The sequence below is a fragment of the Sciurus vulgaris genome, assembly GCF_902686455.1.
Source record: "Sciurus vulgaris genome assembly, chromosome: 7".
Classification (NCBI taxonomy): domain Eukaryota; kingdom Metazoa; phylum Chordata; class Mammalia; order Rodentia; family Sciuridae; genus Sciurus; species Sciurus vulgaris.
The window spans coordinates 108,134,025-108,206,113 of record NC_136467.1 but is presented as its reverse complement, the minus strand read 5'-3'; the positions used below and the strand labels follow the sequence as shown (position 1 = coordinate 108,206,113).

Here is a 72,089-nt window from a genome sequence, read left to right as displayed (position 1 = left end):
AAGACTTACCTGGTGGCTCTGAACTGGTCCCGAGTCTCTCAATACCTCCTCTTCTTCAATCCTGAGTCAGTTCATGAAGACGAAACAAACACTGAGGAAGGTATAAAGTTTCAAGGGTGCCCTGGGAGGTGCAGTGTGCAGGACCTCAATGAGGTTTTAATTTTCATTTTTTTAATTGCTAGAGATGTTGAAAATTTTTTCATATATTTGTTGGACACTTGTATTTCTTCTTTTGAGAAGAATTTATTTTTTGGGTTATTTTCCCATTTATTTGCCTATTTATAGGCTATTTGCCTATTTTTTATTGAGTTATTTTCTTTTGTTGGTGTAAAGTTCATTTAATTCTTTATATATTCTGGATGATAATGCCCTGAAGAGCAGGAGGCAAAGATCTTCTCCTATTTTGTAGGCTCTCTCTTCACACTCTTAAAATCTACATGATATTGACAAATTTCTAGAGATACATGACCTACCCAAATTAAACCATGAGGATACAGAAAACTTAAACAGACCAATATCAATAAAGGAAATTGAAGAGCTTATCAAAAAACCTTCAAAAAAAAAAAAAAAAAAAAAAAAAAAAAAAAAAAAACCCAGGGAGGGATTTTCAACTCTGATCTACCAGACATTTAAAGAAGAACTAATACCAATCCTCCTCAAATTATTCCATGGAATAGAGAAGGAGGGAACACTCTCAAATTCATTCTTTAAAACTAGTATCACCCTGCTACCAAATACAAAGAAACATCAAAGGGAAAAAAAGAAAAAAAAAAAAAAAAAAACTTCAGGTCATTACCCTGATGAACATAGATGCAAAAATTCTTAATAAAATATTATCAAACTCAATAAAAAACACATTAGAAAGATAGTGACCCATGGTCAAGGGGTTCCATCTCAGGGATGCAAGGTTAGTTCAACATTCATAAATTCAATAAATGCAATTTATCACATAAATAGAGTTAAGGACAAGAATCATTATTTTATCAATAGATGCAGAAAAAGCATTTGACAAAGTACTGCACCCATTTATGTTTAAAACACTTGAGTAGTTAGGATAAAAGGAGCTTATCACAATAATGAGAAGACTGTATATGATAAGACCAAGGCCAACATAATACTGAATATACTAATTCCATGCAATCCCCATAAAAATACCAATGACATTCTTCATAGAACTAGAAAAAGCAGTACTAAAATTCATTTGGAAAAATAAGAGACCCAAAAATAGCCAAAACAATCCTGAGCTCAGGGAGCAAAATAGGAGGCATCACAATATCAGACCCCAAATTATTCTATAGTAAGAACAGCATGATACTGGCACCAAAACTGAAGATAAGACCAGGAGAGTAGAATAGAATACACGGAGACAAAGCCACATCAGTACAGCTATATGATACTAGACAAAGGTGCTAAAAAAATATACGTTGGAGAAAGGATAATCTTTTTAACAAATGGCTCTGGGGAACTAGATATCCATATGTAGAAAAATTAAACTGGATCCCTATCTCTCACCCTGTACAACTAAACTCAAAGTGAATTAGAGACCTAGGAATTAGACCAGAAACTTTCTAATAAGTAGAAGAAAATGAAGGCCCAACATTTCAACATGTTGGCACAGGAACTGACTTCCTTAAAAAGACTCCTAAAGGGCAAGAAATAAAACTAAAAATCAATAGATGGGGCATTGTCAAACTTAAAAAATTTTCTGCTCAGAAAAGAAAGTACTTTTTAATTTTTAGAAATTTAATTTAAAAAATAGAAAGCCATTTTAATGAATACAATTATAATTTGTATTGTAAAATGGTTACAACTGCACAGAATATTACATATAATATATTTGTATACATAATATATGCATGTGGATGATAGACAACTGTTTCAATATTCATACAGATGTATGTATGAATGTTTATTTCCAAATCTGCTTTTTATTGTTTTGCCCAATATTGTATTTTTAATAGCTGATTTGAATTGTCAACTTGATTGGATTAAGAGATGCTGAAGTTTAAGAGGCTTCTGGGTGTGTCAAAGAGGGTGTGTCTAGGAATGATTGACATGTGGGATAGCGAACTGAAATGGAGGCCCTCCCTAATTGTGGGCAGCACAAAAGGATGGTGGTTTGAATGGAATAAAAGTTGGAAGAACAAGGAAGAAGCAGCAGATGCAAGTCCAATTCTCCTTGAATGTGTTCTTGATTGTTGTTGCAATCATTTGAAGACACCGGACTCTCATTCCTTCATTCTTCCAAAGCAGATTTTGCCAGTGAGTCCACAGGAAGTTTCCAGAAGCCTTAGGTCTTGGAGTGGGGTAGCACTATTGATCCCTCTTGTCCTGAGACTTCAGATTCTTGGACTGTGCTGCTACTGGTTCCTCCAGCTCTCCAGCCTGCAGACAGCCATGTGGACTATCCAGCTTCTGGTCGTGTAAGGCAATCTAAGAAATTCCCTGTTTATAATCATACTTCCTATTGTTGTTCCTCTAGAGAACCCTGACTAATATGGTATTCCTAGTCAATAAGTTCTCTCATTACCAGTTCTCTTACTTTCTCTTTTTAACAATAACTATTTTGTACTAACATTTGAATCTGTGATTTTTGTAAATATCTTGGTCAGCTTATTTTCCATCTCAAATTGTTGTCATTTTCATTTTAACTATTTCAAGACTTCCCCCCCCTACAATATATACTTGTTCTCTAAATGCTCTTCTTTCTTTTAGGGTAAATCATCTACAAAAGCATGCTCTCCATGATCTTCCAGTGTATTGTAAAGTTTCCAGAGATTCCTCTTTGGACTACATTTTTAAATTCATGGAACTTTATTTTTCTTCCTTTTACTAACAGCTTTAACTTGACCCATGAACATCCAGCCAGAGAATACTTTGCCTATCAGTTGGATGTGCTCATATTACTGAGTTCACGTGTAGGGCATGTAAGCACAGCTTATGTGGATGACATCAGATGCTCTTTCTTGAAGAAAGAATGCCTGCTGTAGATCTCTTAATCCCTATTCAGTGGTGTGGAATATGTCAACATTCAAACTGATCTTCCTGCTTCTAGTGATGAAGTCAAGTACAGATGATAAAAGAGCCATGTTTTGTTCACTGGGTCTTTGAATTAGCCCAAGCAGTGTCTACTGACCCATAGCAACCTGATAATGTTACATTAGAAAGAAAAATTTCTATGATTTTTGAGAAATTTTATTTTTAAGTCTTTTTATTATCATAGTTCGGGCAAGGTCAAGATTTTTAAACCATTATCACTATTGACATCTTAGGCTGATTAATTCTTTGTTGTGGAAGGCTATCCTGTGATTTGTGGGGTTTTAGAAGCATCTTAGACATCACTACTAGATACCTAGAGCATCTCTCTGGACATGACAAGCAAACACATTTTCACAGTTTGACAAATGTCCTCTTTGGGAAAATTATCTTTGTTTTAGAACAACTAGTTTATAGACTGCACAATGTAGAAATTGACCATGTTGTGTGGTTTCTGTCTTAATAAAACCCACAAAAGTTACATTCACTTAAGGATCAGGTGAGAGAAGGAAAGTAAAGAGACATGGAAAGCTGAATGGTAGTGATTGCTCATTTTTTTGTTGGAACATTTTATAAATCTTTGGCCTGTTATGTCTAAGTAAGCATGACACATTCCCAAAGAGAATAAAGTTGCAAGTGAAGTGTTTAGAAAGTGGCCACATATTAGTATATTCTGGTTATAACTTTTTTTTTATTCTGCTGATTTTTTAGAAATTATTACAATGCAAAATGAACAGAGCTAGGAAAAATGAAGCACTTAGAACCAGAAATATATGCAATATAGTTTTGAATGAGAGAAAAAACATCACTCTTGCCTTTTCTAAAAGATCTGCCACTTGTACTTTTCAAACAAATTCATGAGGAAGTCACAGGCAAGATCATAGGCCCTCCTGCCTGCTTATCAGATAACCACAGCTTGCCTGGCATTGAAGTACAAGGTAGTTCCAGCAAACAAATTAATTTAGTAAAAACAAGAGTTGGGGAGTTCAGAAGTATAATTAAAAGAGATTTTTGAGAATTTTGCAGGGGATTAGATATACCAAAAACCTGGATTTTTTTTTCTTGATACAGGAATTGAACCCAGGGTCACTTTAACCTGAGCCACAACCCTAGTCCTTTTTATTTTAGACAGTTTCTCTCTAAGTTGCTTAGAGTCTTGCTTAAGTTGCTGAGACTGGCTTTGAACTTGCAATCCTACTGTCTCAGCCTCCAGAGGCGCTGGGATTACGTGTGTGCCACCACATCCAGGTCTCAGAAACCTGGTTTCTTGAGAAAGTTAAGAAACCACTAGTCTGGACTTCCAAGGCTTTAAACTGTAATAAGTAAAGGCATCCTTGGTTTCCTTTAAGTGCACCAGAAGAAGGAATCTGGGAAATCTTTGCAGAGACAGATGTAGCCCAGGTCTCCAATATCTGCTTCAGAAATTGTATGGGAAGTTAGGACACACACAAAAAAACTTACCTGCTCATAGTAGGGTCTGAAAAAGAAAAATGAATAGGAAATTTCCTCCAGTCTAGCCATGGAAATTCTTCCATTCCCAGGTCAAGTGATTCCTGAAATTCTGGTCCACCATAATTTGTTACAGTTTTAATGTACCAATGGAATTGTTGTTGAGTATTTTTATCAAGGTTACCTATTTCTTTTTTACCACTGTGTATTCATTTGGTTTGTACAGAGTAGGGAGAGTGGGGACCATGAGAATGATGACTCTGCTTTTCACTTTGCCAAACTACTGAGTTCTTCCAGAGACCCAAGTTTCAATAGGATGAAGTAACTAAATAAAATGTAGTATTGCCCCTCTTGACGTAGTTATGTTTTCTTATGTGAGAAGTACGATGAATACTTGAATGGTTATAGGACAGTCTGTCAGAAACTGTTAATTTTCTTTCAGTGTTTGTTCTCTACCTACTTCCTGTTATTAATATATTCTACTGACTTTTACTTGGGCACAAAGTGCCCGGCTATAGAGAATATATTATTATGCTTCCCTTATAAAATAGGCTTAATCTCACAAGTCATTGCCAATAGCATAAGTGAAAATAATTCTTGGAATGTTGGAATCACATGTTTGAAATAAAACAATGCAAAAACATGGCAGATTTATGGCACTCATCAATTACTGACTGCTCCAGGAGACTGAGTCAAATCAAAAGATGTGAGACTGCATGATGAGGCAGGGGGCATGGAGAGCACTGCCATGCAACTCAAGAGTCAGTGACTGGATGGAACTCAGAAGTATTGGTTTTTAAAATAAAAAGAAAAATAATAAGTGAAATGGAGCACATCAGCAATGAGGGCATGGTGCCTCAGTCTGGGAAGGGGCACTCTTTTTGGGCTGGAAGAGAGTTCCTTCCTCCAGGAACGCAGACAATGCTATTAGGTGGATATGCAGTCTGAGCAGGCAGAGGACCTAGGTTCTGTGCAGTGAGTGGCATGGGAGGAGAGGTTTCCTATACTTCCCAGAGATTCAGATGGTGATGTATTTATTAAAATCCTTAAATGGATTTTTCTATTTATTTTCTTCTTTCTCATTTTTATGCCCTTCCTTTCTCCTTTTTCTTTCTTATTTCTTCTCTTTCTCTCCCCTCTTTTCTCTTAAATGTTAATATTATTTATGTTCACTAATGCTCTGTTTTAGACTATTCCACGTCGTTCTTCCCCTTCCTTTTACTTTGGTTAGAGTTGCAGAGATTGTGTTTAATAATTTTTTTAATAGTATGTTGAGATCTGTTTTGCATCTAACTTTTTACTGTTGATTATTTTCTCTTAGCAAAGTGGAGCTGGGGATTAAATTTGGCACTTTGGATACACACAGTGGATCCTTCATGCTGCTATCTACCCATAGTCAAGGATACCAGAAAAGCCCAGAAACAGAGGGATTTGTGCTGAACTTTTCCACATCTTTGAAGAACTAACACCTATGGTCCTCAACTAGTCCATAAAACAGAAAGGTAGGGAATGCTTCAAAATTCTCTGTATTAAACCAGTATCATCATAATATTAAAACTGAAAAATGGCCCCCAAAGATAACTAGAGGCCAATGTCATTAATGAACAGATACCAAAATCCTCAGTAAAATACCAGCAAAATAAATTCAGCAACACATGAAAAAGATCACATCCTATCATCAAGTTGGTCTTATTCCAGGAATACCAGAATGGTTCAATATATAAAAAACAACAAATACAGTACACATAACAAATAGAATAAAGGATAAAAATTAAAAGTTCTCAATAGATGCAGAAGAAGCCTTTGAGAAAATTCAACAATCTTCATGATAAAAGTCCTGAAGGACTAGATTTAAAAGGATCTTACATCAACGTAATAAACATCTTTTAGCATAAGCCTGAAACCACTTCATACTGTTTGGGGAAAATTGGGAAGCTTTACTCTAAAGTCAGGAATAAGAAAAACATATTCCATATCATCACTTCTATTTAATATAATACTTGAAATTTTAGCCAGAACAATTGGGCAAGAGAAATAAATGAAAGAGATATGACTAGGAAAGGAAGAAGTTAAATTATCCTGATTTTCAGATGACATGATTCTATATTTAGAAGATCCCAAAACCTTCACTAGAAGATGTTTAGATCTGACAAATTAACAAAAGTAACAATCAATAGTGAATGCACTGGGACAGAAGTCAAGAAAACAACTCCATGTACAATAATATAAAAAGAAAAATACCTAGAAATAAACCTAACCAAGGAGATAAAATTATGAGAATTACAGTGAGAATTACAAAGCAATGAAGAAGCCAGGTGTGGTGGCACATGCCTGTATTCCCAAGGCTCAGGAAGCTGAGGCAGGAGGATCACAAGTTAAAAGACAGCTTCAGCAAAAGCAAGATGCTAAGCGACTCAGTCAGATCCTGTCTCTAAATAAAATTTAAAACAATGTTGAGCATGTGGCTTAGTGATTGAGTACTCATAAGTTCAATCCCTGGTCCCTCCCCCCAGAAAAAAGAAAGATATTGAAGAAGAAATTAGAAGATAGAAAGACCTTTCATTTTCAAGGATCAGTAGAATTAATACTACTAAAATGGCCATGTTACTTAAAGTAATTTTTATGTGGAGTCCCCCAAAAACTCACAGGTAAGGCAATGCAAGAAGGTTCAGAGGAGAAATTATTGGACTGTAAGAGTCTTAACCCAATCAGTGAATTAATCCCCTGATAGGAATTAACCGAGTGGTAGCTGAAGTGGCAGGGTGTGGATGGAGGAGGTGGAAATTGGGGCATGACTTGGGGGTATATATTTATATCTGGCCAGTGAAATATCTTTCTCTCCCTCTCTGCTGCCTGGTCACCATGACGTAAACTGCTTCCTTCTGCTACACTCTCCCACCATGGTGTTGTGCCTCAAGGAATGGAGCAGGCGTTCTATGGAATAAGACCATGAGCCCTCAAATACACTTTGCTTCCTCTAAAAGTTTTCTGATCTGATTTTTTAGTCATAGCAATGGGAAAGCTGACTAAAACAGAAATTGGTACTGAGAAGTGGGGTTGTTGCTGTGACTAACCTGACTATATGGTTCAAAAGCTTTTTGGGATTTTTGGAATTGGTGGGAGGAATTTTGAGATGTTTAGCAGTGCGAACTGTAAATGCTTTAGGTTTCTGTAAATGGAGCTTAATGGCCAACTCTGTTGGGATCTCAGAAGACCAGAATGCCAATAGGATCATGGATAGTGAAGGCAAGGCTCCAGAAAGTGTACAGGAAAAGAAGGACACTATCTGTAATTGGACTAGAGAGCATTCTTGCTATGTTCTGACTGAGAAGTTATCAGCATTTTGCCTCTGTCCTGAGATTTTCTGTGAGGCTGATTTTAAAAGTGATGGACTTCTCAAGCTGGCAGAAGACTTTACTAGGCAGCACAGCACTCAGGTGGTGGAATGGATATTGCCACTGGGTTTTTTTTTTTTTTATCAGCATTTACTGATGTTTATTGAAGTGTAATTTATCTTTGGCGAAATGAACAGATCTTAAGCATATAGTTTGTTCCTATAAATACTACATTTGTAGAATCCACACCCAGCGAAGGTATGCACATTCACAGTGAATTCCTTCATGCCTTTTCCCAGTCAATTTGATGTTCCCCAAAGAGCAATTGTCCATGTGACGCATATTTGAAAAGGTGTGGCTTTGCTTCCTCCAGAATTGTGTAGAAATGGAATTCTACACTACGTATACTTTTGTATCTGGTTGGTTTCTTGCACTTGGCTTGTTTTCTGAGATTCTTATTTCTGTTGCACGTGTAAACGGTTAATTCATTTTTTTTTACTTCATCCATTCTATTTTACATAAAATGGTTGAATACATGTTCTAAGAAAGCATTTGATGAAGTTTTTAAATTAAAAATCATAAATTTACATAGGGCAATATTGTTTGATTCATTCTGTTATTTTTTTCCCTTTCCCCCACCCCTCCCACCCCTCTTTTCCCTCTATACAGTCCTTCCTTCCTCCATTCTTACCACCCTCCTTATCCCTAACCCTAAACCTAACCCTAACCCTAATGCTAACCCCTCCTACCCCCCATTATATGTCCTCATCCGCTTATCAGCGAGATCATTCGTCCTTTAGTTTTTTGAGATTGGCTTATCTCACTTACCATGATATTCTCCAATTTCATCCATTTGCCTGCAAATGCTATAATTTTATCATTCTTCATGGTGGAGTAATATTCCATTGTATATATATGCCACAGTTTCTTTATCCATTCATCAACTGAAGGGCATCTAGGTTGGTTCCACAATCTGGCTATGGTGAATTGAGCAGCTATGAACATTGATGTGGCTGTATCTCTGTAGTATGCTTATTTTAAGTCCTTTGGGTATAGGCCAAGGAGTGGGATAGCTGGGTCAAATGGTGGTTCCATTCCAAGTTTTCTAAGGAATCTCCACACTGCTTTCCAGAGTGGCTGCACTAATTTGCAACCCCACCAGCAATGTATGAGTGTACCTTTTCCCTACATCCTCGCCAACACCTATTGTTGCTTGTGTTCTTGATAATCACCATTCTAATTGGGGTGAGATGAAATCTTAGGGTAGTTTTGATTTGCATTTCTCTTATTACTAGAGATGTTGAACATTTTTTCATATATCTGTTGATTGCTTGTACATCTTCTTCTGTGAAGTGTCTGTTCATTTCCTTAGCCCATTTGTTGATTGGATTATTTGTATTCTTGGTGTAGAGTTTTTTGAGTTCTTTATAGATTCTGGAAATTAGCGCTCTATCTGAAGTATGAGTGGCAAAGATATTCTCCCACTCTGTAGGCTCTCTCTTCATATTACTGATAGGTTCCTTTGCTGAGAGAAAGCTTTTTAGTTTGAATCTATCCCAGTGATTGATTCTAGCTTTTATTTCTTGTGCTATGGGAGTCCTGTTAAGGAAGTCTGATCGTAAGCCAACAAGTTGAAGGTTTGGACCTACTTTTTCTTCTATAAGATGCAGGGTCTCTGGTCTGATTTTGAGGTCCTTGATCCATTTTGAGTTGAGTTTTGTGCAGGGTGAGAGATAGGGATTTAGTTTCATTCTGTTGCATATGGATTTCCAGTTTTCCCAGCACCATTTGTTGAAGAGGCTATCTTTTCTCAATTTTCTCATACTAGACAAAGGTGCCAAAAATATGCTAATGGATTTTAACCAAATTTATTGTGATAAGCAGGAGCAAAAAACTGAGTGAAAGATTTGAAAAATGTGGACTTGAAAGGCAGAAGTAAAACTAGGGCTAAGTAAGTTTCAGTTGTTAAAGAACTTACCACCACTAAAGAAATACTGAAGACCTTGCCCAGAGACAATAGGAAAGATGGCCTGAGAGCATCTGAGGAGCTGGTAAGACCACAACCATCTAAAGCTCATGGAAGTAAATGTGAAAATTCTCTTGAGAACGGACCAGTGGGGTACCCTTCTTGCATAAGGGGACCTAGAAAGTTTTTTCAACATGCTCAGCCACCCAGACACTCAGAGGTGGCTGCGGCCAGGGTCCCCGGAGACTTGACTACTGCTCGAGATGGCTGCAGACCTTGGTGTCAACCACATGGTATTGCTGGTTCTACAGGAATGCAGGATGCTGGAGTTAGGGATTCATGGAGGCTTCCACCAAGACATAAAAGGAAAGTCTGGGAGGTCAGGCAAGGTGCAGTAGGGTCAGAGTCCCTACAGGTAGTCTCTGAGAATTCAAAGTGTTGAGATGTGAAGAGGAAGCTGAAGCTTCAGTGGAGACTCCTGAGATTAAGAAATGCTGGTAACATAGTCAGTCATGGTGGCATACACCTGTAATCCCAGTGGCTCAGGAGGCTGAGGCAGGGGGATCACCAGTTCAAAGCTAGCCTCAGCAAAACGAGGCACTAAGCAACTCAGTGAGACCCTGTCTCTAAATAAAATACAAAATAGGGCTGGGGTTATAACTCAGTGGTTAAGTGCCCTGGAGTTCAATCCCCGGTATCACTCCGCTACCAAAAAAAAAAAGCCAGTAATGTGGGACATCCTTCTAGGAAGCTGCAGGAATTGATCAGAGACAAGGCAACAGAAAGGCCACTTGGGCTGCAACAAACAAGCCTAGAGGGTGGAGCCCTTTGGAGAGAATAGCATATTCTCCATGTGCCCCAGATGCTGGAGGTGGAGCTATGGAACTTGTTTCCCCAGCTGGATTTCAGTCTTGCTTTTGTCCTACCCCTTCTTTCTATGCCCCTAATTTTGTGAATGGAAATAATTATTCCATCATTATATATTGGATACTTGCAAATTGCTTTCAATTTTACAGGAGTTCCACAATGTGAGATTACATTGAGCCTTAGAGAGGACTTTGGACTTGAACATTGAGCAATCGTGGAACTCTTGAGACTATGGGAACTCTTGGAAATGGTCTAAATGTGATTTTCATTGTCAGATGAATCTGAGATTTTGGGGGCCAGGGACAGAATGTTATGGTTTAGATGTGGGGTCCCTCAAAAGCTCATGTGAAAGATGATGCAAGAAGATTTAGAGGAAAATGATTGGATTGTGATAGCCTTAACCCAATCAGTGGCTGATCAGGAACTGACTGAGTGGTAACTAAAGTTGTAGGGTATGGCTGAAGAAGGTGGGCATTGGGGCGTGGCTTGAGAGTGTATTTTTGTATCTGGCCAGTGGTCTCTCTCTCTGCTTTCTGATCACTGTGATGTGAGTTGCTTCCTTCTGCCACACTTTCCTCCTCTAAAATTGTTCTGGTTAGATCTTTTAGTTACAGCAGTAAAAAAAGCTGACTAAAACAGTAATCTACAGATTCAAAGCAATCCAAACCAAAATGCCAATGACATTCTTTACAGAACTAGAAAAAACACCCCAAGGCAAAAAAGACCCAGAATAGACAAAGCAACCTTGAGGAAAAAGAACTATGTGGTAATATAACAATAACTGATTTCAAAACATATTTCAGAGTCATAGTAACAAAAACAGCGTGGTAACAGCAATAAAGGGGGTGCATAGGCCAGTGGAATAGAGGACACAGATGTAAACCAACATAAATAGCTACAGTCATCTGACACTTGACACAGGTATCACAAGCTTATATTGGAGAACGGAGTACCTCTTTAACAAATGGTGCTGGAAAACTACATTTCCATATGTAGAAGATTGAAATTAGATCCCAATCATCCACTTTGTACAAAAATCAACTTAAAATGGATCAAAGCCCTAACTACAAGGCCTGAAACTTTGAAACTGCCAGAAGGAAACAAAAGAGGAATGCTTCACATTATAGGCAAGAAAAATGACTTTCTGAAAAGAACTCCAGTAGCTCTGGATCAAGAAGCAGCAAGTGGGACTGATTACACTAAATAGCTTCTGCATGGTGAAGAAACCAAAGTGAGGAGGCAGCCTACATGGTGGGAAAAAACAAACTTTGTGAGCTACTCTTGTGAGCCAGTCTTGTTAACACCAAAACCCTAATAATCCTATCAACAAAGGGGAAATGAACTGGACAGACACTTCTCAAAAGAAGAAGTACTAATAGCCAACAATTTTATAAAAAATGTTCAATACCTTTAGCCATCAAAGAAATGCAAATAAAAACTGCATTGTGATTCCATCTAAACCCTGTCAGAATGTGTGCTATCAACAACAACAACAACAACAACAACCACAACAACAACTAGCAAATCTTGGTGAGGATGTAGGGGAAAGGAACTTTTATACCCCATTGGTATTAATGTAAACTAGTAAAGCCACCACAGAAATCAGTATGGAGGTTCCTGAAAAACCTAAAACTTGAGTTACCACATAATCCAGCTCTATCACTCCTCATTATATGCCCAAAGGAATTAAGGTCATCCTATGATAGAGATATCTGTATACCCACTTTATCATGGCACAATTCACTATACTGGAGATAGGGAATCAGCCTAGGTGTCTGCCAACAGATGAATGGATAAAGAAAATACAGTGGAGTATTATTCTGCCATAAGGAATGAAATAATCTAATGTTCAGAAAGATAAATGGAAGTGGGATCATTTTAAGCAAAAAGAAATAAGGCAATTCAGAAGGACAAGTATTATTTGTTTTCTCTTATGTGTGAAATCTAGTGGGGAAAGAAGGTCCACATGAAAATAGAAAAGAGAACATTGGAGAAGAGGAAGACGTTGAGAGGGAGGAGAGCAAGCAGAGTTGGGGGTATAATGGGATGTGGAAATGATGAAAATGTTACATGCGTGTATGAATGTGCTGTGATGAAATCCATTATTCTGTATAATTAATAGGCAATAATTTTTTAAAAATTCTGATGGCTCACACTTGCTTTCCTCTTTCAATTCTGTAACAAAATCCCAGACAGACTCTACAGATAGAGACTGAACCTAATGATTTGAGGTAGCAGATTTGTTACAGGAGCTTGGTTTGCTACATTACCTCCAGCTTTGCGTTATTGTGACCAAAACACTATTGGGAACGATTTAGAGGAGGAAAAGTTTATTTTGAGCTCAGGGTTTCAGAGATTAAGCCCATACTTGAAAAACTTCATTCCTTTGCCCCGAGGTGAAGGAGATCACAGTGGAAGAGTGTGGTGGTGGAAACTGGCTCACAGCATGGCAACCAAGAAGCAGAAAGAGGGAGAAGTCAGGGGGCCAAAATATAATTCCTCAGGCCACGACCTAGGTAATACACTTTAATGCCATATCCACTGACCAAGAATGATCACCCAGCAAAGTAGTACTTTCGAATTAGGATGAACCCACTAGGTTACAGCTCTCATAATCTAATAATTTTCCCTCTGAACATTCCTGTATTGACACAGAATCTTTGAGAGGACGCCTCATATCTAAACCATAACACATATGATCTCATGGAGAAGGGCCTATATTCCACCATCAATGTTTATGTGAGAAAGCAGTGTGCTTTCAACTTGTTTCCAACTATGAAACTTCTTCTCTCCCTCTCTCTTTTGACTTTTTGAGCTTTTATCTTATGAATCTCCTCCTTCAGAATTACCATAGCATTACTAATATTCTAATTTAAAATAGGTTGAAATTTCTGGTGTTTTAAGAGTTATATTTAAAGCTCAATTATTCAAGTTATTGAATCCATTAATCTTGGGTTATAGGGACATGGCACATTACAGCTGGGAGAAGTTACTCTGTACATTAGTCTTTGATAATAGCATTACCCTCTAGCGCCCTTTGTTCATAGAGCTAGGCGGAATATTCTCTAATAAGTACTTTTGTTTTTATGAATTATTCCATGTTCCTATTTTCTAATAAAAAGGTTCTTTATAGCTTTATCTTTCATACATACATGCATAAAAATTTTATACATTCTTTTAAGAAGTTTTAGAAATTATTGCAATTCAATTAAACAATCAAATCTTTTATTTACAAACCAGGTTTAATTCATAGGATTTTATATAACAAAGACGTGTACATCCACAAGCACACAAAAATTAATTCTTTGTATTTAATTTCCCTTTCTTTCAACTTTTTGATTTAATCAGAATTTTTCTTTTATATTTTTCTTATTAAGACATTTTCTCATGATACAGCTCTGATGATAATGATGAGTTCTTACATATAATTATTTCTCTCAGTTTATTTGGACACTTTTATTGTTTAAATTTTTAAAACTTTACCCTATTGTTTCCCTGTAACTAAGTTTCGAAAAAAATGACAAATGAGAGGTTCAGCTTAATTGACTCACTTTAATGGTCAACTTAAGAATGTATTCTCCCTATGAGGCATGGCGTTGAAGTCCAAAGGTCCAAAGGAGATCTTGAAGAGACTAGGCAAATGCACGACATAGCTAAAGTGAAAAAGTTGATTCTCTGATGTTAGGAGTTCCTGATGGCCCACTGACTGCCCATTTCCTGGGTCCTGATATCCCGTAGAATTTAACCAAAGTCAAGCTGAGATGTTAGAGCACTGAGTTAACCTAAAGGCTGAGGACGGAAAACAGGTGGAAGAGTCTGAGCTACAGGTTGCTGAGGGCCTCTACTCCTGGGAGGGCTTTACCTTCCAGCAGCTCCAGGCTGGCACCCCCTCCTGTGCTCACATGGCTGACTTTATCTTCAGTGCCCCACTTGGCACAGCACGTGGCAGTGTCCCCGCCCCCTATAATGGTGATGCAGCCCCTGGACGTGGCTTTCACCACTTCATCCATCAGGGCCTTGGTTCCCTTGGCAAAGGCTTCCCATTCAAAGACTCCTAAAGGGCCATTCCAAACGATGAGCTTGGCCTCGGACACGACTTGAGCATTCTTTTTATTGCTCTCAGGACCACAGTCCAAACCCATCCAGCCGGCGGGGATGCCAGATTCTACGGTGGCAGTGCCAGTGCTGGCGTTCTCATCGAACTTGTCAGCCGTGATAAAGTCCACGGGAAAGGTCATCTTGACACCATTCTTCTCTGCTTTGGCCATGATCTCCTTGACAATCTTGGCTCCCTCTTCGTCAAAGAGGGAGGCACCGATCTCCATGTTGTTGAGTACCTTCAGGAAGGTAAAGGCCATCCCGCCGCCAATAATCATCTGATTGACCTTGTCCAGCATGTTTTTGATGAGCTGGATCTTGTCTGCCACTTTGGCGCCCCCAAGTATAGCCAGAAAGGGTCTCTCTGGATTTTCCAAGGCTCTGGCAAAGTACTCCAGCTCCTTCTTCATGAGGAATCCGGATGCCTTGTGGGGCAGATTGACTCCCACCATGGAGCTGTGAGCCCTGTGCGCAGTGCCGAAGGCATCGTTGACGTACACGTCCCCTAGCTTGGACAGGGACTCTCGGAAGGCTTGGATCTTGTCGGGCTCGGCCTTGAGCTTATTCCCAGAGGGATCTTGGCCCTTGCCTTCCTCCTCCAGGTGAAAGCGCAGGTTCTCCAGCAGGATGACCGACCCGGGCGCGGGGTCGGCGCAGGCTTTCTCCACTTCTGCGCCCACACAGTCCTTGAGGAACATCACGTCCCCGCCCAGCAAGGTTTTCAGCTCGGCGGCCACGGGCTCCAGGGAGTACTTGTCGGGCATGGGGACGCCATCGGGCCGGCCCAGGTGGCTCATCAGCACCACCGACTTGGCTCCATTGTCCAGGCAGTACTTGATGCTGGGGATGGCCGCCTTGATTCTCTGGTTGTTGGTGATGTGGTTCTTCTTCATGGGAACGTTGAAGTCCACTCTCATGATGACGCGCTTGCCTTTGACGTCCAGTTTGTCCAAAGTCAATTTCTTAGACAGGGACATCTTGGCGGTGCGAAGGGCTAGGCGGAAAGCTGGATGCAGGTGCTGAAGAGCCGGTTTAGAGGGGCGGCCAGGAGCCTAGTTGGTAGGGCGGCCTAACGCCTCCCCTCGGCCCGCCCCTTCTTGGGTCCTGAGTGTCCCACGAGGCAGCCGTGGGCCCGGGAATGCAATGCAGCCCGGTCATTGGTCCAGGGTCCTGCCAATCTGAATTTACAGCCTGTTGCTAGGTGCCCATTGAAAACACTGGCGAAGGTGAAGTAGAAGCACAGTCCGAGTTGGGGAGTGAAGAACATCTCATAAGAATGGTCCGTAATAGGGCTGGGGATATAGCTCAGTTGGTCGAGTGCTTGTCTTGCATGCACGAGGCCCTGGGTTCAATCCCCAGCACGGCAAAAAAAAAAAAAAGAAAAAAAAAGCATGGTCTTAATAAAATATAAGAAAAGGACTGGCAATGTGGCTCTATGGTTAAGCACCCTTGGGTTCAGTTTCCAGTCCCCCTCCCCCACCAAAATAGTCAAGAGACATCTTAAGTTCTTCCCAAATTCTCCTTGACATTTGCTCTTGTTCTTAACGAAAGAAAACCAAATAATAACATTCCCAACCCCCTGCCCTCAAAGCCTGAATCCTCCTGCCTCTTGTTAAATCTTAATTATATTGATTTGTAATACTCTCCACAGAATGAAACAAAGAAACCTTGTTTATCAAGGCAGCAGAGTATGGTTCTATTCTTTCCTCGTCTTGCTAATTATTTTTGTTAAGGGTATAGCTTGGTGTTAGACTTTAGTTTACATGTTGTGTTTGGTGTGAATGTTTTCATTATTTGCGTTATCTTTCTTAGACTACCACGAAAGAATTCTTGGTGAAATCTGTAGGAGATTCCCATAAAATCATAACAAAGAGAATATCAGTAAAAATACTGAAAGCAATACTGACATTTTTTTTCCAGGCTGTAACAGGATGAGACTCCTTACCTATTCTATCTTCTCTACATCATTACATGTATAAGATAGAAACTGAGCTGAAAAGAAGCATAATATTCCTAAGATTGAAAATTTCTAATAGAAATAAAAATTAATGAAATATCTTTTTTTTAATTGAAGCTTTATAGTTATGCATTGTAGTTGAATTTATCCCAACAAACTCATACATGCATGGAAATTGGTTTGAGTTCATGATTCCCCTTCCCCCGGATTTCTCTTCCATTCTTTCTCCCTTTTCCCCTTCTTTTTCCTTTGTTCTCCTAAACTTTCTTTCACTCCTCTATTAATTTATATTCGATTGGTTCCTCATGTTAGCCTATTCTTCTCTCATGTCTTTCTTTCACTCAAGTATATGAGAGAAAATATTCAAGTTTTGAGTTTCTGAGCTTGACTTATTTCACTTAGCATGATATGCTCCATTTTCATTAATTTGCTGATAAATGCCATAATTTCATTCCTTTTTGTGACTGAGTAGAACTCCTTTGGGTGTGTGTGCCTGTGTGTGTTTGTGTGTATACATACCACAATTTCTTAATCCATTCATCTATTGACAGGCATCTGGGCTGATTCTTAGAATTAACTACATTATGAATCTAGCTATTGTGAATTGTACTGCTATAAACTTTGAGGAGGCTGTATTGCTGTAGTATGCTAATTTTAGATCTTTTGGGAAAATGTCAAGGAGAGGATAGTTGAGTCATGTGGTGGTTCCATTGCTAGTTTTGAGGACTCTCCATACTGTTTCCAGAGTGGTTGTACTAGTCTGCAGTACCTTTTCCCTCACAACCTCACCAGCACTTATTGTTCTTTATATTATTGGTCATCGCCATTCTGATCAGTGAGATGAAGTCTTTGTAGTTTTGATTTACATTTCTCTGATTGCTAGAGATTTTGAACATTTTTCATATATTTGTTGGTCATTTGTGTTTTTTCTTTGAAGAAATTTCTCTTTAGTTCTTCTATTTATTTGTTGATTGAGTTGTATATATGTGTGTGTGTGTGTATATATATATATTTTTTTTTTTTGGGGGGGGAGCATTTTTTGTTCTTTGTATATTCTGGATTCTGGACATTAATCTCCTACTGGAGTAATAGCTGGCCAAGATTTTCTCCCATTCTGTAGGCTCTCTCTTCATGCTTTTATTTATTATTATTATTATTATTACTACTACTGTACAGAAACTTTTTAGTTTGATGGCATCCCACTTACAATTCTTGCTTTTATTTCTTGTGCTTTGGGGGTCTTGTTAAGGAAATTGCTGAAAAGCTCCTATATGATGGAATGTTGGCCCTATGTTTTCTTCTAATAGTTATAAAATTTCTGGTCTAGTTTTAAGTCTTTGATGCATTTTTATTTGAGTTTTGTGCAGGGTGAGAGTGACCTAGTTTCATTTTTCTACATGTAACTATCCAGTTTTTCTACCACCATTTGTTAAAAATTCAGTTTTTTCAACAAAGTATATTTTGGCACCTTTGTCAAATATCAGATGGCTATAGGTATGTGGTTTTATCTCTGTCTTCTATTCTGTTTCATTGGGCTTCATGTCAATTTTTTTGCCAATACAATGCTGTTTTTGTTACTACAGTTCTGCAGTATAAGTTCAGATCAGGTACTGTGATGACTCCTGCTTTGCTTTTCTTGCTTGGTATTATTTTGGTTTTCTTGCTTGGTATTATTTTGGTTAATCTGGGTTTCTTATTCTTCCAAATGAATTTAAGATTTTTTTTTCTAATTTTGTGAAGAATGTCATTGATATTTTTATTGGGATTGCATTAAATCTGTATATTGCTTTTCATAGTATGGCCATTTTGATAATATTGATTCTGCATATCCAAGAACATGACATGTCTTTCCATCTTCTAAGGGCTTCTTCAGTGTTTTATAATTGTCATTGTAGAACTCTTTAATCTCTTTGGTTATATTATTCCAAGATTTTTTGTTTGTTTGTTTTTTGTTTTTGAGGTTACTATGCATGGGATGGTTTTTCTGATTTCTTCCTCTGCTGAATCACTATTGGAATATAGGAAAGCTATTCATGGATGTTGATTTTGTATCTTGCTACTCTGCTGAATTCATTTATAAGCTCTAGAAGTCTTCCAATGGAGGTTTTTTTGTTTTTTGTTTTTTGTTTTTTGTTTTTTGTTTTTTTTTTTTTTTTGATCTTCTAGATACAGGCAAGGATAGTTTGACTTCTTTTTTTCCTATTTGTATCCTTTTTATTTCCTTTTCTTTCTTGATTGATCTAGTTAATGCTTCATGGACTATATTGAATTGGAGTGGGAAGAGTTGTTAGCCTTGTCTTTTTCCTGATTTGAAAGGAAATTCTTTTGTGTTATCTCCATTTAGTATGTTGGCTTGAGTTTGTCTCTTTGACAATCTTTTTGTCAAAGGGATTGAAGTAAATCTCTTTGACTCCTAGCTTCTCCAGCATTTTAAGCATGAATGAGTGTTGGATTTCTCACAAACCTTTTCTGCATTTATTGAAATGAATTATTTTTGAAATAATTCTTTTAAGTAGTGAATTACATTTATTGATTTGTATATGTTGACCCAAACTTGCATCCCTGGAATAAAACCTATGTGATCATGATGCATTGTCTTTTTGATGCGTTTTTAATGTGATTTACTAATATTTTATTAAGGAGTTTTGCATCTTTGTTCATCAGGGATATTGGTCTGTAGTTTTCTTTTCTTGGTGCATGTTTGTGTAGTTTTGATATCAGGGTTATACTGGCTTAACAAAATGTATTTGAAGGTATTCCCTTTTTTTCAATTTCATGGAATAATTTGGGAAACACTGTTGTTAGTTCTTCTGTAAAAGTCTGGTAGGACTCAGCTGAGAATCTATCAGGTCCTGGGATTTTCTTTTTTGGAAGACTTAATTGACATTTCAATTTTGTTACTTGATATTGGTCTGTTTAGGTTTTCTATATCTTCCTCATTCAATTTGGGTAGCTCATATGTATTGAGAAATTTATCAGTGTCTTACAGATTTTCCAGTTTATTGCAGTATAAATTTTCAAAGTAGGTTATGATAATCCTTTGGATTTCAGAAGGATCTGTGGTGATATCTCATTTTTCATCTATGATCTTGTTGAAGGATCTTTTCACTCTTTCTTTTGTTTAGTTGACTAAAGGTTTGTCAATCTGATTTATCTTTTCAAAGAACTAACTTAATTGTATTGATCGTGTGTATTGTTTTCTTATTCTCAATTTCCTTGATTTCAGCTCTTATCCTAATTGTTTCCTGTCTTCTACTGGTTTGGGGGTTTGTTCTTTTTCAAAGACCTTAAGGTGGAGTAAGCTATCTTATTTGGGATTGCACTAATTTATTTAATGTGGGCACTCGGTGCTTTAAGTGTTCTCTAAGAACTGCTCTCATACTCTTCCAGAGATTTTGATATGTTGTATCTCTCTTCTCATTTGTTTCTAAGAATTTGTTGATTTCTATTATAATTTCTTCAAGCCATTCTTCATTTAAGAATACTATTCAATGTCTATGTGTTTATGTGGCTTCTGTTATTTTTCTTGCTGTTGACTTCTAGCTTTACTCCATTATGGTCTGTTAGGATACATGGAATTATATCAATCTTCTTTTTGTATTTGCTAAGATTTTCTTGGTGGCCTAGAATATGATCTACTTTGGAAGAAGTTCCACATGCAGCTGGGAAGAAGGTAAATTGTTGGGCTGGAATATTCTGTAGATGTCTGGAAATTCCATTTGATTTACATTGCCTTTTAGGTTAGAGATATCTTTATTGATTTTGTTTTGATGACCTGTCTGTTGGTGATAAGGGTGTATTCAAATTGCCCAGTATTATTATGTTGGGTTCAATGTGGGATTTAATGTCATGGAATATTTTTTCCATATAATTGGGTGTGTTGACATTTGGAGCATAAATGTTTACTATCATTATGTCTTCTTATTAGATTGTTTTCTTTACTAGGATGTAATGGTTTTCCTTGTCTCTTTGATTACTTTTTGCTCGAAATCTACTTTGTCAGATATGAAAATATTTCAGATATAAGAATATCTATTCCAGCTTGTTTACTTTGTCCACATGAATGGAATATTTTTTGCCACCTTTTACCTTCAGCCTGTGGATGTCTTTACCTATGAGATGAGTCTCTTGCAAACAGCATAGAGTAGGATCTTGGTTTTTGATCTATTCTGCTAATCTGTGTCTCTTAATTGGGAAGTTGAGACCGTGAACATTCAGCATTAGTATAGATATGTTTTTGTGGTTTCCAGCTGTTTCATTTTTTTTTTTTTGCTATATTTTAGCCTCCCTTAATTATCATTTAGTGGGTTATTCTTCTATTGAATTTTCTCTGTTTGGGAGCTTTGGGAATTGATTTAAATTCCTCTAAGTGCAATTTAGCTTTGAGTATTCTTTGTATTGCTGATTTGGTACTCATGAAGTTGTTTAGTGTATTCTCATTATGGAAAGTTTTATTTCTCCCTCAAATTTGAAACTGAGTTTTGCTAGGTATAGTAACCTTGGCTGGCAGTTGTTTTCTTTTAAGGTTTAGAATGTTTCATTTTGGGACTTCATTGATTTTATGGTCTGAGCTGAGAAATCAGAAGTGAGACTTTTTGGTTTGCCTCTAAATGTGATCTGATATTTGTCTCTTGGGACTTTTAGTATTCTTCACTTATATTCTATGTTAGGAATTTTGATTATGATATGTTTTGGTGAACTTCTTTTTTGCCTAGGTATGTTTGGGGTTCTGTAAACATCCTGTATGTGGGTGTATATTTTATTTCTGACATGGGAAATGTTATCTGTAAATACTCAATTGAAAGTGTTCTTTATGCCTTTAGTTTGTATTTCCATGTTTTCTTCCATTCCAATGATTCTGAGGTTTGATCTTTTAATGTTGCCCCAGAGTTCTTGTATATTCTGATTATGTTCTATTATTTTTCTATAATTTTCCCCTTTATTGCATTCTGATCATATACCCTATCTTTAAGGCCTGAAAGTCTGCCTCCAAGGACTGAGGTTGTATTTTATATGCAATTTAATTTGTTAGTGATGCCTTCAAGTGGTTTTTTAATTTGAATGATCGTTTCTTTCATTTCTAGGTTCTTCTTTGTGTTTTTACTTGATTTCCATTTCTTTATTAGAGTTGTCTTTCATTACCTATAATTGTTCTCTTAATAATTCCTTCCTTACATCTTCTTTTAGCTCATTGAATATTTTAATAATCAGTTTTTAATAATCTTTCTCTGGACTTTGTCCACCTTACTATCAGTGGGATCCTTTCTTGGGGATTATGGATTTTGAGGAAGACTTGTTTGCTTGTTTTCTAATGTTTTCAGAGGTTTTGGACTTGTACTTGAAGAATAATTTTACAATTCATTCAGAAAAATTGATAAAGTTCATGCAGATAAATGTATTTGAAAGGTAAAAAATATTAGTGAATTTGTCAAATATGCTGTTCATAATAATTTTACTAACACAACTCTTTTAAACCCAGATCCTTACTCTTTGTTCTTACATTAATAATACTGGATATAAGGTAATATATGATGTTTATTTTACTCCCTCCTTTTGCTAAAAAATTTGAAGCATCTATGAACTAATAATATGGATTCAAATTTGCCTTTAAAAATGTACACCTATTACTAATAAAAAAAGTTTAAGAAATTTTAAATTAAATGTGATGATTCTAAGAACACTGTGGAGGAATTAGGGTATTTATCATGATTAATTCATTGGCATATAAAAATTGCCATTTATGTTTTGTCTCTCTGGACTGAGCCATATTGTGACATCTCAAACCCTATTTAATATGCACTTTTTTCTCTTTTAAAAATGCCAATTTAGATATAATGACTCCTCTTGTACAAAATAAGGAAAAGAAGTTGTCAAAACTTGATAAAAAAATAAACAATATTGGAATATTACCCAATGAATAAAATAAATGCTCATGAATATGTATATATATAAAATAATAAAATACATGAATAAATGGAGGAAAAGGGACAAATGTGAAATAATAGTTGTAGATTTTTTCCTCAGTTGGAAGTGTAGCTTAATGAAAACACTCCAATGTGGACTGGACTTAGTGACTTTTATCTGAAGGACAGAGTAAGCAAAGAGGAGTAAAAGTAACTTAGCAACACAGAACTTGGCCAACAGCACCATGACTGAATGACCAAGGTCAACATCAACAATGTTGTCCTGTGAATATCAAAAAGCCTGGACTGTACCTCTATGATAGTTTTCCTCATGCTTATAACCCCAGTCCATTCATGAGAAATGTGATACAAACCAATGTAACAGTCTACAAAGTATTTGACCAGTATTCTTTAAAATTGTTAAGATTATAAAAGTAAAGAAAATATTGAAAAGTCATCACATATCATTTATGAATAATGTATGAGTAAGTAAAATATGACATTCTGGATTTGAATTCTGAAACTGACAAAAAGAACATTAGTAGAAAAATTGATAAACTACAAAAGAAAAATAGATTCTTAGTTAATATTAATGTCTCAGTGTTAATTATTTTGTTCAATATATTCAACATGGTTTTATAAGATAATAAAGGCAAGTGAAAATGGGTGAAGAATCACGTATATTGAATTATCTAAAATAAATCTAAAATTATTTCAAAACAAAATGTTAATTGTCTAAGGTGTATGAATTATGGGTTTGTTTGAGCCACCACAAGGCAGGGGAGTTGCTTTTCTGGGAACTCTTAGTGAAATTCCACCAATCAAGATTGCTGAGATTCTGCGGACACCCTGCCTTGGCTAGGACAACCCTGGGTTCAAACGCAGCCATCGAAAGGTAGAGAGGAGGTGGGAGTAAGCTGCCAAGCTCCACACAACTTCTTTTTCCCATCTTTGTCCCTGTTTTCCTCAAGAAGCCTATCACACCGAAACCCTTTGATGTTCCTACCTATAAAAATAAAATGCGGGCTCTTGTTCTTTGTTAGACCCAGTCTCCATCAGAGCTGGTCCCCATTGGATCCCACTTTTAAATTATTTCCACGTCTTGTCTTTATTTCTTAGATTTCTCAAACCTTTAATATTTGTAGTCTGACTCATTGCTCTAGCTCGGGGAAACAGCATAAACATCACATGGGTAGTGACAAGTTAATTAATATAAAAATCAATTTTATTTATAACAGTGTCACAAACCATTAGATATTTATTAATGATTTTAATCAAAGACATACAAAGCCTCTGTCTTTCAAACTAAAACATTTGTTACAAAATGTAATGAATATCTAAGTAATCAGAAAAATATATCATTTTTATTGATTGGAAAAGTCAATATCTCCATGTCAATTCTTTTCATACTCACACGTATTGATTTTAAATGACCTATAGATTCAAGACAAGAACAACTTAAATATATGACTCCTTATGTAAAATCTAATAAGTAAATTCTAAAAATTATATAGAGATATAAAGGGCCTAAAATATCCAGTCATCTTTAAAATGAAGAACAAATTTGGATAGCCTGATTTTGAGAACTTTAAGCTACAATAATCAAGGTGATATGATAAGACACAAGGAGCAACACATAGATCAATGGAATATAATAAATTCAGAAATAAAGACACACTTAGACAATCATCTGATTTCCTAAGATGGTGCTGCAATAACCCAATAAGGAAAGAAAATTACTTTCAACAAATGAGGCTGGGATAGCTGGATATCCACGTGGGAAAAAAATTTGACTCTTATATAGAAAAGTTGTTTTATGATGGATTGTAAATCTAGAGACATTCACAAATCATTTAGATGAAAATGTAGGAAATATTTTGATTTAAAAGTAAGCAAATATTGTTTGGACAGGCCACATCAAGTAATATTCATAAAATAAAATATAGAAAAATTAGCTCCATTAAAATAAAGTATTTTAATCAAAAGATACCATGAAGAAACACATAAACAAGTTAAACAAGTTTTCCATAAGACATGAATATGATGACAGAGTGTTATTTGTTAAATGTAATATGCATTTGGCACTTGAAATAAATGATAGATATTGTGTAATGATTAATCTAGCTGTTAGCTGAATTGCAGACTGATAAAGTTGATAAAACACCCTTTTATGTGTGTCTGTGAGCATGTTTCTAGAGATGATTGGCATGTAGAGCCATAAATAGAGGGGAAAAGACCTAACCTGAATGTGGGTGGCATGAGACAATCCTCTGTGGGTCTGCATGGGACAAAAAGTGGAAGAAGAAGAAAACTTGCTGGTGTGTGAAACTTTGATTTACCTTGGGTGTGTAAATTTTTTCTTTCTTTCATTTTTTTTTTTTTTTTTTTAGTAAAGCAGCGGTGACAATGTTTATCAAGAAATTCTTTAAGAATGGATGGGGCACCCCCTTGCCCACCTCCAGACCTGAGCTGTGCAGGCCAGCAGCACCACAGGTCTTTTAGACCTAGTGGTGGCTCTGAAAAGAGCCTTTGGGGTTGGCTGCTTAGGGCACCCAGAGGCAGCTCACTGGCAGTGATGTGACCTGCTGATGGCCCTGGTGACTAACTCCTACATGGCCATGCTTTCTCCAGGGAGTTTCCAGGCCTTTACCCTCAGACTTGAGTTAGGTCATTCAGAGACTTCCAGCTTTCTAAACTGAGCAACTACTAAGTTTCTCAGGTCTCTGGCTTGCAGTGTGCTGGGAAAATACAGCTTCTGATCATGTTAGCCAATCTAATAAATAACCTGTCATAATTATATATACATTGCATTGGTTTTGTACCTCTAGAGAACCCTAGTACACATCACAATTTTTAGGTTTTAATATTTTAAAGGAACAAAAAATTTGTATAGACGTATAACAAAGAAAATATGACACTCGTGAAAATGTGCTCAATCTCAATAGTATCTAAAAAATGAAAACTAAAACTACACCGAGATAAAATTACATGTGATGAAAATGGCTAGAATTGAAAAAATTATTAACACTGAACATTGGTGATGTCTATGGAAAATGGCAGCAGTAAGAAAAAAAATGCCGATGTGATAATGAATGTCAAACATTCATTTTACTATAATAGGAAGAATTTTGGGTGCTGAAGTGATCAATAATCTGTAGTTATGTAGGTCATTGTAGTCACGGATTTTGGTGCATTAATAACAAACCAGACTCACATTTAGAGAGTGTTTTTAATTCTTCATGAATTACTGAATCTCCTTATTGATTACAGCAGCAAAATACTAAGTTGCATTCTAAAAAATGGCCAGGAAAGGTAAACTAGGGATAGTGCATTGCTATATAATTTTTACACAGTGCAGCATTAGTTGAAAAACAGATAATCCACACAGTAATATTATGTATAGAAGAGACAATGCATATATTTTAAAGTATATATTTTTGCATGTTTTTCTACTTTTCTTTCCATCTGCTCAGTTTTCTTTCTAATAGAGAGCCATTATATAAATTTCAGATAAAATTTACCAACTTCGTATTTTGTTTTTATAATCTATTATTTGAGAAAATACAAAGAACTCATGCTGATATACCCAAAATTAAATAATTGTTATCCAACTTATGAATAAGTAATTTCTTTAGGATACATCCATGCCCAATACCCACAGATCTCTGCTACTGGTTATTAATTGAGATAGGTATTAAATGTGACAAATTCATGCTGTAAGGGTTAGAACTTTAATGTTATTGCAATGTCATTACAAAGTCATTATAAGTATTATAATATTACTTTATTAAAAAATACTCATAAGTTCAAACTAATTCTTGGAGAGGATTAACATGTTGCTAAGATTAACTTTCATTTTGTTTCCTCTTCATAGTCCAAATTGTTAAAGCAGTTATTCTGAATAAATTTTTTTCTATTCTAAAAATTATATTTTGAAAGTGTTTCAAGAGAGAATACTTCATTTAAAATATCATCAAAAGAGTTTGGAGTTCAGGTCACTTGGGTGTGATGACATTTGCTAGATTTATCCATTGTAAAGTGAGTATTATTCCCTTTCCATTGTCTAGTCTTAGAAAGTGAATCAATGAATTCAGTACAGACTCAAAAAGGAAAGGGACCAAGTTCTAACTTCTTGAGGGGAGATTGTATGCATAAAGGATTTTGAATTCTTTTTTAAGGAAGACTTGTCTAAGAGAAGAGAGATTTAGAAAGGAAAGTGTGACATCTTCTACTGTAAAATTTATGCAAAAGAAGAATCAAGATTTTGGCAAAAATGAAAGTCAGTTACCTGAGGATAACAGTGTTAATGTAATTATGAGAATGAGATCCAGATGAGTGGGAAGAAGAGTAAATAAGTGAGGAGGAGTTAAAAACAGTATATGTGGATACTTCTTTGGAGATATTTAGGTAGGGGGAGCAAAAAAGGATGACGGTAGCCCAGGATTCATGTGATGATGACCATCACATTCTGTTTTTGAGTACATTGTTTTCTGGGAACATAGTTCTCAATTTTAATACAGAATTTTAGTAACTTTAGTCATAGGAAAATACAACTTTCGGAATCCCCAACTAGATTAAATTCGTTAAATTTAATTTTAAAAATTTATATATCAAAATCAAAAGTTGCTACCATGGATTTTTCTTTTTAATCATCTGCATGAGTAAGACTTCTGTAAAATAAGAAGCAGATCCAAATGAAAAGGATTCTTTACTGTTTGGAATAAAATTTGCAGCTAACCTGCCCCCAATTTTCCTGATTCCCTTTCTCATGAGCATTGAGCACTTAATAAATTTTGTTCTGGCAATTGCAGGAGGCCTTGCAACTGTCGTTGATCTGTGCATTTTCACAGGTTAGTGCGTTTTTCAGGTCTCCACAGTTAGCGAAACCATCTTCAAAATCACAACCATTGGCTGAAATAAAAAGAAATCAGACACTTTACTATCACTTTCTTCCATAGCAACAAGACATACAGTAAATTCAACGTGAATTGGGAGAAAGCGTGCTACCAAGTTGATCTCATTACACGATGATGATCGTTTCACTCTTGAGAAGAACAAACTTTGCTGTTTTAAATTTGAGTTTTAAAAAATGTTTCTAAGATGAATTGGGCTATTTTTCTGATTTACAAATGCACAGTAGGAAATGGCTAGTGAGTGATATTGATCAAGTTATATCATTATATTGTATGCATGTGTGCATATGCAAAAAATCCCACCATTATGTACAAGTATAATGCACCAATAAAAAATGTGGGAAAAAATAAAATATATTCCAAATAAAAAATCAGAGTAAAATTAACATACGTGAATCTCTCTAGAACTGCATTATCCAAAATGATAGATACTAGATATAAGCTTGTTTAATCTTACATTTAATTAAAAGTAATATTTCAGAACTATGGCAATACCAGTTTTATCCCAAGAACTCAATAGTCACTGAAATGTAAAAAAGGGGCTACCTTACAGCACAGTGAAAATATTGAACATTTTCATTATTGTAGAAATTATTTTGGACAAAGTTGACCTAGTCTCTAATGTCACCAGACTTTCTCCCAGGAGTAATTTTATGGGAAGATAAAATACAGAGTATTGGACATTTCTATTTGGACATCTCTCAGTGGCCAAAAATTGAACAAATCTCAAATTAAATTCATCATCCTATCTACAAGCTTGACATTTCATTGATATCCAGGGGCCCACAACCTTCCACTGATCTGATTCCAGAGAAATGGCATTTCTACTGAATAATCCAAAATGGGAACTAGGAAATAACAGGATCATGTTTCTATTTACGTTTTGTTTTAGATATTTGAGAGAGGGTTTGGCCATGTTGTCCAGACTGGTCTCAAATCAATGCATTCACGTGACCCTTCTGCTTTAGCCTCCCAAGCAGCTGGGACTTCAGGCATGCACCACCATAGCCAGCACTCTTTTTATCAGCACTCAGCAAGCACAGCCAACAATAACTAACACTTCTACTTTCTTCCTCTCTCTCTCATAACTGCTTACTACTTTTCATTCCTTTGGCACGAATGCATGAAAAGATTCATATTTGTTTTTGAGTCCATACTTTTCAACAGTCTCATAGCTAACTTTAAACCATACTACTTCCATAAAGAATAATTTTACAATTCATTCAGAAAGGATTGATACTATTCACTCAGATGAATGTATTTGAAAGGTAAAAGTTCTTAGTGAATTGGTCAATTTCATTACTCATAATACTTTTACTAACATAACTTGGTTAAACCCAAATCCTTACTCTTTGTACTTTCATTAATAATACTGAATGTAAGATAAAATATGATATTTATTTTACTCCTTCTTTTTGCTAAAAATTTGAACTAATACCATATATGAATTTGATTTTAACTTTAAAAATGTACACACATTACTAATGAGAAGAGGCATATGTAACTTTAAATTAAATGCAATGATTCTAAAAACACTATGGAGGGATTAGGGAATTGTGATAAATTCATTGGCATATAAAAATTGCTGGACCAAGCCATATTGTAGCATATGAAACCCTTAAATATGTGCCTGTTTTCTCTTTTAAAAATGCCAACTTTGATCTACTGATATTGGCTTTAGTTTTTTCCTTTCCTTTTTCTTTTTTGTTATTGGAGGTTGAACCCAGGGTTGCAACTGAGCTACATTCCAATCTTTTTCTTTATTTTTAATTTTGAGACAGGGCCTCATGAAGATGCTTTGGGCCTTGAACTTGTGATCTTCTTACCTCAGCCTCCTGAGTTGTTGGGATTACATTACAATCCTCTACTCCTGGCTAATGATATTAATCTTTGATGACAAGGATGAATTATTCCCATGGAAACATTTTCATAGATGCCAATATATGGCAGGCTAAGTGTAGTTATAAATACACATCAATTATAGATAATGATTCATATATAGTAACAGGGTTTTCATTGCAAATAATACATAGATATGAACAGTGTAAAATTGTACTTAAAAACACTCTTATGTAATTGGTTTGCATGAAGGAATCACTTAAGTTGATTATATTCAGATTTCTAAACTCTTTAAAAATAAAATGCCAATTAAAAAAAATAAATAAATAAAATAAAATGCCATGCTCTTTTACTATACTAACAAGTTAATCACTTTGAACTTACTGCACAGTCGATCATCACAGTGACCAGGACAACTGCCACAAGGTTCTCCTTTGTCATAAGGGGTATATATTCTATTAAGATGATTACCACTGCAATTAGAAATGAAAAATGTCATTTTTAAAATTTTTCTGTTTAGTTTACACTCTGAGGTTAATGTCCATCACCAAAAATACATAGATATTTATTAAATGTTTTTAATTATGTTAAATGACAAATACACACTAATGTTACCTAAGTGTGTTCAGAACAATACAAAGTAAGGGAATGACTCATCATTTCGCTCATTTCCTTGACTGTAATCTCAAAACCTGAGACACTGAAATAGTATAATTAGAGTCTAAAGTGTAGAGAGTGTATTTCAATGTGGGAACACTCTCTTCATTTCCCAACAGACATGATGGAATTATTAAGATGAAGTACCACAGGGTTCTGGCTAGGGATAAAACATATTCCCTAGAGAGAAAGAAGATTCCAGAGTTCAAAGGGTACAGTGTGAAAAATACTACTTACATACTTTTTGTAATTAAAAATGGAACAATGTCATAGTTTCTATAATATGAACCAGGATAAGTAAAGTTTCAATGTAGTTTTTGGGTTCCAGATTGGGTTGTTGACCCCCTCAAATAGTTTTTGGTGTATGTTTGTGAAAGGGAATTGGGTTTAGGAAGGTTTGGGGAATGTATATAGGTAGCATGCCTGTGTTGTGAAATTTTTGTTTATCAAAAATGAGAATGTTAGAAAAAGATTAAGGATAATGGTCTGTGGTTGTAGCTCAGTGGTAGGGCACTTGCCTAGCATGTGTGAGGCACTGGGTTTGATTCTCAGCATCGCATATAAATAAATAAAAAAAAGATTAATTCACAACTAGTGTGTGTGTGTGTATACATACATATATATACATGTATGTATATATATATATATATAGTTCATATATGGTTAATCATATTATAAAAAAGATTAAGAATGACAATCTCATTCTTACAGTGACTGTGACTGTCCTGTAGCTCATTATAAATTTTATCCTCTTGGTCATTAACATGTGAAAGTAGAAGAGTCATTTTCTCCAGTTCATCAAGAGTGTCAAGGGCTGGGGCAATGAAGCTCTCTCTATCTATGCTACATAGATGTGAGCTCTTGTGACAATTGTGAAATTGACATAATGTTCAGGAAGTTCTCCCCCTTGCCTTTATTCATTATTTACTAACTCTTATTTCAGGTGTCAGGCTACCAGTGTCTCCTCTTGGCCAGGACATTTGGATGCATTCTCTTAGGGTCTTTTAATACTCTTGACTTAACACTAATAGGACTTTACTGAAAAGTGACTTGTCAAACTGGAACACCACATCACCTGCATTATCTAAAACTTCAAAAAGAATCATTTTGGGCACTTGGTTGATGATACACTCTGCCTCCAGTGTAAAAAAAAAAAAATCCATGTATTAAAAAGATATTAAAGTTAACATATAGATTGTGGATATGTCTTCATTATATTCACAGGATTGCATTTATATTTTTGGAGCATTCAAGCATATTTCTCTAAGAAAGGATTAGTTTCTGGCTATACATTAAGATCATAATGAATTGTTCCTACAGTGGTTTTTGTCATAAATTCTGAGAAGCAAAGACTTAAGGTATTATCTTTTTCCTGACAAATTGAAAAATTAAAAAGCCTTTGATGCCCTAGAATCAATCATTTCTTAATGATATAAGGCAGGGATTTTAGATAAGTAGAAGTAACAACATTGAGCAGAAAGAACTGGAAACACTAAATCAGTGAAATACTTCCTTCCCCATTTGTCCTTGCCTTTACCCCTGATCTGACATCAAGCTTTCCCCTTCTAGTGTGTGAACTTAGCAAGATATGAGAGTACAAATCCAGAAAACTATACATCATCCACAACTACACATGTACTCACAATGTAACACTAAGTCTGGAGAATGGTGACACAGAGGGAAAATAAATCATGGTAGGTAAAAGGCCTATGCTTCAGAATACCAGGAACTGGGAAAGTGGTCTTTATGAGAATTTGGTTATGTCTCACTTTAGAAAGTCTTCTAAAATTCATCTCCTTCCTCTTATCTCAAATAACTGTTAGTTCATTTTTATTTTATAATTAAGTCATTAATTTGTGTTTGGCATTAATTGGTATTACTGGCAATAAACTCTAAAATGTCTACTTACGCCGGACAATACTGGCAAACCATGAAGTGTTTTAACATTTCGTTAGTGCAGAGGGCAAACCCACATCCAACACGGAAAGACGAGTACCAAACCACCTACATACCGGTAAGTGAAAATACGAGTACATTAGAGAAGAAGAAAATATAAGACAGGAGGAAATACAAACTTGAAAAGAATGCTACTTTGTTTCCATATGCCTTATGGGTATATTTTATTTATGGAATCAAACTAAAGCACTTTAAAATTGTTACATTTCCTTGTACATTCACTCTCCTTTATCCATTTAGACTAATATTAGAAAAATACAGAGATCTTTTTATTTTTACCAAAAGCCTGTGAGCTATTGAAAAATGACAGCTCAGATACCCAACAAAGGTCTAGCCTATTCTATCTCTATTTAAGACCTTCCCCTAAATTCAATATCAGAATCAGTCAAATGTAGAAAGTCTTTGCTTTTAGGATACATAGAGCAGTGGGTGTTCCAGTTCTTTTCTTACCTGAGTATAATGTCCAACTACTGCAAAGGGTGTCGTTTTCCCTACACCATAGATAAAATCCTTGTTCTCATCATACCAGGTTTGGATTACTTTTGACCATGAAACGGGGTGGGTTGACATAAAGAGATTCTCACCACAGCTTGTATCTAAAAAAGAAAAAATCTTTCATGAGGGAAATAATAAAGTATACAATACACATATAGAAGCTGGCTCACACACAGACTCACACAGAGTTCATATACTTCAAACATGATGCCTAAAGTCATTGACTGCTGGATGACACATAATGGGGGCAGTACCTAGGGTCCTCAGCAGCTATGGTTGAATGTTGGCAGATGTACCCAACACATCGTACACTGACCCCACATGCAAAGCTTGGGGCAAATGGAGAAGTCTATTTGCTGTCTACTCTCTCTGGACTCACTTATTTATACAGTGAATTCTGCAAGGTGTTTGCCTCAAGTGGGTTCAGATTTCTGTGGTAATCATACTGAAAGTAGACACCAACTCCCTCGATTTCTCTCCTGCTCTAGCCCAGACTCACTAGAGATTTTCATATATAAAAATGTGAATAAATGTTAAGGATTGTTATTTTGTGTACACTTGGAAAGAAATCTTACAGGCAGTCTTTCAGTGCCCCAAACATAAAGCCAAGGATATGAGAGAGGACAATCTTTTCAAAGTTGCTTGAGTGTTTTTCCTGTAATCAGCTAATCAGAATATCATAGGCTAAACTCTCCTCCTAGAATTAGGGAAAAAAAATGTGTCTTGCAGCCCCAAAATATCTCAATATTTTTAAGCTCTGCAAATACTTAAATTTGGATGTTGAAACCTAATGTTTGCATCCTGCTTAAAGAGAATGTAAACTACTCTTGGAAAGCTTCTTTAAAAGGGACAGAAAGATTTTTACAGAAGTCTGGGATCTTTAAGGACAATTCTTTAACTCTTGTACTGAATATAGTCATGCTTTTTCATGATTTTATAATTTTATTATCAGTAATACAAATAGCAACGAGGTCCTAACTTAAAACTTGTGACATATACACTTTCCAGTTGAGCTTGTTTATTCATGTTATTTTTGATAATTCAAAAAAAATGCTATCTCATAGTTCATTTATGTGATATTTTATGCCTTAGTTTCGTGTTCCTTGAGGTAAAAGTCATGTCTTGTCAGTTATTTGTCTTATAAAACATACTTGGTGGGCACCCAGAAGACACAAACTTTTTGTCATCACATATTAAAAAGGAAATAAGTGCAAATATTTTTTTTAATAAAACAAACAATTTGATCAAATCTAACATATTCTATATTTACATATTTTTGTGTTATTAACACACAAAGAGGCTATATTTTTCATTAAAGGAATACTGGGATAGAATTCAGAAATTCTAATTTCAGTTTTCTTATGTATGACACTCATTACTAATCATTTTACTCCAAACAGTTGGTTTTCTTATTAAAGTGAAGATAGGTGATCCATGACCTGCTTTACAACTGAGCTGGTTTATAGGTTCAAAGATGATAGTATGTGAGTGTTTATGAAACAAAATCAATTAGTACAAGGCAGCAGTGTCTCTCAGTGTTTTCTCTACTACAGAGATAAAAGGCAGAAGTAGAAGCCATATTTATTTTAAAGTTTCTTAACAAAACTTCATAAAATGATCCTCATTATTTTACTTGTCCATTTGTCCAACAAATATTTACTAAGGTACATACTGGTTGTTCGGTCCCCTGGGGAGCTGTGTCTGTAATGGCATCCGTTGGCCCAATTTTGGGCATTGGCTGCAGCATCTTCACTCCATTCCTAAAAGAAGGAAAGAAAAGAAGATGTGCACTTAACAGCTCCAAATTTGAAGGTGCATGATCTTAGCAGTCAAATAGACTGGTTGGTTGGTTTTCATCATTTCACAATTTCCATAGAGTTATCTTCCAATTTTTTAATCAGAAAAAAAATTATATGTTCTTTTTTTCTTTTGCTCCAAAGAAATATAGATAGTATGCCTACCCTAAGTAACTGGACATTCTAAGAGGTATTGGTTTATTTATGATGGCACAGCAGGCACACCTTAGTCACATTAACCATGTTATATACGAGAATATTTTTTCCAATAGAAATGATCAGGCATACTTCATCCTAGTTCCTTCTGTTGTCTTCGTTATTTTATTCCTTATTGATTAATTTAGGGAGACCTGTGGCCTTTGGTGCTGGGGCCAGAAAAGTAGACTGTTTCATTGATCCTAAAAGGAATCTTCTTGATCCTGCTATACTAAGAGTTAGAGAGTGAGCAGAAGAACAGTGACCTTTCATTGTATGCCTAAGGATTTGGTTTCACTTCTCTTAAATAAATTAAACCATAAATTAAATTGCTCCAAAAACCTGACAAATTATTTAATCATTATAAAGGAAAATGAAGAAATTCTGCCCTGAACATAACACAACTCAAGTGAAATGACAAATGAGAGGCAGCACTTCCTAAGCCACAATGTTACGAGATGTCACCTGCCGGCTGTCTGCTCTTACACAGCTCAGAGTGTCTCAAGTCACCTTCCTTAAATTACTAAACTCTTACCATTTTTAGCATGTTGCTGGCTGTGGGAGAGACTGATTTTCTTAGTTCATTGTGTTTATTTATAATCTCCTTTTGAACTTCCGCTCGAGAGGTTAACAAACCATTCAAATCTTGATTCTAAAGGAAACAAAATTAGAATTTTTTTAGCATATTTGAAAATTACATATAATAATAAGTCCACCTATAGTGATTTTCTTAACTTAAAAAACAAGTATAATTGTTCTTGCACAATATCCATAAAAATTAAATATAGTCATATAGTAATATGTGAATGTCATGCTACGTATGATGTTGTGCTAATTTGAGACTATGTACATATATTATTCATTTTCTATGGGGGTAACATTGAATTGGATTAAACAAGAACACTTCTTGGAGTAGGAGGAATTTATTAGCTTAAACACATACATGTGTTATCCTGCTAGACACAGAGTTCAGTCACATGCAACTTTAATTTTTTGGTGGTCAATTTAAAAAGAAAGAAAATAGATGAAATTAACAATAACAGATATTACTTAATATATCTGATATTTAATTTTATTTTCATAAATGCTAACACATTTCTCTCTTTGCCCTTTGAATTTTGCTGTATATTTTAAGTTTATGCCCATATTGAGTCAGAGGAAATGTATATCCAGTGCTCCATACACTCATGTTGCTTGCCCCCCACAGCTCTAAGGTGTTTCAGTTACCCTGAGCTACCAGTGAGCCCTTGGCCATGTGCCAGACCCTGTTCACTTTTGGAGATGGATCCAGGAACTGGCCATCCCTCCTGGTTGCCTGAATTGTTCTGAAAAGGTGAGTGACCTTAGCCATACCTCATCCCCATATTCAGGAAAGGATGAATGCAGCACAGCAGCCAGGAACAGCAGCACTGGGAATGATGCCATCGCTGGGAGAACAGAACACAGGGAACAAAGACCTGCATTAAGGTGCTCAGTACACAGACTTTAGGGTAACATGGGAGCAGAAGGTGATGAGCTGGTATTAGCATTACCACTAGTATTTTCTTACCTAGTGGCCTGCTTGCTCCCTCAGCCTGCAAGGAATCCCGCAGCTGCCAGGCTCTCCAGGGACTGCCTGTGCTAAAGACAGGTTCCTGGCCTCAGATCATCTCTCTCCCTGTGCACCTTCTTCCTGTGTCTAGTGGGGTCGGGTAAAATGTTCTGACCTCTTCATCCAACTGGAGAACTCTGAAACCTCTCCCAACCTCAGAACTGTGTTTTAGGTGGTTGAAGCCTCACCATGCCAAATCTCCACTTCTACTTTTGTCTGGCTTCCTTCTCCACCCTTCCTTGAGAATGAATTCCAATCTGTGACATAATTCTTCAAACAACCCTTTTTCCATAACTCTAGTCAGGACAGTCTGCTTACTTACATCTTCATTATCCTTTGATCATGTGCTCCCTCATGCCTTTGATCATGTTAATCCTTAGACCTCATAATAGCTACTTCCTTCAAGAGCATTGCTAAGTCTTTCTCCCCCCAAAAACTTATAAGTGAACTCAAAAGTACTGATCTTCTCCCTGGATAGGGTCATTTAAAGTCTGTATAGTAAACTTTTGATTATTTTGTGTTTTATTTTATTTCTCTTAATTTCTTCATGTGCATTTGACTTTCATTCATAAATATATTGTAAGTTTGGAAAGGTTGGACTACCATCTTCACTGTCTTTCCAATGCCCATGACTCGGGATTTTTCATTCTGTACCCGCTCAGTGGTGAAACTGCAGAGACTTTCTAAATTTCCAGAGGACTCTCTATTAGCCTCATTCCTTTACATATGCAAATCCCTCTAACAGTGGCCTCAAGTGAGCCTTCTGTTGATTTTGAGAGCAAAAGAGAAAAAAATGCATCTATCTTCTTCCTCCTTTTTCAAAATCAAAGACAAATATTTATTTTTTTCCTTTAACAGACACTGATCATGTTTTGTGCACTTCACCCAGGTAGCATATAAAGCATTGCTGAACATGGTCAAGTAAATCAGACACATCCGTGACTTCCATTTTCTAGTACATTATTAGGAGAGCCCGTCATTCATGTACTCACATGAGCTGGATGTATTTTATCATGTATGCAAAAGTGAAGAGTAATGTTTTATTTTCTCTGAAGCTGACCCATGTCTGGTGAGAGATGGGACAGAATCTAGACAATTTATGGGTTTGGGGAATCAACATTTCTAATGTGGTAAATATGATAAAAATGCTGCATCATCTTCATTATCTTCCTCCTCCTCATCATCATATTTAGCTCCACCTATCCTTTTTTCCTAGGGAAGCTGCACACCACAGTGCAAGCGGAATATGGTTTGTTTGCAGATCCATTTGGTAGAGTCTTGCAAGAAGACTTGGGAAGGAATTAGGACACAAAACTTCTCTTCCTGTCTAGCATGCACTTTCTAAATGTGTGCAATGCAGTTGTACATTTCCTTTGACATTTGCTCACAATAGACTTTAGATTGTTATAAACTCTCTCACATTAAAAGTTATTTTGCTACATTCATGTCTCTGAATTTCTCCTTTCACATAGTTTTTTGTTTCACCTTGGATCATTTTCCGCTTCCAAAGAGATTAGCAATTTCTCCTGGTAAGGAGAGAAAAGCCCAATCCAGGGATTTCAAAGGTTTTCAATTTCAAGTGTTGATGTTTTACTACTAATTACAAATCTATGGAAGAAAAAATTTGTCTTTCTACAACATATGTGGGTGTGATTCAACTACCCTATCACATTTTGCTCCTTCTTCACATTGATGGATATTAGGAACAACACCATCTCTGAAACACTTAAGTAAGAAAAGAATTATTTTCTCAAAGCAGGTTATCGTTGCATATTAACTGATGAAAACATGCACAAAGACTCATAGAGACACACACACTCATCCACACACAGCAGATGTGTGCATGAGCATGTGTGTGCATGAGTGTGTGTGTGTGTGTGTGTGTGTGTGTGTGTGTGTGTGTGTGTGTGGAATGTGAAGTGAATGAGAATGTTGTATTTCAGAGTAGGGGAGCAGGCCTGAGGTTGTAATGAAAATTATTATTTTAGCTCCTGTTCTCACCTCAAGACTATCATGGTTCCCCTTTTTATCATTGCAAATTTCAGCAGCAATGGAACAGTCACTTTGTCCGCTATCATAGGTCAGCAAAAAAATATGAAGGAAAAATAAAATCCATTGTGAGAGGAATTGAAAAAGAATAAGATATATGTAATACAAGTGCTATTACAGTTATACCTCTCTTTCCTCCCCAAACCTATGTTTGTTTGATTTTTAAAAAAAAACCATATTTTGTATGAATTTTTAGTCTACTATTTCTGTCAAATGATCAATTCCCTCTAATTATTTTCTATTCTTTTAAAATATTATATGTAAGATTTAATGTATATTTTTCATATGATTTATTTTTAATTTAATGAATTTCATTAGTGAAGTTTCTAATTTTGGACCATCCTTGTAGTCCTGATGTAACTCTATTTGATCATGATATTTTTTAATATATGCTTCAGATTGATGAGTTCAATATTTTTACATTGTCTTTTCATTTAATTTATGAAAATGGGCCTATTTTATTTACTATTTTTCTTATCCATTTTAGGAATTAACTCCAGAATATTTCCATTTGTTGCCATTCTTCAGGATACACATTAGAAAGAAACAGTGTTTGGAGGAAGTAGTCAGAGTAAGCTAAAAAGTGGCAGAAAATTTAAATGATCCAGGGATTAATTATTAAAAAAGATGAGGATGGTGTGGTTTGGATGTTGTCTGCCCTCCAATGACTCTTGTGTTGGGAGCTCAGTCTGCTAGAGGCACTACAGGCAGGTAGTGTGCACCTTCTAAGAGGTGGGTCCTAACAGGAGTTCCTTAGGTGACTTGAGATCACCCCTTCAGATAGGATGAGGTAGCTCTCTTATACTACCTGTATAGTTCTCTGAGATCCCACCCCATTCTGGCTTCCCGTCCGGGAATGTGACTGCTTGCTTGCTTACTCCAACATGCACTCTCAATATTGTCATCCCACCACTGTGGGCCACAGAGACGAGGTCCCTCACCAGAGCTGAGTCAGTGCTGACACCATGTCCTTGAACTTCCCAAACAGTAAGTAAAATAAACCCCTTTGTTTGATGTTAGTCTACCTCAGGTATTTCATTGCAGTGATGCTTAATTGTCTAATGCATAGAACTATACTAAATGATACATAGACCTTTTTAATAAATGCAATAAAAACAGTCCTAACACAATATTAACTCACTAATTTAAAAAATGAATTAAAAATAGCATGAGCAAGTAGAGTTTTAGCAGGAATGCAAAGATGATTCAATATTAGTAAATTCATTAATGCAATTTTTACACTGATAGACTAACATATATGACAAAATATGTTATTAAATTCAATCTACATATATAGCTTTAAAAAGACTGGGAGAATAGAGGAGATTATTAATTTGGTGGCAAGGATATTTTAAATATCTATAGCAAATATAATTGTTATTAGAAAAATTCTAAGTGCATTCCATTTAATATTAGTAACAAGAAAAGAATGACTAATGGTATAATAGTACTGAGACATTGGATAAAAATCTTAAGAAGAAAAAAATTGTGATATTTGTAAGTTATAAAAGAAGAGATTAAATATTGTTTTCAAAGAACATAATCATCTATCTAGAAAATAGGACATAGCAACTTGGCTAGAGGCACTGACTTACAAATCACATTGCTATGTGCTAGTACAACTCACCTAAAAATAAGGTTTTAAGAAAATCACTCATAATAGTAACAAAACTATAAGTGTCCGGGAAACACCTAAGACTTTAAAAAATTGTTTTATGAAGAAAACTTTAAAACTCTAGTAAAGAACTCGAGAAGATTTGAACAAATTGTTTTCATGCTCTTACTTGGTATGTGCTAACATAATAAATTCATCAAACTTAGTTAAACTAATTTTATAATTCTTAGTAGTTGAAATAAAAATCCAGACTGGTCCATAAGTAACTAAGTAATCATTTATAAGAATAGCTGGGGGCCATGGTATATGCCTGTAATCCAAGCAATTCAGGAGGCTGAAGCAGGAGGACACAAGTTCGAGGACACCCTGGGCAATTTAGTGAGACCCTGTCTCAAAAGAAGAAATAAAAAGACTGGGGATGTACCTCAGTAGCAAAGCACCCCCGAGTTCAATGCCCAGTACCAAAAAATAAATAAATAAATAAATGAGACTTAATTGAGGGATTTTTCTTTATTGCTTATTACAATGGACTTCAAACCTTTGTTGACAAAATTTAATAATTTTGTGATATTGACTGGTGGAGATGACAAGAAAATTTAAGTGACAGACCAAATAAAATAGCATTTAAAAGCACCAGAAGAAGAACAGAGTTATCAAGCATATGAGATGGGTGAAAATGTTTCATACATTTAATAAATAAATAAACCAAATCTTATTTAGGCATTACCTATAAAGGTAAATGTAGATGGATTATATTTATAAATAGATAATATAATTTACATACCCCTTTGTCCCAAGTTAGTGACAAATATAATAACAACAGAGATATGGTAATGGCTGTTTTGTGCCAGGCACTGTGTCACTCAATATGGGCTTCATTTCAAACTAATAAAAACCTGCATGGTAGATAATGTTACCCATTACCTCAATTTAGAGATAGGAAATCCTAGAATCAGAAATGTAATCATAAAATACCATAAACAGTCAAGTAGCAGAACAGAGTGATAAACCCAGTGTGTTTGGTTTGAAAGGCTTCACTCCTCAAAGAGGGTAATAGAGATGTTTTAAAGGATGATGTAGACTGGGAAAAGATGTCATTAAAAACATCAGCACATGTGCATGGAATGGGTGCATTACAGGTGTTGACTTATTGACATACTAGTCACAGCATAGAGAAGTATCAGAAGCAGTGTTTTCTAACTTTAAATGGTATTTAATCTTGACTCTGGTCACTTTCTTTCATGCCATCATCTGTCTATGTGGCAGCAAGCAGTCAGTGCCAATATCCAAAGTTTGCAAGAATGCTGAACTTGATCACATGAGAATCTTTAAAAAATTCTAAATATGCATAGCTACCTTACTAATTCATAAAATGTATATTTTGTTTTGAGTATCACTGGAATTCTTAGCTGTACCTGCTTTACACTACTTGAGAACACCAACACTTTTTTCTCTATTTACACCTGCCTCTTGCAAGTCTGAGCTTAATTCAGGGTCCCTGATTCACTTCACCACACATCATTATAGAGCAGCTTCCGGGCTTGAAACTTCTCATCAGTTTAACTTCTTTTGATCCGCCTTCAGAAGTTTAGTCATACAGGCAGACACTCTAGATTTTGATTTTAACTAGCAGGGGAAGCAACACTGAGCCTCTCTGCCAAAGTGTAAACACTCCCAGAACTTCCTGGACAGCACTTAGCCACAGGAGAGGAAAGCATTAATAAATACTTTTAAGTGAAATGTTCTCTATAGTGGTTTATTACTTCTCTCATGTTGGCTTTACGTAGTTCTTCAGTATCCTAATATTCTCCAGAATCACTTCTTATGTGACAAGTATGAAGTTTTATGTGGAAATTGTCTTCTCAAAATATACACAATAGATATTATACTTAAATCACCTGCATAAATGTGACAGCCAGAGTAGATGAACTTTTGATTGGAAAACTTCTGAAAGTCTTTTTTCTTTTATAATTGGGTGCATTTTGTGGGATAAATTATATTTTATGTTGATGATCATTAATAAACTGTTTTGACCAATTCAAAAGTATGAGCAAAGATGACTTCTCATTGTTATTCTAATAATGTCTATATTAATGCATAGCCACATGTGTTCGTAGTAGTAAAAATTACTGATGTGAAATTATGCACAGGCATATACCATAGTTTTAAATTTTTCTATTAAATAGTTCTAATGTAATTACTTGCAAAAGTCATAGAAAATGAAATATATTACAAATTTTAGAAAGAAAAAATCCATTAAAATATCAAATGCACTTTTGAAGTGACAGAGCTATTTATGTATTAACTTCTTAGCTTAAAAAATATATCAAGATAATTACTCAATAGAATTTATTGGCATAGTTTTGAAAATCATAGAGAAATACTTCAATTATATCATTTTGCCACTAACAAGTTATACATCTATTGGCATAATAAAATACTCACCCTGAAGTAAAGGAATTATCACTTACCGTTGATTCTCAGAGCAGGATGAAATACTTGTTTCATCTGTTCTACAAGGAAGATGGAGAGGGAAGGAAGTCAGACTTGTATATATATATTACACCTATTTCCTGCTTTGGCAAAGTCTGGTTGTACAAGTAAATCTTGGTCAACAAGGTCTGAAAAAGGATTTGTCATACCAGTGGTTTCAAATTTCATTGCTATTTGTCTCACTGAAATTTTGACATTATTTGGTGATTCTCCATGGTGCTATTAAAAATAAGTTTCTATAAAATTTTACTAATGTATATTTGTAGTTCAATGCATACATTGCTATAATCTATCCACATTTTTGTCAATCAATACATTGAAAACTCTTAAGCAAATTACTCTCATTGTAATATCAGAGTTTTCAGGATTACTCTGTAAGAGTAAAGGTAAAGAGTATTATTAAAAACTTAAGATTTATATTTTGATGAACAGGGTCTAAATTTCTGTACAAATGTGTATGGGGAAGTCATTTTTCTGACTAAGTTTTGAAATATGCAAATGGGAATAATATTTTTAGGTGAAAAAAGATGGAATACATTCAGATGTTTATCGTGTAGTATGAATTTGTAAAGATTTATTCCTTGCTACTTTACATGCAACTTTTCTTCTGTGTCTGGAAGAGCCTGCCCCTAATATTGGTAAACTAGGGATTGTATTTGACTTTTATGAGAGGTTGTTTGACCTACTAAGTTAGAGGTAGAAATCCCTATGCAAAGTGGATCAAAAATGATTTGAAAAGGAAAAATACATATTTAACTTCTTATTCACACTTAGTAATTTTTCTCTAATTTTATACTTATATTTTTATAATTATTATGTGCACCATGATACATAAGGTATTTTGCTTGCCAAATATTAGCACTTTTATTGTAAGCTAAATAAATATATGTGTTCCCTTTGAGTCACAAAGTACCATACCCATGTTCTAATAACAAAGCAACAATCTTCCATATGGCTCTTTCTCTTCACTTTGGTTCCCTCATCTCCCACATTATTTTCTCTGTGTTTAATACACTATGGTCATTGTTGGTTCTTCACAACATGTTCCCTAATTTTAAGAGCATCCTGAAGCTGTTTCTTATTTGTTTATGTAAACTTTGTAAAACCACTCCTTGGTTTATATCCAAAGGACTTAAAATCAACATACTACAGTAATGCAGCCACAGCAATGTTTATATCTGCTCAATTCACAATAGCTAGATTGTGGAATCAACATAGATGCCTTTTAGCAGATGAATGGATAAAGAAACTGTGGTATATATACACAATGGAATATTATTCTGCCATAAAGAAGAATACTATTATGGCATTTGCAGATAAAGGGATGAAATTGGAGAATATCGTGCTAAGTGAAATAAGGCAATCCCCCAAATCCTAAGGCTGAATGTTTTCCCTGATAAGTGGATGATGATATATAATTGGGTTGGGGTGGTGGGGGGTGAGAGAAGAATGGAGGAACTTTAAGTAGAGCAAAATGAGAGGGAGTGGGGGGTATGAAAAAATGGTGGAATGAGACAGACATCATTACCCTACGTACATGTATGATTACACGAATTGTGTGAATCTATATCGTGTACAACCATAGAAATAAAAAATTGTGCCCCATTTGTGTACAATGAATCAAAATGCAGTTTGTAAAAACAAGAAATTAAAAAAGAAGAAAATTCAAAAATAAAAATAAGTAGTTTGCTTTTATGCTTTAATTAGTTTCAACTAGTCTCCTAATGAAACTTCTCCCTGAGTCTCATACTGAGTATTGCTATGAATCATCACACTCTATTTCAGGAATGCTCCTTTTATTACTTCTTGAGGTTTCTTTTGCATTCCTGGGCTTTGCACAGTACACTCTAAGCAGACAGGCTATGTGGGGAATAAACGAAGCCTGGCTTTCTTCTTAGGCCACAGAGTTAATGTGTTGTAAGACTGTGGCATCTGGATACTACCTTTGTGTCATTTTTATGCTTACTTAATGCAAAGTTAATCAGAACCCCTGTTTTATAATTAAATTATCACAGTCCTAGCTTTTGTGAAGTCATTAACTACTGGGTGCTTACTGATTAAAAGTAGTCTTTGGAAATTGTCAGGTCTTGGAAATCTGCAATGTTTCTCATTGTAGACATCTCAGGTTTCTTATCTCTAAAATATGGTTTTTCTATCATAGGTTTTCCTTGACGAATAAAAGGCATAATATATGTATATTGAATATATAACTAAACCCTTAATTTAATGCTAGGCATATGATAATAAATAGGATTATTATCATTTCTATTTTACCCCCTCCAAAGCACACATAATGAGCACATATAATGTTTCCATGAATATATTTTGAATTGTTGATTCAAGTGTATTTTTGGCAGGCATGGGGCACATGCTACTCAGGAGACTGAGGCAATAGGTCACTTGAGCACATGAGTTGGAGGCCAACCTGGGCAACACAGAGAGAACCCATCTCAAAAATAGACAAAATATATAATGTTTAAGATTTCAGGAGCATTTATAAGGGCTCTTCCTCTCTTAGGTATTATAGGAAATAATCAGTATAACTTTCTGAGAAATTTAAATGTTCAAGCTCAGTTTATCAGAGTCCAACAGGGTGACTTTAGGAAAATGATTAATCAGCTCTGGCCCTCTGTATTCTCATCAAGAAATGGAGGGGCATGGGCTCAGGTGCATTTTAGAATTAGCATTAATTTCACTATGTACTCATGAATTAATAGCAGGCTTATAAATGAACTGTTACTTTGTTCAATTGGCCTTTAAAATAATGGCCTTGTTTGGTGACACTAATTTCTAGGAAAAGGATAGTTTATGTGTTAATCTAATTGCATTGGTCTTTTGTTTACTAGGTTCCAATGGTTAATTCCCTTTTTCTTATTATCATTCATATATCTGATTATATGAGCAAAATATCTAAATTGTAAATCATTAATATGTTCTGTGTTTTAGTGTGAGATCCATTTATACACACACATACACATGCATGCACACTTATTTCACAGGTCAAATTTTTTAGAAGCAGAAATTATGGATGAAGTGCTCTTCAGAAAAAAGCTGTACTGGGATGAATCAGGACAGGGAGAACAAAGAAGTAAGGAAGAATGTTGTCTTCTGGGAAGTCCAGACTTCCCTGGTCAAAAGGGGCAGCAGTCCAGACAGCCATTTTTAAAAAGTATAATTTTAGTTGTTAAATTCACAGGATACAGTATTTGAATTCAATACATGTACATGGTGTGTAATGATTAAATCATGGGAGTTAACATTTCCATTTCAAACATTCTGTGAAAATTTTAACATAGTAATTGTACATATGTGTGGGTACAGCATAATATTTCAATACAAGTGAGGCAGGAGAAAAGGTTAAAATGGGCAGTCAGGAAACTTGGGTCCCTTCAAGATCATGTTTCTGTGTAGCGGGATTGAGAATCTATAGACTTGAGTCAGGCTTCATCAAGGTCAGGCCAACTCTTCTATGAGCAGACAAAACTAATAGTGAGACATCTGTCTGGTACCAAGACTCTCATAGATAAAGGGAGAGCCACCTGATTGGACCAAAGAGTGTGTGAAGAGCTTGTGCACACTGAGTGCCTTCCCAGGACTGGGACAGAAGCTAGCTTCCTTAACCCTGTAGATTTATATAAACGTATAGACAACGGTCACTCTTTAGTATCACTTTCTTGGAACCCTGTCCCCTTTGGGAAGTCCTTCTTTCTTCCTCCCCTTTCTCTCTCTCTCTCTCTCTCTCTCTCTCTCTCTCCCTCCCTCCCTCTGTCCCTCCCTCCCTCACTCCCTTCCTTCCTTCCTTCCTTCCTTCCTTCCTTCCTTCCTTCCTTCCTTCCTTCCTTCCTTCCTTCCTTCTAACCATCTTTCTTTCTTCCTATTACTCTAATAAATCTTGTTACTTTACTCTCACCCTTGTTGTTCGTGGATTTCATTCTTCAAATTCACAAGACAAAGAACCCAACCCCAAACTCCACGCTATACAAGTATAAAATATGTACTGATCCAACTGGGGTAATTAATATTTCCTTATATTTATCATTAATTTGTGTTTGGGGATTTTGATTTACTTCCTAAAGTACGTGACAGGTTATGTGAACTGTTGTTGCTCCGCTATTATGCATACTGCTAAAAGTTATTACTGCTTTCTATTTTGGTAGCAGTTAATCCTCGAAAACCACTCTGCTTTCACAAATCTAGTAATCACTGTTCTATATTCAAATGGACAATGTTTTAGTATGCATATGTGAGAGATAATGTGGAAGTTTTGAACTTTTATAGTCAGTCATTAGTGGAAGTTGAAACTTCCCTGGCAAGGTGGCTTCCATTGGTCACAAGCAATTCTCTTTATGGAGGACAGATGTGGGCAATTGGTAGCCAATATCCACCCTACCTGGAAAACAGGGGAACTTGCCCCGGAATGGAATCTCTGTGATACCTGAACAGCATCTACCATATTGTGGAGTATTTGAATTATTATAATAATGCGTATTTAAAAGTGACGTAGAGAAGAGTTAAGGCATTTATCTATACATGACTCGTGTATGTCACCTGGAAAATGAGAGGGCAGATGGGTGCATTTATTTAATTAAGTCACTGATTTTTGCTAACCTTTTTTTTGATCCAGTTTTCAGTTTTTGCTATAAAATAGGGATAAAAATAATAATGTTGAGAGGATCAAATATATCTGATGTATGGAAAACAGTTTTCATTAGTCTTGCACATAATAAATGAACCATAAAAACTAGCAGTTCATAAATGTATACAAAGTGGTGAGGTTATAATAACTGGTGTTAGAAGATTATTTAACTAGTATTTTATTGAATAAAATACAATTCTGGAAAAAAATTCAATTTTGGTTTATGAAGTAATTAGTCCCCAGTATAAAGTTCATACAACTAATAAATAACTTTTAAATTTTATATATATGTATATATATACTGACTTTACAACTCTACAGTGGGAAGTTAGTAAAGAAACATAGAAAACTGGGGAGAAGAATACTTATTTATTTGTCAAACAATTTTTCTCTTTGATAATCTTCTATTTAGTGTAAACAAATACGTATGGGACAAATTTTTCACAAAGGAATAAGTATTTTTTTCCATGGTAGAAGGAGCTGAAACATGTATATCAACTCTTATCATTGTAGGAGATAATAGGAATTTGATAAATATTTGTTGAAAAATTTCTAAGTAAACTGTGAGATTGAAAGAATAGGTAGAAGCATGTTAGGCAATTACTCCTTATAGTTGCTCAAGCTCTTCATTTATAAAACTGAAAGTAAAATTTGCTGTTGTTTTTATAACAATGATCCTACAGGGCATTCTATGAAAATGTATTTGAAAACACATTTTTAAAAAGATCACCTATGATCTTACCACTCAGAAACAAACAAACAAAAAAAAGAGTAAATATTTTTGAGCAAGTTTTTCTGTTTCTTTTGTATATTTTGTTTCATATGTTTTAGTTTGGGGGAGATTCAGACTTCTTTCCCAAAGTTAACACAGAAATGTTACATGAGCTATCTAGAAAATGATTTTTAAAAATTCAAGAATTTTGAAAACCATCTGTCACTGAATGATTTTTTAAAATGTAGTTTCTTCCCTTTAAAAAAATAGCAGCTCCTCAAGTTGTTCAGAACTGCTATGGTTTCAATATGGTTTGTCCCTATCAAATTTCATGTTGAGGGTTGACCTTCAATGTTACAGTGTGAGAGGTGTTGGGGCCTTTATGAGGGTCCATTTTTCTTCTTGTGGGAGTGAGTTCTCACTGTCTTGAGACTGAATCAGTTACCACAAGTATAGACTGTTACAAAATGAGCACGGCACCTCCCCTTGATGTTCCTCTCCATGTGACCTCTTCCACACAGGCACACATCCTTTCTACTTTTCAAAGTAAGGATCTCCTGAATCAACAGGATGGACTTGCTAGCCTCTAAAATCATAAGCCGAACTGAATCTCTTTCCTTTATAACTTACCTGTCTCAAGTGTGTTGTTTTTAACAACAGAAAATGAACTAGTCCAAGAAAAGTAGAGATGCAAAATCTCATGACTTCAGTTTATTGAGAAATAATAATATCACTACATGTTATTTGCATTCTGCTTTCCAACCCGGGGAAAAAAGTGAAAATTTAGTAATCTCCCAGGAGTGTACAAAATAAGAAATTAATTTAGGCATTTTTAGAGAGATACAGTAGTTATCTATGTACTGTGAACATACCTATGAACTGTGGTCCCAAGAATCTGTTAAAAAAAAAAAAAAGACATACTGTGGAAGAATAGAAGCAGAAGAACTTACACAAAAATCTATGAAATTCAAATGCCACATTGACATTATTTTAAGACCCACAATGAGAAATTCAACTTCACAAATAAGACTGTGTCAGAATTTCTTAATCTCATTTTCCTCTAAATTGGCTTGAGTATAGTGTAGAAGAAATGTTTCAAAAATGAAATGAGTGTCATAGAATCCTTTGCAACCCTGATGCTCTCTTTTTGTGATCCTAGAACACTAGAAATAACATATTTTAAAATAAAATTTATAGGGGGGAACCACTATTTTCTTCAAAATTCTATTGATGCAGGATTTTTTTTTATTGTGAATTTTTCAAAATAGGTAACCTAAAATTTTAGCTTGAAAAACCTTGACTCCTGGGTCCTATCCATGAACCCTATGATTATTTGGTCTGGGGTATGTCTTGGATATGATGATCTTTCAAAGTTCCCCAGATTGTTAAAATATAGGTTTCACTGCCACTTTTCTAAAGAATGGAGTTATTGGAAAACCAGATTAGTCAGCAAGAATTTTCTAATTACCTACAACATATCTAACATTAGCATAAATACTATGAGCAATGCAAAAAAATCTATCCTTAGTGGCTGAAAAGACAAAACTGGTATGTGAAAAAAATATACAATACATGAACCTACACAATTGATGACAATATGTGTGATGTCCATTGAAATGGTTAAAAAATTCAAGAAAAGGAGCATGTTTAGTGAACAACAAAAGATATTTACTTACAGGAACTTGAAAATGAACTGACAACTGGATAAAATGCTGTGCTTAATAAATTACAAATCTAACTTGGATTTTATGTCTTCATTTCCCTTGTAAAGGTGTCTCCTACTAAGAGAAAAGTTATTCTGTATTTCTCTCTCTTTATATGTATACTTGGAAGAGAAGCAGTCTCTGGTGCATAGGGTTTATATTAGTCATATTGCTAAATGTCAGGTCATTAAGGTGAAAAAATTTGACATTGCATACACATTACTTACTTAGTGCTTAGCCTCATAAAACATCATAGCCCTAATTTTATTTTCATTTTCAAATACTTTGGTTTATTTGGTATAATCAGTCTGTGACAATTTTCTCCTGTAATAAAATAATTATGTTAGTTACAAATGACCTCCATGTAGCTTATTTTGCATGAGACCAAGAATAAACCACTATGTAATAACTCTTCAAAATTAGAACTGTGTTAATTCTTAATGCTCTAAAACAAATTTTAAAATCAGAACATTGAACTAATGCTTGAAATAACAGAGAATGTTATTAAGATATCTTATTGCTGTGACAAAATACCTGAGAAAATCAACTTGGAGAAGGAAAGATTTATTTTGACTGATAGATTTTTGTCTGTAAGATAAAATCTTCAAGGGCATACCCTCAGCTAGGGTTCCCCCTCCTACAGTTTCCATCACCTCTGAATAATACATTCAGCTGTGGATCCCTCAGTGAATTAATCTATCGATAATGTAACAGCCCTATGATTCAATGATTTCCTAAAAGCCATACCACTGAACTTATTTCATTGGAACCAAGCCTTCAACACATGAGACTCTGGGGGATATTACAGATCCAAAAAATGAACAGGCCTTGGGAAGGGCACTACAAAACTGAAGTCCTGAGTTCAGATGAGTAGGAAAATAATTTAATCCCACCTTTGCAAACTTCAACCTATGTTACTGGCTGTGCCCATAATCTGGGTATGGATATAAGTATCACTATAATGAGTTATAAAACCAGTGGTTAAAAACAACAGACATTAATTGCTTGCACTGCATTTTCTTTAAATATCAAGTACAATTCGCTGTGTGTGTGTATAATTAGTAGAGATTAAATATTCACTGTTGCAGAAAAATATGAGGAAGGAAGATTATGTCTTTTGTTACTTGAGGAGGAAGTTTATAGGTTGATAATGCTGTGAGCAATTAAAAGATGAACAGCATAATTTATAATGATGACATATTTCACCTTTGACCAATAAATATAGCAGTGATTACACATGAAAAAAGCATGTAAAAATCAGAAATTAATGATGCCTAATTTGTAAATAATCTTTTAGATTTTTTCCCCAATGAATGGTACCAGTGTTTTCCACTGAATATAACTTTAATTGAACAGCCAGCTTGTCCAGGTGTTTGTATTAATGAAAGACACTTTAATGCCAGGTTTAAAACTATTAATATATTCTTTGATCAATGTTACCTAACAAGAAATGCTCTGTCTCCTTGACAACGAAAAAGCATTGTAAACTTTTCACTTTAATGACAGTCAAGTAATGGTTTCTTTCTGTTGTCATTTACCTTTGCTACTTTATTCAATATTTCAAGATATATTCACCATGAAAAAAGTTAATTATCATTCTCATTTGTTTTGCAACCATTAGTCTAAATCCCAATTAGTTGATTTTTCATAAATTGAAATTTTTGTAGTTATGAGAAGTTTTTCTTCTGTTCAGCATAAGAATTATACCTGTAAATTAAAATATTTGATAAAGATCTCCAAATTATGTGTCATATCACATATTCCAATTGCTCATGACTAGTTTCTAAAAAAATTCAAATTTCAAATGAAAATAGTCATTATTATACTGAAATGGCTGAATACTCTTTGAGCAATTGCCTATAGCTGCAAATTTTTAAAATGGCTATGTTATCATCTCTTCAATTACAGGAGTGGAGTATGTGAATTGGAATAGATAATTTGTTTTAGACAATCTATCTTGATAAAACAGCTGATGTTTCCTGAGAGGAAATTATTTCTTCAAATAAGGGATTAACACCTCTCAGCCATGATTATTTTCTTCTTAGATCATTTACTTCCTTTCAGTCCTTGATCTCCATAATTTCTTTCTGCTCCTTATGCCACAAATCACACTCTACCTTCAGTTGCTCAGCTGTATTTCTCAACTTCACTTCCTAATGCTTTCATTGAAGTTTTGTTAAGTCCAATGTGATGGTTACTGGTGCTGAAAAATAACTTTAATTATCTATATGTATAAACACACACACACACGTTACCAGATTAAAAAAAAAATGAGATAATTTGTTTCTATTAATCTTTATGGTCATTAAAGTGTTATCAAGATAGATTTTGATAAAAATATGGTGATGTAATAATTTTCTGGACCTCAGGCTGAGAAGGGCTCTAGTTTCTCTAATTGTGCTAAATATTTTACGGGACAGACCAGGAAAAGATTAAGAGCTGGATACATCATTTATTTCTACCAAGTCACCCTTTCCTTTATTCTAGAAGATATTGTGGAAAACAGAGATACTCTTGCTGAATAGCGAGAGAAGTTTTACTTTGTGCACAGGAAATGGAAGAGAGTGAGAAGGGAAAAAATGGTTTGCTCATCTCTATCCTGCTTACTAGTTTGCATAGTTCACTGTTGCAGGGTACATTCTGTTGACAGAAGTTCAAAAGTCGTAATGACCAAACACTCTTTAAAGACTAACACGAAGCTGGGCAAGGTTGCCCATGTCTGTAATTCCAGTGACTCGGGAGGCTAAGACAGGAGGATCAGAAATTTGAGGCCATCCTCTGAAATTTAGCAAAGCCCTAAGCAACCTAGTGAGATCTTGTCTTAAAATACAAAGTAAAAAAGGACTGGGTATGTGGTTCAGTGTTTAAGCACCCTGGATTCAATCCCCAGTACCATATATAATGAGGTTTTATGAAATCTCAGGAAATCTAAGTGGGCCTGTACAGTAATTCACACATTAACTTACTAAAAATGCAAATTCCTTGTTTTTGAAATTCTCCTGTATGACAGACTGTTAAAATTCTATTGGCAGTAGATGTGTAGTGTGGATGGCAAATATGCATTGAGTGGGGGATGGTACAAACTGTTGGTTTAAATCTGTGTTTGTCCTTTGATTTTGACTAATTTAGTCATTTTCCTATGAAGAAAATAACTAATTGCATAAATTATTGTCAAAGGAAAAAAAATGTTTGCAAGCAGGTGTTTTATAAAAACACAGTTTTAAATCAAATAATATATATACTCCTCTGAAAAATGTTATATAACAAGAAACTTTTTCAATTAGAGTAATATTTACAAATATTTAATATTTTCCTTAAATAAAAAGCAAGTTGTCAAAGGCAAATTTTCTAGAGAGAAATTTTGTCTGTGGGTAATTCACTTTGTTTATGTTAAATAATTCAAATCCTAATTGGAGAGCTTTTACCCAGTCACTTTTTCCTGAAAATCTCCATTTTTTTAAAAATCCCTATCATATCCCTGTTAGATCCAATTAACTCCTAGTCATCCTTATGGGAATCGCACGTTAGATAGTGAACATAAGACTACAACAGTGAAGAGTTTCCAGGAGATCCCCAATGTTACTTAAAACTCCGAAACTGCCTTAGAACACTATTTAGAAAAAGCCTTCTTCAAGATTTCATTCAGGGTCACTGTGTTCTTATTTTCCTCTCTCCAGTTCTTTTGTCTCTTACATCTACCATATGTTATATCATTTCATATTTTATTATTTACATTAATATTATGCACCATTGGTTAAAATATCAGTTCTCAAATTTCCACTGCTCTTACCCCTGTCATTCCTTTTGCCCTGCTTCAGAATCACCCTGATTCCTGCCTTTAAGACTCACCTGGACTCCCCCTCAACTGGAGAAAATTCTAAATTTGGTACAGCTGTTCTCTCTTGAACATAGCCCCAGTGCTTGACTTACAAATATTCTAATCATGAGTCTTGTGTTCTACTGGTTATAAATATCTTGAACATACTTCTTGAAAATAAATCTCCTTTCTGGATTAAGAAAATGCTTCCTCCTGCTTTGTGTTCTCCCCGCAGCCATCCTATAGTCCAGCTCTCCCATTTTCTCATCCATGCCTCCTTATTTTTGTTCCTGCTCCATGGACCCATCTTTTCCCCTATTTTATTCCTTCTAAACTCCTACACATTATTTATAACTCAGTTTAATTAATATTTTTTTCATGACAGTCTTACTTAGTTTCTGTAGGGATATTTGAGTGCTTTTTTCTTATGCTCATGTGTTCTTTTGTACACATTTTTACCTCAGTGATTTCCTGAATATGGCTCTTTATCTTATGCATATTTCCCTTCTAAACAGTAATATTCTTGACCCTTGGGCCCATATGTTTTTGTGTATGTTATGTTGATTTCCATTTCTTAGTACTTTTCCTGAATGCATATTGAGTATATGGATAAAAAAATATTTATTTGAAGTTCATGAATGGAGAACAAACAGTTGGTTAAGAAGGTCAGATGAGATTCATGAAAGTAATGTATTTTGAGCTGACTTTGAAGGAAATAATGGACATGGAAAAATGGAGATGAGGTTGATTTACATTCTCACTGAGGGTAATAGGGAAAGCAAATACAGGAAGAAAATTGAGGACAATGGTGTTTGAAGAATGACAATTCAGTGAATGAGACAAAAGGAAGAAGAATTTTCTTATAGCTTTTTTAAAAATATATCAGTTTAGTGAATTTATAGCTACATTTCTAAAATCAGTAACTTGCAGGTTGTATTTACTTTCAACAACCATGAATATATAACAATTGACATCTTGTTCTTCATGGGGCTTGGTTCCAATGCCACACAATATCACCATCTATACCACAGAATGCGGCAAATCCATGCTGAGGACTCACTAATCCTCTTGTGCAAGTACCTTTCCTCAGCTCTTCTTGTTCTCTCAAAGGTCAACTGATGGTTGCTTTGGCCTCCTGATTCCTTGTCCCTTAAGCAGGTGGATTTTTCCAAAGGTTAACTCCCTTCAAAATAAGGTGTAAGGAATAAAGAAATCCATTTAGTGATTTATCTGGATATTGCTACAGCTGACTTTGGTATCTCACTCATTGACATATGACATTTTTATATTTGTTTAGTAATTCACCAGTGTACAAAGATCTGCTTGAACCAAATAAAAGTCAATTTTTTCGGCTGTGAAATTATTTCTAAACCCTCATTTAAGAATATACCTAATTTACTTTCGATATGGAGTTTGGAGATACTCTGTAGCTGTCTCTTTCTAACTTCAAAAGGTTAATAATTATCTCTGGAATATGCACAAATGGGGAAAATCTAGTTTTCATTAGGTTGTTTAATTCCAGTTTAGAAATTTAATATTTATTCCAGTTACACACAAACACAGGTAACTCGTGATTCTTACATTGTAGTCTTAAGTCAAAAGTAAAATTTTTGACATGCTTGGGTTTAAAAAACAAATTGCAATTATGGATTTGTACATCCTCATCACATTGTGTGATGTTAGATCATGTTATTTACTCAAGCGATATTGTTCTTGGCAAATTTCCTTTATTCATAAAGTAAAGTAACTTCTGCCCACTGGGGAACTTTTTAAGTATGATGACCACATGCTGTCCTCCAGGTTTCAAAACTATCCTCTGTCTGGGGAAAGGTTCAAGCGTTGTTGGTTATTTATCCACATGCTACTACTTCTTAAAGTGATCTCTCAATCCAGGGAAACTCTTGAAAGGACAGCTTTATTTCTATATGGATGACTCTCAAGATTTTTTAAGCACCAGCCTCCAACTCACCCAACGCACTTCATTTGATAGCCTCATCTGTCTTTTAGACTTTCCTCCTATCAACTCCACTCTCCAGAATGCTCTTTTCTACCCGTAGTACCTTGTATTTCTCAAGCAAATGATAATTCTCCTCCCTGATGACAATGTTCCAGACATGCTCCTTCCTAATATTTCTCAGTTCATTCCCCCTCCAGGAACTTCAAATATTCTGAACTCTGCCTAGATTGTTTTGCCCTCTCCCCTAACTCCATGGCTTTCTGGTGAGCTTCCTCATATCTATTTAGCTTTCTCTAAATTTTTCCATATAGTAGACCTTTCCAGGCTCCTCTGGATTTTGTTGAATATTAAAGTTCTTCATATATATTTGTTGAATAAGTAACTAAATGAGTCTATCATTAACATATTTTATTGGCAGAACTTTATAGATGCTGAAAGTACAACAAATATATGTGTGGATGAGATAAGAAAGATAAAAATGAATATTATTAACAATTGCTTAACATTTTAGAGTTTAGAAAGTAACTTCACATATGTTGTGCATTTGAACATTTTTACCATTGTTAGAGAAAAATATTGGGTTTGAAAGATCAATATAGATAATAAAATAGGATAAATTAGAGCTACGATATTATTCCCAAGTGTAATGTTTTGTCCTGTATATGCTGGATTCACCTGATTTAAACTTTAGATTGCTAATAATGCATGTTCTAGATGACATGCCAACAACATTAGGTGAATGACTATCACAATTTGATTATTTTATGATATTCAAATATCTTTCCTTCCGTAGGAAACAAAAAATACTTAAATTTAGCTCTATGTGCTATGTCTAATTGAATCTCTTCCTAGTTGTGTCAGCATTTGGTAACTCTGCTGTAATCTTCTCTTCTATAATGAGGCAAACTATGGTACATATTTCGGAGGGTGGTTAAATTACTTGTTAAAAAAGTTTAACATTGTCCATCATAAGAATTTATTAGTATATGAAAACTGCTATTATGATTATTGTCATTATTAGTAGTATTATTTAACATGCTTACCAAAGAATTTCAACAGAACACTAAAAATATAAAACACATGGGTTTTATCAGTAATTAATTTTTTGACCTTGCCTAGAGGAAGGTTCCTCTATAATCTCATATGTTGATTAAATGTGACTTGATCCTTAACACTTTTATTTTGAGATCCCAGCTAGTCTTATATAGAAATTATCAGATTGCATGTGACCTGATTGAACATGGTCTACAACTGGAAGTTACCAAAGAGAAAGGTCTTACTGTGAAATGCATCAGAACTTAAGTAGAATTAAAACATGTAAATGATTAAAAGGAAGAAAAAATTTCTTTAGTAGAAGACAGGAAATAATGAAGATGGGATCTGAAACTAATGAAAGTGAGACCAGGAAAACAATAAAAAAGGTCAATGCCATGAGGACCTGATTCTTTGAAATAACATGAACAAGATTGATAATGTTTAGTCAAACTAACCAAAAATAATAGAAGAGAGAGGGGGGGGGCACACCTTCACACTCACATAAACAAAATTAGGGATGAAAAGGAAATATCATCACAGACATTTCTGAAATCCAGAGGATCATTAGAAACTAGTTTGAAAATTTATACTATAATACATGGGAAAACCTAGAAGATAGTGACTAATTTCTACACACATGAACTACACAAATTGAGCCATGAGGGTATGTAAAACCTATACAGATCAATTTCAATTTTAAACAATAAGATTAAAGCAGCAATCAAAAGCATTTCAGCAAAGAAAAGCCCAGGACCACAGGAGTTCTCAGTCAAGTTGTACTAGATCTCCAAAGAACTAACAACATTATTTTTAAAATTATTCTATTAAATAGAAAATGAGGGAAGACTTCCAAATTCATCCTATAAAACCAGTATTACTCTGGTACCAAAATCAGACAAAGACACATCAAGGAAAGAAACCTACAAACCAATATCCCTAACGAACATAGGTGTAAAAATTTTTAATAAAATATCAGCAAACCACATTTAAAAACACATTAAGAAAATGGTGCACCATGATCAACTGGGTTTCAATCCAGAGAGTCAAAGTTGTTTTAACATATGCAAATCAATAAATGTAATTTACCACATAAATAGAGTTAAGAATAAGGATCCCTCAATAGATGCAGAAAAAGCAGTTGACAAAATCCAGCACCCATTCATGTTTAAAACACTAGATAAACTAGGGATAGAAAGAACTTACCTCTATATTGTAAATTTTATATATGACAAGCTCAAGGCCAACCTCATACTGAATGGAGAAAAACCGAAAGCATTCATTACAAAGCTGGGAATAAAAAAACAATCTTAAAGTTAATTTGGAAGAATAAAAGAGCCAGAACAGCCAATGCAGTACTGAGCAAGAAGAGCAACACTGGAAGCATCACAACACCTGGTCTCAAATTACCCTATAGAGTTATAGTAACAAAAACAGCATGGTCTTGGTATCAATATAGATATGAAGACCAAATGGATGAAAGAGAAGACACAAAGAAAAACCCATGAACACAGTCAACTATCTTTGACAAAGGTGCTAAAAACCTCTGATGGGGAAAGATAGCCTTTTCAACAAATTATGCCAGAAAACTGGATATGCATATGTAGAAGAATAAAACTAGATCCATAACTTTCACTCAGCAAAAAAGTTAATTAAAGACCTAGGAATTAGACTAGATACTGCAACTTGTACAAAAAAATCATAGTATCACCCTTCAAACATATTGATGCAGGCTCTGATTTCCTATAAGGCCCCTAAAGCTCAAGAAATAAAACCAAGAATCAGTGAGACAGCATCTAATTTAAAAGATTTTGTATAGCAAAGGAAATGAGATCATAAAGACAGAACCTACAAAATGGGAGAAAAGTCTTTGCCAGCTACTCCTCTGAGAGCAGATTAATATCCAGAATAAATGAAGAACTCAAAAAAGTTAACAAAATAAAAACTAAAAAATAAATGGGATAAGCAACAAAACAGATACTTCTTGTAAGAAGAACTACAAATGAAAAAATGTGTGACACCTCTAGGAATCAGTGGAACGCAAATCAAAACTAAATCAAATTTTCCTCTCACTCCAGTTAGAATGATAATCATCAAGAATACAAATAATAATAAATGCTGGTGAGCATGTGGTGAAAAAGAAATATTCATACATTGTTGGTGAGACTGCAAATTAGTACAGCCACTCTGGAAAGCAGTATGGAGATTTCTCAAAAGACTAGAAATAGAGTCAACATATGATCCAGCCATTCCATTCCTTGGTATTTATCCAAAAGAACTAAAATCATGGTATTGGTATCAATATAGTAATATAGGCATATCAATCTTTATAATGGCAGAATTCACAATAACTAAATTACAGAACCAGCCCAGGTGCTAGTCAAGACACAAATGAATTAAGAGAATGTAGTATATATACACAATGGAGTTTTACTCACTTATGAAGAAGAATGGGATTATATCATTTCCCGGTAAATGGGTGTAACTGGAGTTCACCATGCTAAATGAAAAAAAAAAAAAAAAAAAACAAACCAAAAAAACAAAAAAACACCACACTTAAAAAGTCAAGGGTCCAAAGTTTTCTCTCATACATGGAAGATAAAGAAAAATAAGGAAAAACGGGGAGGATACCTTGAAAATAGAAGAAAAATCAATGGAATAGAGAAAGGGGATAGAGGGAGAAGGAGGAGGGAATGAATTGACCAAATTATACTGTGTGTATATATATATATGAATACACTGCATTGAATTCCACTTATGTGTATGGAAAAAGGACCAATTTAAAAACAATAAATAAGTAGAATGAAGAAAAGTATAGTAGAGGTAGAGGAACAGGTGGGAGGGGAGAGGGGAGGGAAAGAGGAAACCCTGGTGATGTAAATGGAACAAATTATAATCTGTGCATGTATGATTCCATCAAAATGAACTGCACTGTTACATATAACTACAGTGCACTAATACATAAATTTTAAAAAGAAGAAAAAAAGAATCACCTGGAAGCTGATAGGTTCTTTTAATATGAAGACATCCAGATCACATCCTCAGCAATTTTGATTCAGTAGAAATTTATATTTTAAACATCATTTCAAGTGTTTGATCTAATTATGTTATGTGCATGTATAGATATGGTGCAATGAATCACACTACTATGTATATTATAATGCACTGATAAAAAATAAGCAAACAAACAGAAGAAAGATGGGTAGAATAGAGGAAAGAGAACAGAGGGAGGGAGGAGAAGGAAAGAGGAAGGACTGGAAATGAACTGAAGCAAATTATATTCCATGCATGTGTGATTATATCAAAATGAATCCCACTATCATCTAGTGGCAGATGCCAATGCTGTACCTAGTAGAGAGTGCTTGGTCAATTTCCAAGGCAGGATTCCAGTTGCAAAAGAGTTGCTAGGATTTTTGATAAAAAGAAAAGTGGTTATATGCTCCTTAAAGACTTTACCCTCAGAAACTTCTACCCTCCATCTGACCTTTCCCTATAATCTCCCATAACATTGCAGAGGTAAGAAGAAATGACTTCCTATGCTTAGTCGTATACAGTGACTCTTAAACCTACCAGAATCAATGCTTCCTTCTTTTCACAAAAAATTAAAACCCCATTTTCCTATTTTGAACATTATTTCAGGAATTAAATTTCTTTGGCTTCCGCCCTATAGGGTGCAAGGTCCTGAGGGGTGGTCTCTTTTTCATTTAAAGCATTTTAGTGTCCCATTATCATTTGATTATTAAAAAAAGCACCATCCAGCCAGGCAGCACCAGGCAGCCCACCTGGAACTGAGGCCTTGCCATAGATCTGAGATACTTCATAGATTCAATAACCATACTTTGGGGCATGTCTATACCTCATAAGAGAATCAGGGAGTGGAACAGTCACCCAGTGGAGAGCAACAGAGACTAGGGCCACACCAGTCCTGGTCTCATGTTAGAGTACATCTCTGGGATAACATCACTGGCCCCAGGCTATTTGAGCCACAGAAGGGAGATTTAAATCTTTTAATAAAAAATGTCATTCTAAAGAATGAGGGTCCCCTGCCACCCAGGTACAGGTGCAATCATCCTGCTTGACTGAAGATAATACTAAACATATTTTTTTAAACTTTGATATTAAAAATGCCCCAATGTATAGAAAAAGAAAATAAAAATAATTCATAATAAAATATATGTGCTTTGTATGACTATGCCGGAAAACTTAATGAAACTGTCAGATGCTTTTGGCCTTTTTTAATGAATAAATTTGTGTTTCAGAGAAAAAGGCTATCGTTAGCTGTTCTATACAAGTGTGGGAAAATGAAAGGGAAGAGGAATAAACAGATTCTAGAAATAATAGGATTAGAATAGTGAAAAACCACTTCTATTTATGTAAGATAAGAGAGAGAGAAATAATTTTAAATGAATGGAGGATTACATATCAGAGAGAATTAAAGATTGCCAAATTGAAAATAAGGATGTGAGAACTTGTAATGAGCTGTGTTCATAAATGCATTGTTAAAATGATTCCTTGTGCTATGGCATGGGTCCCAGGGCATTATTGTCCTTCAATGGAAAAATTTGTTGTTTGTGGACTATTATGAAGAATACTTAACTGTGCATAACAGTTTGTCATGGACTTGAACAAAATTCAATTTCATACATTTTTGTGGATTTTCTCATGTGTTAGTAAATTTGAAAGAAATTCACAGATGTTTTGCATTGGTCACATTTAATATATTTACTTTAAATAACTATAGGGATTATTTTATTACTTTATGTTGACAGATAAATAAGGAAGTTGCAAATGTCTATAATTGCAGGTAAACTCCATTTCGCAAAGGAAATAATGGCTCAAACTATGAAATTGACATTATGCAATCAAATTCCTTCCAGCCTTATGTATAAAAGCACAATTGATACTGAAAGTAGGGAAGGAGGTATAAATGGCATTTTCTTTACTAATATAATCATAGTATTTTGGATTTGGGTACACTGTTATTTGCAAATTCATTGTGCACATATTTAAACAGTGTGGTTGACTCAAGAAAGAACATAACGTTTTCTATAGTTAGTTCTACTTGCATTCTGATAAAATGTATCCTACCTTCCTAGCTAAGAAATGGGATAAAGTAAAATGAACAATGATGACTGTATTACTGTATTTCACTATAATGGATATGTCAGTCTTTAAGAATTCAGTATTAAAAATAAGAAACAATTCCTAGGTTATAATTGGCTACTATAAGAATAGGCTCCAAAATGCCACTGGTGCCTCCTAGATAGTCATAATTCAAGCACTTAGAAATTAGGAATAAATGCCATTTTTAAACATAGTTTAAATTTCCCACGTTTTGTATGTTCCTTCTACTGACACCTTTGCTCTCTCTGCGGTCTTCCTGTACATTCAATGCAATTTCATTCATTTTTCAGCTTGATCATCTTCCCCTGAGAAGGATAAAGGATGAGTGTGGGCTTCTGTTTGGAATAGCGAATGTAAAACAATAACACTAGATCACATTCTTTCAAGCTATTTCTGACTTCTTACCAAGGTTTTCTGCTGAATAAATATAACTCAGTCTCGCCTTCAGATTTGAAATTCTTAGTACTCTTCAACCTCCAATTGAATTTGTGCTAACATCATTGTTTTGTTCTCCAGAAAACCTAAATCATCATCAAGCTGCAGGACCACAGGAGAGTACTTAAGGGACAAATGGTTGTTACCATTGGACATTGCATTAGTCAGGTTTCTCCACAGAGACAGATACCTGAATATATCAACATATGTATGAGAGGGGATTTTTTAGGGAATTGGTTTACATGATCACGGTGACTGAGAAGTAACACAACGGGCCATGTGCAGTCACTTTTTCCTCTGAGAATCCTTTTGCTTTTTCTCTTATTGCTACTTTTGGACCAGTTCTATGAATAGTCCTTTCTTCAATCCTCTACCTTATAAAAACACAATGTGGGTGCTGGGATGTACTTCAGTGACAGTGCTTCCCTAGCATGTGCATCTGATATGTGTTAGATTCCCAGCTACACACACACACACACACACACACACACACACACACACACACACACACAATTTGAAGTAAAGCACAATACTTTTCTTTAATTAGTTCTATTTGCCATTCTCTATGAATTTTTCTTCTCCTTAGGCTAGTACCAGGACTATTCTGTTTGCTAAATAGTGTTTTCTATACCATTCTCACCATCATTCCTGCATTTTAAAAATAGCGAATAAGGCATTTGTTAACTTTTGCAAATCTGCACGTGAATATAATCGCATATGTGACTGCTATTATCGCTGTTGGAGAGCCACCCACAGCAACATGAATAGTTTTAAGGGCAATGTGATACTGGGACATTTTATGGGAATCCTCCAATTCTGTGATGGACTCTTTCCTAAAGTTAAAACGCTAGAGAATAAATCTGTCATTTGAAGCTGGAGAATTGCTTTTTTTGGCTTTGGTTTTTTTCATTGTTCATTTTGCAGTTTTTGTATTGACTAACACTCCATGCCAAGTTTCCTTTCATATCATTCTATTTATGATTTTATGCTTCCACTCTTAGAAAAGAAAACCACCTCTCAATATCCTGTTTTGACATAGGAAAAGAACCCTCAATAAAGGGACAAGCTGACTCACTAATGTAAGAGAACGCTTCCTCTAATTACAGTACCCAAATGCCATAGTACGTCTTCGACCTGTCTTTGTCATATTTTTATTACGTTAAGAGCAAGATGTTATTATAAATTGATATTTTTGTGGTGTTGTAATGCTTGAAATGGTGATATATATTATGGAGTGGAGGCAGTAGCAAGATTAAAATGTTCAAATAATGCTTTGCAACTTTTATAATCCAGTTATTGTCAAAGAAGCAATGCTCTTGAAGAATAGGTCTCTATGAACGGTGAAGAAATTTTGACAAGAAACATTAAAATATGAATAATAAAGTACAGTAAGACTCCTTTTGTTTTTACAAGTCCACATGAAAAGCTTAGTATTAAATGTAAAAGATAATTTTAAAAACCGATTGTGAATTATCATTTGTAACTTATGTATTTCTTTTCCATTTTTGCCAGTTTCAGGAGAAATGGGTCTGTGGGTCCTCTGATTAACTGGTGTCCCAATTGCATACTTTGTTTTTAATAAGGAAGAAGCATTTACATTTTGATTAAAGGAAACATAAAATATGGAGTTTTATATTTTCATGACTATTTATGTTCATTAAATATTGCAATTCTAAATTTAAAAAATACTGTGCACAAGTTTCTTGCTCACAGTCATGTGTTCATAAAAAGCATTAACAAAAGGAACCAAGCTTGTTCTTTTTCTGTAAGCAAGGAAAACAACAAAATTCTCCATCTTTAAAAATTATTAACGTACCAGCAATCTTCACATGCTAGTTTTTGTTTTGTTGTTTTGTTTCAGGACGAAATATAAAGCTTTCCTTTTATTGATCGATGCAATTGAAATAGATCAATTATTATCAAACCAATAAAGAATGTATATATCAGAATACAGCTTTTAAAATTTTCTCTGTGTTGATGTCTGAAATACTACAGAATCTTTGTTTAAATTCCAAAAGTTCCCCATGAGAGGGTGTCCCCTAGTGGTGACAGCACAGAACATAAGGAAACAACCTTGGACAAGAAAAGTCTGTCTCACTTGTTAGTTCAGAGCAAAAGGATCATTCCTCTCTGCTTTAGATGTTTTAGTTGTAAAATGGAATAACTACAGAGTTATTCTAAGATTTAAAGAACATGCCATTGACAAAATGCTTTGTCTAAAAGCTAAAGTTATCAGTGTAGGGAATCCATATTAATCCATGTAAAAAGGATGGGAGATACTGTAGTCATATTTGCATTTAATTAACTGATTCATTTAATGAAGACATTTTGAGCACCTATAATGTATCAGAGAGCTTTTATGTCTTCAAAAAGTGTAGTATGGAATATATACATAACCAGGTAAAATACAAGAAGTAAACTGCTAGCTATCCTGTAGCAGCTCTCTGGTAAAGGCAGTCATTGCTCATTTAGTGGCTACAAAATCATCAAAGTTGTACTAGTCCTTTAAAGTAGCATGTAAAAGAGACAGGAAAAAAAAGCAGATATCAAAATTTCAGTAGTGATAGTGATATGTTAGCCTATTTCATCGTTAAGGTACACATGAATTAACACTCAATTGTTAAAGTAGGCTTTAAATACCAGGAAAATGACTGGAAGTCAAGGAGAATAGGCATTGATTTCAGAATATATCCAGCCCAAACTTTCCTAAGGACATGGAAAGATTGCAGGTGAACAAAGAACTTGATGGGCATTTTATAGGAATGATCTGATAGTTTATATAAATGGTTTCCTGTAAATGTTTCTCTTTTTTCAAGAAAACTGATCTGGTAAAAATATTCTTAACCCTAAAGGTGGAAACAGAGATAAACTATCCTCATATTATTAATAATATAAGCACTTACAAATTTTTAAACTTTCTGCTAAACAGGTGAGCAATTTAGAGATTGTATCCTTGTGTCTTGTTAAAAGAAAAACTTTAGTCCCATTAAATTTGGAACAATCTATTTGAATAAAGATCCACTCTGAGTGGGTGGCACTCTGAACCAGAAGAGGTTCAGAGAGCTTAACTCAGTGGTGGGAACTGTGAGTATCTATCTATAGGCCGAGCACAGAAGAAAATACAGAATTAACCCATTGAGCTATAGCTAAGCATTTTTTTTGGGGGGGTGATGGGGAATGGCATGATAAGTTGGCAACCTACAATTGCTTGAGAGATGGCTAGTGGTTTTACTAAGTTAGATTTGGGTTCCTTTTACATACAAGTTAGACTAGTTCATTAGATAGAACCCCAAAATATGGAGACAGCCTCACACTAAGGGTCTCCTTCTAATTTAATTTAACATTTCCAGAACACACATGCGCGTGCGCACACACACACACACACACACACACACACACACATACATACTTAATATATATTAATGTTATTTATGATAATAGGAAAGAAACTAAACATGCATGTATCCCTTACTTTAAACATGTATGTTTGATTAACCCTATGTTCTTAAAATGAGAAAACAACATACCTAAAATTGAGTCCTTAATTGAATTATCTTTCCTTTTGGCTCAGTGCAAAATAGTATGTTCAGTCTTTATGCTGGTTAGAATCTTTCTATGTAGCGGATTAATATTATTAATTAGATGAATAATCAGTTTCAATATTAATTAGCACGTCTAATTGCTTCAAGGGCCAGAATACTACTACTGGTTCTAATTATTAGATAGACAGTGAAAAGTTGAACAAGATTTTTTACCTGAATACTGTTAAATATGTTTTAGATGTCCAAAACTTTTTAAAACTTTTTATTAATCTTTTTATTTGTTCTAATTAGTTGTACATGACAGTAGAATGCATTTATACATTTTGACACATTATACATAAATGGAGTATAATTTCTAATTGTACATATTGGAGGATCACATATGTTATGCAGTCATATATGTACATGAGGTAATAATGTCTGTTTCACTCTACTGTCCTTTATACCTGCGAACCACTTCTCCTTCACTCCCCCTTACCTAATGTAAAGTAACTCTATTTTTCCCTACTCCCTATGGTGAATTAGCATCCCCATATCAAAGAAAACATTCTGCCTTTGTTTCTTTGGATTTGGTTTAGTGTTAAATTTTAAGTTGGCTAAACTGGTAGGGTAGTTGAACTAATAAATGTAAGAGTGTTATGAATGGGACAATAGACAGTTACTCTTATCTCACTTCATATATATATAATGTATACACACAATGGGGAAAATATATGAATGTTTGGAAATATTTAGATAATATATTGATTGTATGATCAAATTAGAGATATCTCTGTCTTGGAATCTTCTAGATCATATCTAAGTAATTGAGGTACAACATTTTTAAAAAGTCACTCAAAAACTATAACTTTACCAGAAAAGACTGAGAAGCTAGATATTGCTTGCTCCTCCTGATCCACTTTCAACCTCTTTCCACTCAGATAGATCCCTGCCTTGGGAGTTGAAGAGATTATTTTTCTTTCCTGACTTCCTGTTTGGTTCTCCTGCTGGTGGTGGTCCTGAGTGGTGGACAACTGTAATCCCAGCAGCTTGAGGGGCTGAGGCAGGAGGATCTTGAGTTTGAAGCCAGTCTCAGCAAAAGCGAGATGCTAAGCAACTCAGTGAGACCCTGCCTCTAAATAAAATACAAAATAGGACTGGGGATGTTGCTCAGTGGTCAAGTGTCCCTGAGTTCAATCCCTGGTACCTGCCCCCCACAAAAGAGAAAGAAAAAGAAAGAATTGATGTATTTAATCTGAATTACTCACCAGTGCAAACATTTGGCAGTGGCTTCCTCTTTAATAACTATTCAGCACCCCTCAGTAGCCCCTCTTACTTACTACTTCAGGTCTAGGGCTTTTCCAGTTACTAGCTGTGGGGTTCTTCATCTTATTCCTTAACCCTACCCATGCAAAAATTATCCCCTCAGTAAACTCTCTTGGATGAAGTCTCCAAATGTGCCTTCTGGGGGTGACCAGCCACCCTGAATGCAGTGGTACTCATTATTTTAGTTTGGCATTGAAAGTCTCAGTCTCAGTCCTTAACCTTGAGCAAACTGGAACAGTTGGTTGCCCTATACTTGTTAAAAAGAGTGTGTCTAATATAGATGACTAAAATAGTTAAAGGTTTGGTAAAAGTATGCTATGTGGTTGAAAGATGGGGAGACATTTAACTTGAAAATAAAAAGATAATTGGTTTATTTTATAGCAGGGAATGTAGAAAATTTGAAGTTTTGCAAGAATCAGAAATAAACATGTAAGGTGTACTTGATATGATACAGTATATCAGGAACTGTGGCTGTCAATTTTATTATGTATTTAGCCATGTCATAGATGTGCTCTACTAAGGTAGTACTCTGTAAAAAAGATACAACTTACCTGCTAAGTACCCAGAAAAATTTCCTATACTTATTAAATAAGGTCTGAGCAATCTAAAAATCTATAATAATACCTTAGAAAACATATGCCACAATTTTATATTTATATGTCTGACATAGAGAATGTATACATCAACCGCAATAAATGAAAATGAATTTGCATTCTCTTACATAATTTACTTAAGCATAATTTTATAAATAAGTAGAAATAACAGTGAGAAGAATTTTGATATAAATTTCGACCTATCTTCTACTAAGGACATCACTCCCCACTTAGTTGGGACTAGAAGAATTGCCTCTGCCCTAATGTAATCCAGATGCATTCTCTGTAACTACTTTTCCACTGTTAGTTGTTTGAATTAGTTAATAGTTACAACTCCTGTTAATATTTACCAAAAATTGTGTTTTGTTGATGACATAACTCAGCAGTTTTCTCTCAATATGTCATCATGGTTAGTGGTTTCCCTCCTTAAATCAATTCTCCTTCTGGAACAGTTTGTGGACTACTTATTACTGACTTTTAATGACTTTCAGTAAGGACATTTCACTAATGTATAGGAATTCAATTTTCTGTTTTTTTCCAATGTTGATTATCCTTCACTTTGGTAGTTCACATTCTTTTCTTGGCCTACTGTGTTTCAAGGAACATTCAGTTTCTTTTGACAAGATAAAAAAAAAAAAATAACCCCTTCATAGTGAAAATGACGTCTCTGTTGTGTAGTGACATTGTACAGCTTATATTTTATCAGATATCTCCCAGTATCATGTGTGTTCAACTTTCAGCTTATAAAACAACAGCACTGTCAACAATTAATTCCCCTGTGTACCTACTGTGTGCCAAATCCTGTGCTATGTCATGGAAGGGAGATTTGAGTAAAATGTAGACTCTGACTCCAAATGTTGTCGGGGATAGATAATAGATAGATAGATGTATATTGTTCTATTTAGATTTCTTTAGGTTCTCAAGCACTGAAATTTCAGAAATTTACTTTCATATGTAAGAAGTAAAGTCAAGTTGAGAAGACAGCTTTTAGTTAGAGAAATAAGATTCTGACATCTTTCTTTCTTCCTTAACAATTTAGATGTCTTATTTAAAGTGCTTCTTGGCTTCTAGGCTGTTCTGTCTTTTGAATATTTGTCAAGACTCCTAGTAAATAAACAGTGCAGCAGTCTCAAGTACACTAACCAGGGTTTCAGAACCATAGAATATGTTTTCTAGAAGGAATCTCAGATAACATGTAGATGAATTTATCATTTTACGGAAGGAGCCTAGAAATTGAAATTGTTTGCTAAAGGTGAAACAGATAGTGGCATGACTATCACTGGAATTAACCTTTGTGTCATGTAAAAATAAAGTAGTTTATTCTATTCTCCAACTTAGGTGAAACTTTGACGCTTGGGATCCTATTGAAGCTCCTAATGCTGGATCCCACCTCAGAGTTTATGATGCAGCAAGTATTATAGATAGCCCAGTAATCTGCATTTCCAAGAAGTTTCTGAATGCTGCTGTGCACACTGAACCTTGTGAAGCAACTTGAATCTTGAAACCTCTGATAAGTATTCTTAACTTCTAGCTTCTGATAACTAAGTATTAAGAATTTCTTACTCAAAACCTGCATTATCTTTTTCCTGTGAGTAAGACATATTACCTGTCTATAATAAAATTTTATTTATTATTTATTTATTGTCTCACAGTAGCAGGGATCAAACCCAGGGCCTAACCCATGCTAGGCAAGCACTCTGTCACTGAGTTATTCTTCTGGCCCTCTCTGCAGTACACTTAAAGGTTTTATTTGTTAAAGGACTGGTCTAGGACCTGAAGCTTTTTCTCTATGAAATTGCTTGTTTATTTAGAGTCAGTTTTCATATACTTGCTTCTTAAAATACTAAACAAGAACATACATTTTTTATCATGTTATCTTTCCTTTTTTTTTCCATAGATAAAAACTGCTCTCCATAACCATTCCTAATTTTCCCATTTTTTCTGTCAGACTTCTAATCCACTTTTGACCCTTTGACCTGCCTTTATCTTCCCTGAGTTCAGCTGGTCATGCCAGTTGCATTCCAAGGATTATATTTGTTTTGTTTCACAGATACAAGTTGAGTAAAATCATCCTTTTTTAAATAAATCATAGTTTCTAAATATTTCCAAGGTTTTATAAATATAGTACAAAACCAAAACCTAAATGCTTAGAGCAAATATAATTGCCTTATTAAAAAAAAAAAACATTTTTAACATCAGCATGTCACTTTTGCTTCTTATAGTGCAAGTTTTATAGTTTTTCTCATCAATTTTCAATTACCCACATTAACTTTCCTTTTACGTCACTTTTTTTTGTGGTGTTCAGATTGAATTTGGGGCCTCCCACATGCTAGGCACCCATTGTTTTTTGTTAAAGGAATCATATATGCTTGCAGAAGGAAAATAATTCAAATATTTAGATAAAAACTAACTAGGATTTTTGACACAGATATTCAATCAACTATATTATTTCTTCTCATCTCTGGAATAAAGATGCTCCTAGAATATAAAGGATTATCATGACATCCAACCAAAAACCACATGGAGAAATTGAAAGACGTCCCACTGTCTTCAATTCCTCCTTTCTTCATCATTTGGCAAATTATGCAAAGAATCATACGAACACTTTATTGGATGAGCATGGGGCTATTATGAGAGTCAGAATCAAAACTTTTTTGGAGAATTTAAACTCATACCTATTGAGGCAATATTTGGGAGGAGATTTATTTCTGAACAAAGCTTTTGTTGGGAGAATGGAAAATGTTTGAGGCATTTTATGAGTCTTATTTTTTCAGAGTCTATATTGCTTCTGTGTGATTCTGAAGGTTTAGAGAAACCTGAGGGAATCCAAAGAGAGAAACTGTTAGTCTCCTTAACTCTGATCAGTGGAGAAGCCTTCAGGGGGACTGACTGTATAATTTTGAGGGGGTGGTGAGCAGTGTAAAAATGATATTGGATTCCATGCTTAGAATTACTGCCAAATTTAAGACAGTGATAGTAGAGCATTTAACCAAAGTCAGATCTCTTCTGACGAAGGGCTTGTGTTGTCACACCATGGCTCTCTGATCCTGCCTGCAGGCTTCTGTCTGGGTTGCAAGGCTCAATTCATCTAAAGCGGAAGAAAAGTCCAGGAGTTCAGAGCAAACTCTGTAGGAGTGAATGGTTTTCATGTGTTTGGAGCACATTTTTATCTTACAATTAAACAGACATGTTAAGTGACAAATATAATTTAAGTAAGAAGGAACTTGGAGTTTTTCTCCATTAGAAAACTCAAGCAATCTTTGGAGGATATCTGAAATAGCAAAGTGCAATTCTATGAAAATTAAAATAATATAGGCTTTGGGTTGGGCACAGTGGTGCATGCCAGTAATCCCAGTGGCTCAGGAGGCTGAGGTAGGAGGAACATGAGTTCAAAGCCATCCTCAGCAAAAGCCAGGTGCTAAGCAACTTGCTGAGACACTGTCTCCAAATAAAATAAAAAATAGAGCTGGGGATGTGGCTCAGTGGTTGAAAGCCCTAGAGTTCAATCCCTGGTACCCCTCTGTAAATAATAATAATAATAATAATACAGCCTACAGCCTTTGGAATTCACATGACCCTCCTTTTCTCTTAAAGAAAGGTGCCACATATCATCAGTCGCATTCTTTGGCACTTTACCATAATGTACTTCATGTATGTTATGCAGTTACTTACCCTTCAAAATTTTCAGCTTCTGTACCCATGGATGCAACCAACCATGGATTGGAAATCTGTGAGAAAAACTTGTCTATATTGAGCACTTACATATCATTATTTTTGTCATTATTTCCTAAATGATCCAATGTAATAATTATTTTCATAACATTCACATTGAATTATGAATTATAGAAATCTACAAGTGATATAAAGTATACAAGAGGATACTAATTCTCCTTAGGTACTGGAGGGGCAACTGTACTTATCATAATGAAGTAAACACATCTGTTTATTTTTCTATATTACTCAGTTTTGTGAACTCATGGGAGAATTGACTACATCCTGTTGTGAGGTTAGAGACTGGCATCAAGTCTATACTGAATGGTTGCTAAAGAAATGTATATGCAATGAATACTTGAATGTGAATGAGACCCACACTTAGAGCAAGGTTATTACTTATAAAACATATTTAATTCCATGTGCAAACAATTTTAATCTTTAAGAGGAAAGTTGTTATTCTGATTGATTTGTTATTATATAATTATGCATCTATATAAATGATGACAGAACATGATGTCTTTTCTTAGCAGGCAACACATTTGTTTATGTACCTTGAACTCAGGTCAGATTTCTTCTCCCATGACTGGCAGCATTCACAGTACAGCTCCATTCCTGATTTCATTTGAGTCACTGTTCTATTGCCTTAAGAAGGCTTCTAGGTACAGCATGGATTCTCAGATCTTGTGTGGTCCTTAAGGGAAACAACAAAAATTAAAATTAAAATCTAATGTTCAAAGTATAAACATGCTGAGGTCTAAAACTACACACACTCTAGAATCTTAGTAGCACTGCAATATATAAGGTTAAAAAATGAGTTCTGATTGTTACTCTATTTAGCATTGCAAAAATAGCTGTTTCCTGGCAAAAGACCAAATGCACTGTTTCCCAATTTGCCTTTTGAGCTTTAATCAGCTTTCACAGAAACACGGAAGACACACTTGAAAGGTATTGCTTTCAGACTTAATCTACTTATGAAAACCTGGTAAAAATCATCCTTATCATTTGGTACTAGAATCTTGGAATCACCACATCTTTATCTTTTTCTTCTATTGCCTTATAGTTTACCTTTAGTTGTATTTTGTTATTTTAAGATTATATAGTGATTTATCAAAACTGAAGGTTAACAGTTTATTGAAGTGATCATTCATTGCCTGCATTTGCTCTCATAAATGCTCTCTGCATTTGCTTTACTTCATAGATCATTTTAATTATGTACATTTTGAACTCCTTTCCTGGTATTTTTTCTACTGTGCTGTCAATGGATTCTATTAATATAGCATCTTGGTTTGTTTGGGGCACTTTCTTCCCT

The 72,089-nt window shown here is 35.0% G+C and overlaps 2 protein-coding genes across 2 annotated transcripts; both read right to left on the bottom strand.

Annotated features, from left to right (window-relative positions):
* Nucleotides 1-14,474: 14,474 nt before the first annotated feature.
* Nucleotides 14,475-15,728, bottom strand: LOC306665553 (phosphoglycerate kinase 2; the record flags this gene model as incomplete). Its single annotated transcript, XM_079147155.1, has 1 exon — nt 14,475-15,728. One exon carries the CDS (start codon nt 15,726-15,728, stop codon nt 14,475-14,477), a length of 1,254 nt encoding a protein of 417 aa, XP_079003281.1.
* A 10,009-nt stretch (nt 15,729-25,737) lies between these two features.
* Nucleotides 25,738-42,229, bottom strand: LOC306665560 (cysteine-rich secretory protein 3-like). Its single transcript, XM_079147182.1, has 8 exons — nt 42,189-42,229; nt 35,816-35,889; nt 34,998-35,114; nt 34,144-34,231; nt 32,427-32,572; nt 31,930-32,024; nt 29,748-29,836; nt 25,738-27,522 (listed from the first exon to the last, which is right to left on the bottom strand). Exons 1-8 carry the CDS (start codon nt 42,223-42,225, stop codon nt 27,395-27,397), a joined length of 774 nt encoding a protein of 257 aa, XP_079003308.1. The 5' UTR covers nt 42,226-42,229; the 3' UTR covers nt 25,738-27,394.
* Between the last annotated feature and the right edge of the window lie 29,860 nt (nt 42,230-72,089).

What these genes read in the sequence shown, in the direction of transcription:
- LOC306665560 (XM_079147182.1), bottom strand. Translation starts at nt 42,225, where the DNA reads ATGAAACAAGTATTTCATCCTGCTCTGAGAATCAACG. An exon ending in CCAGCAACATGCTAAAAATG is followed by an intron (nt 34,232 to 34,997) that starts GTAAGAGTTTAG and finishes TCCTTCTTTTAG; the next exon opens with GAATGGAGTGAAGATGCTGC. An exon ending in CTGTGATGATCGACTGTGCA is followed by an intron (nt 27,523 to 29,747) that starts GTAAGTTCAAAG and finishes TTTTTATTTCAG; the next exon opens with CCAATGGTTGTGATTTTGAA.